The sequence below is a fragment of the Artemia sp. Qi Xiang Cuo genome, chromosome 5 (assembly GCF_049724085.1).
Source record: "Artemia sp. Qi Xiang Cuo chromosome 5, ASM4972408v1, whole genome shotgun sequence".
In the NCBI taxonomy this organism is placed as follows: Eukaryota; Metazoa; Arthropoda; class Branchiopoda; order Anostraca; family Artemiidae; genus Artemia; species Artemia sp. Qi Xiang Cuo.
Window position 1 is genome coordinate 77929079 of NC_142798.1, and position 72089 is coordinate 78001167.

The window sequence follows — 72089 nt, forward strand, 5'->3', positions numbered from 1 at the left end:
ATTTTTGATTTTGTTTTCTGGAAACATGCTTTGCAACAAAAAAAGCTTATTATATTTCATAGCAAAAACCTATTTGTCTTTTATGAAATTCAAGAATGGGAAGATACCTTTAGAGATATCTCAAATAAGGATTCGTTCTAATTCTCCGTGTTTTGCCTTGGAAAAAGCAATTTTCTGATTTATTTCGATAAGCTTAATAGCAATGCCGGTAAGCAATGTTTCATCTTGCCAACCCCTCCCTAAGATAAAACTGAATGTTGTTATTCTGTCTGTAACCGTTCGAAAGTCATGGGGTTGATTTATCTGGACAAGAAGTGACAAGCCTGCTATAAAGCACATAATATTTCTCATTCATAGATTGCCGGAGGCAATGGGAAGCGCTCGGGAGAACAATCGAGTTTTCATTTGATTCTCATCTGATAAGAAAATATGACAAGCTCAATATTCCAAAGCCAATATTGTTTTGTATTTTTGAGTAAATACTACCTTCTAAATTGCATTATATATAACGTCCTTAAGGCCTACTTAAGCCAAGAAGCTTTGTTAGTATAAAGGCAAACTAAAAGAATGCATAATTTTATGAATGGATAATTTTATAATTCAGTTATTTCTGAGCTCAGCGTTACCACCTTGGTGAGAGGGTAAGAATAGATAATTTTGTAATTTAGTTGTTTCTGAGCTCAGCGTTGCCACCTTGATGAGAGGGTGGAGATACAATAGTGCCCAGGTTTTATGAATTTGATGAACTTATCCCAAGAAACTTTGTTAGTATAAACGCAAGCTGAAGATGCAGTTGGTAGATAACTTTGTAATGCAATGATTTCTATGCTTTGTGGTTGCCACATTGTCGGGGGTAGAAACCAGGGGCTGTCCAGGGTTTCATGTACTAACACCGAGAAGCCTTCTTAGTGTAAAGGGAACTTAAAAGTTTTATACATAGATATTTTATAATCCACATTGGCGAGCACAGAGATCAACGGATGCCCAGAGATGGATAGATTTTTCATAATCTTGTCTTGGATTATAAAATAAAAACGAATTTATAAGGATTTATAAGTGATGTTTAGAATATAGATTTCAATCATAGGCAGCGCGCCAGCGCTGCCTAAGTAAAGAACGATGTGGGCACAATGTTTTTTTTTTTCTCCATACCCGGGCACTTCGTATCGAAGCAGTTGTCATAGAAACTTCGAAAAGGGCCCATTCGATTGGAAATTGGAGTGGCTAGTGCCCTTTTTAATAGTCGAAAATGATTGGAGGGCAACTAGCCCCCCCCCCACGACCATCATTCCCCCAGACACATTCAATCAAAATTTTGAGATAGCTATCTTGTTCAGCGTAGTCGATTTCCAGATAGAAAATACGTTTTTCAGGAGGACACTCCCTCACAACCCTCAGGGCAAGGGTTTTAAGGTATGCCCTGGGGGCATGTAAAGTTTTTATAGAAGGCGTTGTCGTAGAAACTTCAAAACAGGCTCATTTGATTGGAAATTCAAAGGGCTAGTGCCCTTTTTAATAGTCAAAAGTGATTGGAGGGCAACTAGCCCCCCCCGACGCCCATCATTCCCCCAAACACATCCAATCAAAACTTTAAGATATCCATTTTGTTCAGCGTAGTTGACTTCCAGATAGAAATATGTTTTTGAGGAGGACACTCCCCCAAAACCCTCAGGGCAAGGGTTTTAAGTTATGCCCTGGGGGAATATAAGGCTTTTAAAGAAGGTGATGTCGTAGAAACTTCAAAACAGGCTCATTCGATTGGAAATTCAAACGGCTAGTGCCCTTTTTAATAGTAGAAAGTGATTGGAGGGCAACTAATCCCCCCCTCCCCACGCCCATAATTCCCCCAAACACATCCGATCAAAATTTTGAGATAGCCGTTTTGTTCAGCGTAGTTGATTTTTACATAGAAAATATGTTTTTGAGGAGGACACTCCCCCACTGCCCTCAGGGCAAGGGTTTTAAGTTATGCCCTGGGGGCATATAAGGTTTTTAAAGAAGGTGTTGTCGTAGAAACTTCAAAAATATCTCATCCGATTGGAAATTCAAATTGCTAGTTGGCTTTTTAATAGTCAAAAGTGATTGGAGGGCAACTAGCCCCCCCATGCCCATCATTCCCCCAAACAGATCCAATAAAAAATTTGAGATAGCCATTTTGTTCAGCGGAGTTGATTTCCCGACAGAAAATATATTTTTGAGGAGGACACTCCCCCACCCCCGTCAGGGCAAGGATTATAAGTTATGCCCTGGGGGCATACAAGGTTTTTATTGAAATCTTTGTCGTAGAAACTCGAAAAAGGGCTCATTCGATTTGAAATTCAAAGGGCTGGTACCCTTTTTAATAGTCGAAAGTGATTTGAGGTCAATTAATCCCCCTCTCACGCCCACCTTTTCCCCAAAGACATCCAATCAAAATTTTTAGATAGCTATTTTGTTCAACGTAGTTGAAAGTTTTGGAAATTAGGTCTTTAAGGATGACAACTCCTCCCCCCAGAGCACTCAGGGTAAGGGTTGTAAGTTATGCCCTGGGGGCATATCAAGTTTTTATTGAAAGCGTTGTCGTAGAAACTTCAAAAGGGCTCATTCAATTGGAAATTGAAAAGGCTAGTGCCTTTTTTAATAATTCAAAGTGATTGGATAGCGACTAACACCCCTCACGCCCACCATTTTCTCAGAAACATCCAGTCAAAATTTTGAGATATCCAGTTTGTTCAACGTAGTTGAACGTTCTGGAAATTAGATCGGATTAGAGGAAAGCCCCCTCAGCGCCTTCACTGCAAGGGTTTTAAGTAATGCCCTGGGGGCAAATAAGGTTTACATAGAAAATTGTTTTAGAAATCACGGGCAGCCCAATTGTACAGCCTAAGTAAAGAACGGGGACACTCGAGAACGAGCAAGAAACGGGGACTAAGTAAAGAGGAGGACACTCCCCCACAGCCCTCAGCGCAAGGGTTTTAAGTTATACCCAGAGGGAATATAAGAACGATGTTGGCACAATGTATTATTTATGAATTTTTTCCTTTAGACCAGGGCATTTGGTATCGAAGGAGTTGTCGTGGAAACTTGGAAAAGGGCTCATTCGATTGGAAATTAGAGTGGCTTGTGCCGTTTTTAATAGTCGAAAGTGCCTGGAACGCGACTAACACCCATTCCACGCCCACCATTTCCCGAAACACATCAAATAAAAATTTTGAGATAGCAATTTTGCTCAGCGTAGTTGATTCCAAATAGTAATTATGTTTTTGAGGACAGTCCCCCACAGCCCTTAGGGCAAGGGTTGTAAGTTATGCACTGGGGGCATATAAGATTTTTTAAAGAAGGCGTTGTCGTAGAAACTTCAAAAAAGGTTCATTCGATTCGAAATGCAAAGGGCTAGTGCCCTTTTTAATAGTCGAAAGTGATTACTCACCCGCCCACCTTTTCCCCAAACACATCCAATCAAAACTTTGAGATAGCCATTTTATTCACCGTAGTGTTAACTTCTGTAAATGAAGTATTTGTGGGTGGCAACCCCTCCCCCCCACCCAAAGCTATTAGGGCAAGGGTTTTAAATTGTTCCCAGGGGGCATACAAGGTTTTATATAACGCGTTCTTATAGAAACTTCAAAAAAGGTTCATTCAATTGGAAATTGAAATAGCTAGTGCCCTTTTTAAAAGTCGAAACTGATTTGAAAGTAACTAACACCCCTTCCACGCCCATCATTTCCCCAAACACATCCAATAAAGATTTTGAGATAGCCATTTTGTTCCACGCAGTTCAAAGTTCAGGAAATTATACATTTGAGCAGGACACTCCGCCACAGTCTTCAGGGCAAGGGTTATAAGTTATGCCAGGGGGCATATAGGGTTTCAATTGAAATCTCTGTCGCAGAAACTTGAAAAAGGGCTAATTTGATTGGAAATTCAAAGGGCTAGTGCCCTTTTTAATAGTAGAAAGTGATTTGAGGGCAACTAACCCCCCTCTCACGCCCATATTTTCTCGAAACACATCCAACCGCAACTACAAGGCTGTGAAGTAATAATTTTTGTCCGTTTTAAGTTTTAATTTCGCTCTTTACTTCCCTCGGAAAAACTTTGTTTTTAAAAAATTAATCTTTGTTCGTTTTTGATTAAAATTTAATATAGAAAAAATGCTGCCATGATCTTTTTTTATTTATACGGGGTAGTGTATGTAGATATTAAGGTTAAACATCATTTATCAGTTTCAGTTGAAAATTTATTTTTAATATAATTTCTAATTATCACCGATCTAATGGAGATAAGACGGCTCTAAAAAATACTACAAACAACCTTGACAGCTAAGAAAAATTTTAGTCTATAACATAAAGTTCATTATCTATACTTCACAAAACAATACACGGTTTTCAGCATCCTTTGTTTTTCGATGAGCAAAAAGCTGTTTTTACTTGGTCGACTTCACCTGAAAAAGCCATAATGAAGACAGGGCTTTAAAACTCACCTTCTGACTAGCAGAAACAAGAAGGCTACTGTAACAAAAGAAAGCTGTTTTAAGGGCCCATTTAAAAGCTTATATTTATACTTAATCGCTTTTCATAAATTTGACTCGATAGTATATTCCAACAAAGTAGACTGTCAGTTGCTTTCTCAATTTTTATCAATACAACAATAGGTTTTTCGCATAAAACAACAAAAAAAAGGTGTCTTGAAAGTTTAGACAAGGGCAAGGATTGAGGGGGCAACTATGTTCCTTCTCTTCAATCACTAGTTTGGGTGGTAGCACACAGGCTTTATCGCCGAGCAAAGTTTGAATATTTCGTTCAAAACTATTGATCCATCAAGCTTGATTTTTGGTAGATATTTAGTTGAAAAGTTTTTAGTTTTAGTTAATTTGCTTTCGCAATAATCTTTTACTTTTGATTTATGAAACTAACTAAGAGGATCTGGATGGGGAGTAAATGTGAGGGGAACTTATAAGCCTCCAGTTAAGGGCTATGGACCATAATTATTGCAATGGTACAGTTTTATGCTTCCAAACTCTTCCACTTAAGAAGTCGTACCAAAAGTGCTGTTTTTAGTGCTCTATGGCACTTGGGGACGGTAAAATTGATAAACAGCACGTAGATATTAGTAATAAGCTTAAAATCTGTCTTCCCGGGATATGTTTTAAAAACTAGTGCCATTAAACATCACTTCTTAAAGTTCTGCTAACCCAATAGCCCCAAACTGTAAAAAAAATCGTTTAAGATTCAACAAAATTGTTAGTAATGTTTATCAACAACAAAATTTTAATTTCAACAGCTAAAATTGAATATTGGAGACCATTTTGGAATTACATGGTCATTTTGAAACTTCCAATTTGTTGAGAAACAAAGACGTTGAGTAACCATATCTACATTGAATTTTCAATTTTTAGACAAGGAAAAATGTTGAAATTTAACATGCTTATTGAATTTCCATTTTATTTGCTTGATTTCTCGTTATTTTATTGGATTTCCATCACTAGTGTTGTTCAATTTCCTTGGTCTACAGTCTAATATCTAGTTTTCTGGATTCAGTTTCCCTTTCTTCTTTCTGAAGCATCAATAAATACAAAAAAACAGTCTCATTTATTTTACAAGAACAGAAAATTACAATAAAAAATTTCTCCCAGATAATATGACACTTAACGCCTGCATTTTTTCATGGTGGAAATCACTAAATCAATGGCGTAGTAGCAGGCCGACAGAAGACACTTGAGTAAGAAATATCTTCCAATCAGCAAAACAGTGACACTTGGAGCTGAAGTGAAGATGAAATCAAATCGATGCACAAATAAAAGAAAGACTTCCCCCTTTTTTCTACCTCTAAAGCTGAACGGTTGCAATATTAATACTTCAACTCCTATCTATTCTGAAGATCTTTGACTTACTCGTCATACCTAACAAAGTCTTGTGTTCGTCTCTTCATCAAATCTTTGTGTTGTAAAATAGAAACGTTATAAAATAGATATTCTGCTGAGTTGAAGTACAACAAAATTGTTTTCAGCTTCGCAACTTTGCTCAATCCCAATTTATAAGGTTTCATAGATATGCATATACATTTCCTAAATTTTGAAAAAAAAAACAAAAAACATTGATATGACTTAAAATTCTGCTCAAATAACAGGAATTGCATTTTTGAACTAAACCTTGAGAAAAAGAAACTGATAACTGAAAATTAAGGTAAACTGTTGTTTTGTCAAAATTTCAATAAGTATAGACCTGTCATGTAGGCAAATTTAAGGACCCTCAAGAGGGAGAAGGAGTGGAGGTAGGCACTTCAAAATACCTTCCCGGGACATACTTCGATACTTATGTACTATTGGAACACATGCGCTATATTATACAGGGAAGATGTGGGTTTCTTTTGAAACGGGTTTCTTTCAATAGAGGTACCAAGGTTTGGTTAGGTATTTAATGTATGCTATGCTTTACCCCCACCCCTCCCCCCTAATGTGCAAATATGTAACTAAAATTTGTTTACAAGCTATTATATTTTTATCCTATTTTGTTGTACTTCATTAGCATCAACCAAACTTCATTTTTCGCGTGTGTTCCAGATAGTACATAAGTACCCATACTTTAGCCTGTGGACCGATCTCTGAAAGTTTCGTTTTCCTAACCTATGGACCTAAGCCAAGCAAGATTGATGATAAAAGAAACTAGTCAAACAGGTTATTCCAACGGAGAATTGGATTGCAAACAGTGGTTTCTAACTGCGTTTACAATATTTTAACTTTAGTTTTTTGGGGTTTGGGGGAAAAAAGGTACCAAGGTTAGGTTACGTATTTAGTATATGCTATGCTTTACCCCCACTCCCCTAATGTGCAAATATTTAACCAAATTTGGTTCCTAAACTATTACATTTTTATCCTATTTTGTTTTGTTTCAATATCATTGACCAAACTTCGCGTTTTGCATGGCTTAGAGCTAATAGAATTATACTGTAGAATTTTATCGAATTTTTTTTTATTTATAAAGTGTGCCATCTTAAACAGTTTGGGAAACATAAGACACAAGTTATCAATATTAATAAACTAAACTGAATAATTGCCATCACAATCAAACTGTCTTCTCTCTCTGATCTGGATGCCCCCTAGGTAAAAACGTTGCTTCGTCGTTTGAAGGTCTTAACATTAAATTACTTCTGTATTATATGTTTGTAGGTAGTGGAAGGAGAGGATTTTTTTTTGTTTGTCAAATTGATCTTAAATCATAACATTTGAAAACAAAATAAGAGACAAATGAGGTCTTGAGAGGAGGTTTAGTTGCCCTCCAATCTTTACGGTCTCTTATAAACGACACTAGAACACAAAAACAACAAATAGAAACGCCTCCGTGATCAGTCTTCTGGCAAAAACATAAATTCATCATTTGTGCAGATAGGAGATCATAACCCCCACAATAATAATTTCTGATGCGCTGAATCTGAAGGTCTGATTTACATTGAGATTTATTGACTTTTTTGGGGGGTTTCTCCCTTTTTCGAAAATCGGACTCCCTGTTTTCAAAATCCCTTTTTCTTCTGAGGATTGGAGTCTTTGGTGGGTAGATATTAAACATAATGAAATTTATATTTTTGTAATCTGCATAAAAACCCAATTCTTATCAGTTGTATCAAAATTCCATTTTTGAGTTTCGGTTACAATTGAGCTGAGTCGCTCCTTAATTACAGTTTAACACTATGAACTGTTTGATAAAAGTTATTGGGCTAACGTCCTATTTTTAATTAATCCTGTAGCAAACCGGAGTTTCTGAAGCACGATTCATGCTATTAAAATGTAGTATTTCTGAGTCCAGTTGAAATATGCACTATTTTAGAAAATTTTCTTTTTGGGGGATGCTTTGGGTTCCTTTACGTGTACGTAAAGGACTCAAATACCATTATAGGCGTTTTCTTGTCTTCGATATATTTGCTTACTTGGTTATTCAACGTCAGCAGGAAATTTATGGCATATCCTGAGAAGAAATCTTTTTTGAAACGCTTTTTGGGTCTCATTACAAAAATTGCGTTCATCGCAAAAACATAAGTTGTTCCCACAAAAGGATTTTCGTTCTTAATTAGAAAAAATTGAATTCAGAAGGCAATATATTTTCACCGTTAGTACTGTTAAGGTTAGGGTAGCATCTTAAGAAATTTTCTACCTACAGAAACTCACAAAAAATGTATTTAAAAAAAGCCAATGTAAAAGTTAAAAGATAATTTTTGTAAATAAATTTCTGCGTGTTCGTTCTGCAGACAAGAAAGCTCAACTTATTTCAAAGTAAAAATATATTTTCTTATTTTTATAATTATACTCAAAACTCAACTAGCATTCCCCTTTTTCTGCTATAATTCAAATATTTGAATTGAACTTATACTGAACATATTACTTTTACTAGTCCTGTAGTCAAATTTAAGATTACAATAAAGAAACTTCATAAAAATGTGCAAATTCAAACCATGCTGACTGATATAGCCTATTATTGTTGAAAATTACATTTTTTTCTACTGAAAAGGACATAAATCGTAATAATTTCAACAATTTGTTAGAATTCAATAAGCAAGTCACAATTGCAACTGAAAAATTGTATTTTTTTGTGATTTGTTTTAATTAAATAAGCAAGTCACAATTCCAACATAAAAATTTGATTTTGTTTTTGACTTTTTTTAATTCGAGCAAAACGTTGTTTTGGAAGTCAATTTTTTTTTTTTTACAGTACAGCATATTCACTTCAAACACGACACCAAAAGTGCCGTTTTTAGTGCCATTTGAACTTGATGATGGTGGAATTTATAAGAAAGACGTAGATATGTGCAATATCTTTTATATGAGCAATAAAAAATCGACCAACGATGGTGGCACTAGCCTGCTAGTGCCACCTTATGAGAAATAGCACAAAAAGTGCCATTTTAGTGCCATATGGCACTTGCAGATGGCAGAATTTATAAAAAGCACGTATATATGAGAAAAAGCTTTTGAATGAGTCATTAAGAATCTCTTTATGATGTTCTGGTAGCCCGTTAGACCTGTAGAAAAAAAAAAAAAAAAAAAAAAAAAAGGGAGAAAGATCAATGCTACCGATGCAAAAAAGTGATCAGGGAGGGGGACTGTAACTTCCCTGTACAAGGTTTTGACTATCTTGATTCCAATCGTACACTTTTCATTTTCATGTGACGTCATTTTCGAGGGATGTGAGACTCTATTTTCTAAATCAACATAAATTTCTTTTCGCAATAAACTTTTACTTTTAAGACGAACCGAAATAATAGTTAACGTTCCTGAGTCATTCTCAGATGGAAATTTTTTTCACTAAGCAGTTTTTTTCAAAACGCGTTTTTTAATTTTTGGTTACTATGGGCTGTGGTTCTGTCTTTACTAGGTTGCAGCTGCCGCTGCAACCATGATACCTTGCCGGGACATGCTTTAAAAAAAAACGAGCCTAGAAAATGACTGAAAAAAACAACAGCGGATACCGATACTCCCGATACGATACATGCGATACCAATGCACACGATACAGATACGCGCGATATCGATACGCCCGATACCACATACAGCCCTTATCCAGGGACTATGGAGGGCCATATCATCATCAAAACCATATATATATTGGACTTTTTAACTATTTTTAACAAAATGGCTATCTCAAAATTTTATAGACTAGTTGGGGGGGGGGGGCTATGTACCCACTAATCTTTTTTGTCAATTAAAATAGGCATTTAAAAATTTAATTCCCTTTCTAATGATCGACCACGCATTTCTCTGTGAGGGTCTGGCCACTCCTTAGTCCTGCTAGAAAAAAAAGAAAGAAAAAAAAAGGTATCCCTTTTCTTTTGCATGCTACCCATGCAAAACAGTCATTTTTCTTTGTGTTCAAGGTGGGGAGCTGTAATCATCCTTCAAAAAGTTTTCGATCAGGATGTTTCCAACTATGCGCTTTAATTTCGATTTGATACTATTTTTGATGGATTTCAGTCTTTTTCTCAAAATAACCATTAATTTCTTTTTATAATTAACTTTAACTTTTAAAATTAATCAAAACGATAGTTACCATCCTTGATTCAGTGTTAAATTGCAATTGTTTATCACTAGATAGTTTGAAATCACGTTTTTCAACTTTTGATTACTATGGGCTGCCACTGCAACCATGATCCCTTTATTTTCTAGAAACTACGTGCATCTTTAGAAACGAATGTACCACAGCTTGGCGTTACTACTTCTGAAACTGGGAAAGTTAAATTAATTTCTGATATTTTTAAAACGATTGTCTATTACAGAATTTTCAATCAGTAGCCTTTTGGACCTCCTTGGGGCAACATTGTGTTTTGCGCCACAAAGTGGCAGAGAGCTTGACTTTGCTGGGGCACAATTTACCTTTTTACTTCAAGAAGACGCCAGAACCTTCAATATCTACTTGAATGGGCGTGGTATTCTAGGGGTATTCATTTTTTACGAAAAAACATAACAACAAACAAATAAATTTAAACCTCGGAAAAAATACAATATTTTGCATGTCTCTAGGTAGGGACTTAAAATCATTTTGGCTTTTTGATAAGCTGAATTTAATAGCATAGTTTCATTATGGTTCCAGCGACAGCTCCAACCCTGTAAAGTGTGAACCATGGCCCATAGTAACCGAAATCTTAAATAAGCGTTTTGAAAAAGAGTGTGTAGTGAGAAAAAAATGCAGAAAAACTATTTTAAATAAACTAAATCCTGGTGTTTCCCTGTATTTGTAGAATTCTGAAAAACTACCGGTTTATGGAAAGTACGAAACTGACGCAACAAAACCGGGTTGGGAACTGAGAAATCCGTGTAAATCCCTTAGAAAATAAAATAATAATTTATTAAGCTCTCAATAGTCTTTTACCGGCCATAAAATCAATAGTTTTTTGGAAATATCCAAATTAATATGGAGAAATATCAAGACCCCGTTTTTTTTAAAATAGTTTTTCAAAAATATGTTGCATAAGCTGCGAAGCAGTAAGTTTTGTTTGTTTTAAGTTTCAACTTCGGTCTTTAAATCAGATTTAATTAAAAAACAAGCAGAAATTATTCCATATATAGGGTTGCCCCTCCTTAACACCTCACTCTTCACGCTAAAGTTTTTCGGCACTAAAAAAAAGTTACTTATTTTTCTAATTATACGACCCTTGTGTTTCAGGAGTGGTTTTTATAGAATTCGGGCAAAATGTAAAGTTTAGCGTAAAGAACCTGGTGTGGAGGAGGGGACAACCCCACTCAAATACGTAATATTTTCTGTTCGTTCTAAGTTTTAATGTTGCTCTTTACTTTCATTTGAAAAAAATTGTTTTTTTATTTAATTACTGATCGTTTTCAACTAACGCCATGATATCTGGCTCCACCTCCACGGAAAAATCCCCCTACCTGCAGAAATATACTCTGGACAATTCAATCCTGGCAAAGATTTACCCCGGATAATTACCCTTAACATCTCCACGCGTAAAATTGAATCCGTAACGAGAAAGCACGACATACAAAAGAAATTTCGTATAGGAATTCTGGAAAATTCCCCCAGTATAAAACTTCCCCTAAGAAATTAACCCCCTGGAAACTTCCCTCTCCATGGATAATTCTCCCAGTGCAAAATCCTCCCAGCAGAAAATTTGTCCTTCCCTCCCCACCCGAAAAATGTATGCATACTTCCCAATAACAAATACTATGCATAAACAATGGGCAAATTTTATAACTTAAAGACGTTTCTAAAGGGGCTCTGGGGGGTCATGAGTAGTAATCAACATTATACTTTGCCGCCTTTATGTTCCATCCGGTTTTTCTGGTAGGTAATTCTATTCTACAGGGGCATTACACCCTTTCAAAGAGATTTACGCAATTTCTAGTTCAAGGTATATACATGTTTTTTTTTAACATCTTTTGAATTCAGCGCTTTTATGTTCCATCCAGTTTTTTTGGTAGGTAATTCTATTCTACAGGGGCATTACACCCTTTCAAAGAGATTTACGCAATTTCTAGTTCAAGGTATATACATGTTTTTTTTTACCATCTTTTGAATTCTACGACGCCCCCGTACCAAACAGGTTTTTTTCTGATAGATATTCTATTCTACAGGGGTATTACACCCTTTCAAAGAGATTTACGCAATTTCTAGTTCAAGGTATATACATGTTTTTTTTACCATCTTTTGAATTCGGCGCATTTATGTTCCTTCCGGTTTTTCTGGTAGGTAATTCTATTCTACAGGGGCATTACACCCTTTCAAAGAGATTTACGCAATTTCTAGTTCAAGGTATATACATGTTTTTTTTTTTACCATCTATTGAATTTGAGGACGCCCCCGTACCAAACAGGTTTTTCTGGTAGTCCTATTCTACAGGGGCATTACACCTTTGCCAAGAGATTTACGCAATTTAAGGACAAGTTTTTCTGACATAGATTTCTAGTTCATGATATACAAGTTTTTTTTAGGTTAAATCCGTGGTCATTCATCTGTAAGTTGATTAGTAGTTTTTTTTTTAAACTTGGCTAATAGGTTTTTAAACCTATTACTACGAACGCTACATGCATTCTATTTTTGGAACTAGGAGCGAGATTGTGTGATGCTATCAGACTGGTTTCGTTTCATGGGCTCATTAATAGAAGGACTAATGTTTTTGAAAAGGGTAATTACTTCTGTAGTTTACGAGATTTGCGAATTTTTAGCGAAAAGATATTTGCGTAAAGGTATTGCGATGGTTAAGAATGCCTCACGGGTAATTAAAGAATGAGGAATGGTATGCTATAATTAGAATGATTTTAAGTTGAAAAATTGTGACGTAAAAATAACTCAGTTATTTGCTTGCGTGTATAGGAATTCCCATGTTATTTGCTTGCTTGTATTTTGTGTTAAAATAAGTAGTTTTTGTATCTTTTGAAAGAGCTTTAAGGGGTTAGAGAGACTCAGTTGCCAATTTCCGTGTGGTTTTCCTTTACCTGGTGGTCATTAAAAGGGAAATTTTTGTGTTAAATAAATAGTTTTTGTATCTATTAAACTAGCTTTAAGGGGATTGAGAGACTCAGTTGCCTGATTCCGTGTGGTTTTTCTTTACTTGGTGGTCATTTGTTGTATATTTTAAAAGAGCTTTACAGGGTTTGAGAGACTCAGTTGCCTAATTACGTGTGATTTTTATTTACTTGATGGTCATTAAAAACTAAATTTTTGTGTTAAATTAGTAGTTTTTTTATCTTTTTAAATAGCTTTAAGGGGATTGAGAGACTCAGTTGCCTGATTCCATGTGGTTTTTCTTTACTTGGTGGTCATTAAAAACGAAACTTGGTGGTCATTCGTTGTATCTTTTAAAAGAGCTTTACAGGGTTTGAGAGACTCAGTTGCCTAATTCCGTGTGATTTTTCTTTACTTGATGGTCATTAAAAACGAAATTTTTGTGTTAAATCAGTAGTTTTTGTATCTTTTAAAAGAGCTTTACGGAGATTGAGAGACTCAGTTGCCGGATTCCATTTGGTTTTTCTTTACTTGGTGGTCATTAAAAACGAAACTTGATGGTCATTTGTTGTATCTTTTAAAAGAGCTTTACAGGGTTTGAGAGGCTCAGTTGCCTAATTCCGTGTGATTTTTCTTTACTTGATGGTCATTAAAAACGAAATTTTTGTGGTAAATAAGTAGTTTTTGTATCTTTTAAAAGAGCTTTAAGGGGTTTGAGAGACTCAGTTGCCTGATTCCGTGTGGTTTTTCTTTACTTGGTGGTCATTAAAAACGAAATTTTTGTGTTAAATAAGTAGTTTTTGTATCTTTTAAAAGAGCTTTACGGGGATTGAGAGACTCAGTTGCCGGATTCCATGTGGTTTTTCTTTACTTGGTGGTCATTAAAAACGTAATTTTTGTGTTAAATAATTAGTTGTTGTATCTTTTAATAGTTCTTTAAGGGGTTTGAGTGACTCAGTTTCCTGATTCCGTGTTGTTGTTATTTTCTTGATTGTCATTAAAAACGTATTTTTTGTGTTAAATAAGTAGTTTTTGTATCTTTTAAAAGAGCTTTACAGGGTTTGAGAGACTCAGTTGCCTAATTCCGTGTGGTTTTACTTTACTTGGTGGTCATTCAAAACGAAATTTTTGTGTTAAATAAGTAGTTTTTGTATCTTTTAAAAGAGCTTTAAGGGGTTTGAGAGACTCAGTTGCCTGATTCCACGTGGTTTTTCTTTACTTGGTGGTCATTTGTTGAATCTTTTAAAAGAGCTTTAGGGGGTTTTAGAGAATCAGTTGCCTAATTCCGTGTGATTTTTTCTTTACTTTATTGTCATTAAAAACGAAATTTTTTTTGTAAATAAGTATTTTTTTTATCTTTTAAAAGAGATTTAAGGGTGTTGAGAGAATCAGTTGCCGGAGTACGTGTGGTTTTTCTTAACTTGATGGTCATTAAAAACTAAATTTTTGTTTTAAATAAGTAGTTTTTGTATCTTTTAAAAGAGCTTTAGGGGGTTTGAGAGACTCAGGTGCCGGATTCCATGTGGTTTTTCTCTACTTGATGGTCATTAAAAATGAATTTTTTGTGTTAAATAAGTAATTTTTGTATATTTTAAAAGAGCTTTACAGGGATTGAGAGACACAGTTGCCGGATTCCGAGTAGTTTTTCTTTACGTGGGGGTCATTAAAAATGAACATTTTGTGTTAAATAATTAGTTTTTGTATATTTTAAAAGAGCTTTACAGGGTTTGAGAGACTCAGTTGCCTTATTCTGTGTGGTTTTTCTTTACTTGGTGGTCATTAAAAACGAAATTTTTGTGTTAAATAAGTAGTTTTTGTATCTTTTAAAAGAGCTTTACAGGGATTGAGAGACTCAGTTGCTGGATTCCATGTGGTTTTGTTTACTTGGTGGTCATTTGTTGTATCTTTTAAAAGAGCTTTACGGAGTTTGAGAGACTCAGTTGCCTAATTCCGTGTGGTTTTCCTTTACTTGGTGGTAATTAAAAACGAAATTTTTGTGTTAAATCAGTAGTTTTTGTATCTTTTAAAAGAGCTTTAAGGGGTTTGAGATACTCAGTTGCCTGATTCCTTGTGGTTTTTCTTTACTTGGTGGTCATTTGTTGTATCTTTTAAAAGAGCTTTACAGGGTATGAGAGACACAGTTGCCAAAGTCCGAGTGATTTTTATTAACATGGTAGTCATTAAAAAAGAAATTTTTGTGTTAAATAATTAGTTTTTGTATCTTTTAAAAGAGCTTTACGGGGATTGAGAGACTCAGTTGCCTGATTCCTTGTGGTTTTTCTTTACTAGGTGTGCATTTTTTGTATCTTTTAAATTAGATTTAAAGAGTTTGAGAGACTCTGTTGCCTAATTCCTTGTGGTTTTCCTTTACTTGGTGGTGATTAAAAACGAAATCTTTGTGTTAAATAAGTAGTTTTTGTATCTTTTAAAAGAGCTTTAAGGGGTTTGAGAAACTCAGTTGCCTGATTCCGTGTGGTTTTTCTTTACTTGGTGGTCATTTGTTGTATCTTTTAAAAGAGCTTTACTGGGTTTGAGAGACTCAGTTGCCTAATTCCGTGTGTTTTTTCTTTACTTGGTGGTCATTAAAATTGTTATTTTTGTGTTAATTCAGTTGTTTTTGTATCTTTTAAAAGAGCTTTACGGGGCTAGAGAGACTCAGTTGCCTGATTCTGAGTATTTTTCGTTCTCATGATGGTCATTAAAATAGAAATTTTTCTGTGAAATAAGTAGTTTTTGTATCTTTTAAAAGATCTTTAGGTGGATTGAGAGACTCAGGTGCCGGATTCCATGTGGTTTTTCTTTACTTGGTGTTAATAAAAAACTAAATTTTTTTGTTAAATAAGTAGTTTTTTTATATTTTAAAAGAGCTTTAAGGGGATTGAGAGACTCAGTTTTACCTTGTCACAGTTACATTTTTTTTGATTTTTCAAAGTTCATTTTGAATTTCTTTCATTGAAATGCAAGAGTTGGAATATTTCAGTAGTGTTTGGTTGTGATTTACCTTGTCACAGTTACATTTTCTTGATTTTTCAAAGTTCATATTGAATTTCTTTCACTTAAATGCAAGTCTTGTAATATATCAGTAGTGATGGTTTGTTGTTTACATACTCACAGTTACATTTTCTTGATATTTCAAAGTTCATTTTGAATTTCTTTCGCTGAAATGCAAGAGTTGGAATATTTCAGTAGTGTTTGGTTGTGGTCTACCTTGTCACAGTTACATTTTCTTTATTTTTCAAAGTACATTTGAATTTCTTTCGCTGAAATGCAAGAGTTGGAATATTTCAGTAGTGTTTTTTTATGGTTTACCTTGTCAAAGTAACATACTCTTGATTTTTAAAATTCCATTGTGAATTTCAGTAGTTGTCATGAAAGAGGTTGACTCTTTATGGAGTGGGGTGGTGGGTGTGTCATGTACTGAGGGACCTGAACGTGTTTCATATTAGGTATGTGAGAATGTTTTTCGCTGAATTGATCGATTGGGACTATTTCAGTAGTGTTTGGTTTTGGTTTACCTTGTCACAGTTACATTTTCTTGATTTTTCAAAGTTCATTTTGAATTTCTTTCGTTGAAATGCAAGAGTTGGAATATTTCAGTAGTGTTTGGTTGTGGTTTACCTTGTCACAGTTACATTTTCTTGATTTTTCAAAGTTCATTTTGAATTTCTTTCGCTGAAATGCAAGAGTTGGAATATTTCAGTAGTGTTTGGTTGTGGTTTACCTTGTCACAGTTACATTTTCTTGATTTTTCAAAGTTCATTTTGAATTTCTTTCGCTGAAATGCAAGAGTTGGAATATTTCATTAGTGTTTGGTTGTGGTTTACCTTGTCACAGTTACATTTTCTTGATTTTTCAAAGTTCATTTTGAATTTCTTTCGCTGAAATGCAAGAGTCGGAATATTTCAGTAGTGTTTGGTTGTGGTTTGCCTTGTCACAGTTACCTTTTCTTTATTTTTCAAAAGTTAATTTTGAATTTCTTTCGATGAAATGCAAGAGTTGGAATATTTCAGTAGTGTTTGGTTGTGGTTTACCTTGTCACAGTTACATTTTCTTGATTTTTCAAAGTTCATTTTGAGGTTGTGGTTTACCTTGTCACAGTTAGATTTTCTGGATTTTTCAAAGTTCATTTTGAATTTCTTTCGCTGAAATGCAAGAGTTGGAATATTTCAGTGTCACAGTTACATTTTCTTGATTTTTCAAAGTTCATTTTGAATTTCTTTTGTTGAAATGCAAGAGTTGGAATATTTCAGTATTGTTTGGTTATGATTTACCTCGTCACAGTTACATTTTCTTGATTTTTCAAAGTTCATTTTGAATTTCTTTCGTTGAAATGGAAGATTTGCAATAATTCAGTAGTGTTTGGTTATGGTTTACCTTGTCAAAGTTAAATTTTCTTGATTTTTAAAAGTTCATTTTGAATTTCTTTCATAGAAATGCAAGAGTTGGAATATTTCAGTAGTGTTTGTTTGTGGTTTACCTTTTCAAAGTTACATATTCTTGATATATCAAAGTACTAATTGAATATCATACTTTGAGATTCAAGATTTGTAATATTTAAGAAGTGGTTGGTAATGGTTTACCTTGTCACAGTTACGTTTTCTTGATTTTTCAAAGTTCATTTTGAATTTCTTTCGTTGAAATGCAAGAGTTGGTAGATTTCACTAGAGTTTGGGTGTGTCTTACCTTGTCACTGTTACATTGTCTTGATATTTCAAAGTTCATTTTGTATTTCTTTCGTTGAAATGCAAGTGTTGGAATAGTTCAGAAGTGTTTGGTTGTGGTTTACCTTGTCACAGTTACATTTTCTTGATTTTTCAAAGTTCATTTTGAATTTCTTTCGTTGAAATGCAAGAGTTGGAATATTTCAGTAGTGTTTGGTTGTGGTTTACCTTGTCACAGTTACATTTTCTTGATTTTTCAAAGTTCATTTTGAATTTCTTTCGTTGAAATGCAAGAGTTCGCATAATTCAGGAGTGGGGGATTGTTGTTGACCTGGTCAAAGTTACATTTTCTTAATTTTACCCTTGTAATGGATAATATCATTAGTTGTCTTTAAAAAGTTGGACTAGTTCAGTAGTGTGTTATTGTGGTTTACCTTGTCACAGTTACATTTTCTTGATTTTTCAAAGTTCATTTTGAATTTCTTTCGTTGAAATGCAAGAGTTGGAATATTTCAGTAGTGTTTGGTTGTGGTTTAACTTGGCACAGTTACATTTTCTTGATTTTTCAAAGTTCATTTTGAATTTCTTTCCTTGAAATGCAAGCTTTGGAATATTTCATTAGTGTTTGCTTGTGGTTTACCTTGTCACAGTTACATTTTCTTGATTTTTCAAAGTTCATTTTGAATCATTCCAGAAACGTGATTAAACACGTTTTTAAACTACATGCTATTTTCATGCCTTTCCTTGGCACCTTTCCAAACGAGCGGAGATCCCCCGCTGGTTCCTACACATTGCAAAAAAGTGAGCAGTACGAAAACTCCACGTTTTCAACCAGACTGGTTTTTTAGACAACACACCCACAGAGATGACACACACACATAGAGACGAGACACGCACAGACACGACACACAAAAAGAGTCATCGTGAGAGAGATATCCAAAAAGTTGGGTTCATCTAGGTTCACTTAGAGCGGCGCGCCACTCTAAGTGAACCTAGATTGGAAACTCGTTTGGAAAGGTGCCAAGGAAAGGCATGCAAATAGCATGTAGTTTAAAAACGTGTTTAATCACGTTTCTTGAATGATTCAAAATGAACTTTGAAAAATCAAGAAAATGTAACTGTGACAAGGTAAACCACAAGCAAACACTACTGAAATATTCCAACTCTTGCATTTCAACGAAAGAAATTCAAAATGAACTTTGAAAAATCAAGAAAATGTAACTGTGACAAGGTAAACCACAACCAAACACTACTGAAATATTCCAACTCTTGCATTTCAACGAAAGAAATTCAAAATGAACTTTGAAAAATCAAGAAAATGTAACTGTGACAAGGTAAACCACAACCAAACACTACTGAAATATTCCAACTCTTGCATTTCAACGAAAGAAATTCAAAATGAACTTTGAAAAATCAAGAAAATGTAACTGTGACAAGGTAAACCACAACCAACCACTACTGAAATATTCCAACTCTTGCATTTCAACGAAATAAATTCAAAATGAACTTTGAAAAATCAAGAAAATGTAACTGTGACAAGGTAAACCACGACAAAACACTACTGAAATATTCCAATTTTTGCATTTCAACGATAGAAATTCAAATTGAACTTTGAAAAATCAAGAAAATGTAACTGTGACAACGTAAACCACAACCAAACACTACAGAAATATTCAAACTCTTGCATTTCAACGAATGAAATTCAAAATGAACTTTGAAAAATCAAGAAAATGTAACTGTGACAAGGTAAACCACAACCAAACATTACTGAAACATTCCAACTCTTGCATTTCAACGAAAGAAATTCAAAATGAACTTTGAAAAATCAAGAAAATGTAACTGTGACAAGGTAAACCACAACCAAACACTACTGAAATATTCCAACTCTTGCATTTCAATGAAAGAAATTCAAAATGAACCTTGAAAAATCAAGAAAATGTAACTGTGACAAGGTAAACCACAACCAAACACTACTGAAATATTCCAACTCTTGCATTTCAACGAAAGAAATTCAAAATGAACTTTGAAAAATCAAAAAAATGTAACTGTTACAATTTAAACAATAAAAAAACAATACTGAAATATTACAACACTTGAATTTAAACGAAATAAATTAAAAATTAACTTTTAAAAATCAATAAAATGTATATGTTACAATTTAAAACACAAACACAAAAATCTGAAATATTAAAAATATTTCATTTCAAATAAATAAATTAAAATTTAACTTTTAAAAATCAATAAAATTTAAATGTGACACTGAAATATTCCAACTCTTGCATTTCAGCGAAAGAAATTCAAAATGAACTTTGAAAAATCAAGAAAATGTAACTGTGACAAGGTGAACCACAACCTCAAAATGAACTTTGAAAAATCAACCAAACACTACTGAAATATTCCAACTCTTGCATTTCAGCGAAAGAAATTCAAAATGAACTTTGAAAAATCAAGAAAATGTAACTGTGACAGGGTAAACCACAACCAAACACTACTGAAATATTCCAACTCTTGCATTTCAGCGAAAGAAATTCAAAATGAACTTTGAAAAATCAAGAAAATGTAACTGTGACAAGGTAAACCACAACCAAACACTACTGAAATATTCCAACTCTTGCATTTCAGCGAAAGAAATTCAAAATGAACTTTGAAAAATCAAGAAAATGTAACTGTGACAAGGTAAACCACAACCAAACACTACTGAAATATTCCAACTCTTGCATTTCAACGAAAGAAATTCAAAATGAACTTTGAAAAATCAAGAAAATGTAACTGTGACAAGGTAAACCACAACCAAACACTACTGAAATATTCCAACTCTTGCATTTCAGCGAAAGAAATTCAAAATGAACTTTGAAAAATCAAGAAAATGTAACTGTGACAAGGTAAACCACAACCAAACACTACTGAAATATTCCAACTCTTGCATTTCAACGAAAGAAATTCAAAATGAACTTTGAAAAATCAAGAAAATGTAACTGTGACAAGGTAAACCACAAGCAAACACTACTGAACTATTCAAACTCTTTCATTTCAGGAAAAGAAATTCAAAATGAACTTCAAAAAATCAGGAAAATGTAACTGTGACAAGGTAAACCACAACCAAACACTACTGAAATATTCCAACTCTTGCATTTCAACGAAAGAAATTCAAAATGAACTTTGAAAAATCAAGAAAATGTAACTGTGACAAGGTAAACCACAACCAAACACTACTGAAATATTCCAACTCTTGCATTTCAGCGAAAGAAATTCAAAATGAACTTTGAAAAATCAAGAAAATGTAACTGTGACAAGGTAAACCACAACCAAACACTACTGAAATATTCCAACTCTTGCATTTCAGCGAAAGAAATTCAAAATGAACTTTGAAAAATCAAGAAAATGTAACTCTGACAAGGTAAACCACAACAAAACACTACTGAAATATTCCAACTCTTGCATTTCAGCGAAAGAAATTCAAAATGAACTTTGAAAAATCAAGAAAATGTAACTGTGACAAGGTAAACCACAACCAAACACTACTGAAATATTCCAACTCTTGCATTTCAACGAAAGAAATTCAAAATGAACTTTGAAAAATCAAGAAAATGTAACTGTGACAAGGTAAACCACAACCAAACACTACTGAAATATTCCAACTCTTGCATTTCAACGAAAGAAATTCAAAATGAACTTTGAAAAATCAAGAAAATGTAACTCTGACAAGGTAAAACTGAGTCTCTCAATCCCCGTAAAGTTCTTTTAAAAGATACAAAAACTACTTATTTAACACAAAAATTACGTTATTAATGACCACCAAGTAAAGAAAAACCACATGGAATCCGGCAACTGAGTCTCTCAATCCCCGTAAAGCTCTTTTAAAAGATACAAAAACTACCTATTTAACACAAAAATTTAATTTATAATTACCACCAAGTAAATAAAAAACACACGGAATAAGGCAACTGAGTCTCTCAAACCCCTTAAAGCTCTTTTAAAAGATACAAAAACTACTTATTTAACCCAAAAATTTCGTTTTTAATGACTATCAAGTAAAGAAAAACCACACAGAATTAGGCAACTGAGTCTCTCAAACCCTGTAAAGCTCTTTTAAAAGATACAACAAATGACCGCCAAGTAAAGAAAAACCACACGGAATCAGGCAACTGAGTCTCTCAAACCTCTTAAAGCTCTTTTAAAAGATACAAAAACTATTGATTTAACACAAAAATTTCGTTTTTAATTACCACCAAGTAAAAGAAAACCACAAGGACTTAGGAAAATGAGTCTCAAAATCTCTGAAATTATCATTAAAAAGATAAAAAAAATTACAACAAAGAAAAGAAAAAAACACACGGAATCAGGCAACTGAGTCTCTCAATCCCCGTAAAGCTCTTTTAAAAGATACAAAAACTACTTATTTAACAAAAAAATTTCGTTTTGAATGACCATCAAGTAAAGAAAAATCACACGGAATTAGGCAACTGAGTCTCTCAAACCCTGTAAAGCTCTTTTAAAAGATACAAAAACTCACCACCAAGTTTCGTTTTTAATGACCACCAAGTAAAGAAAAAACACAAGGAATCAGGCAACTGAGTCTCTCAAACCCCATAAAGCTCTTTTAAAATATACAAAAAATACTGATTTAAAAAAAAAATTTCGTTTTTAATGACCACCAAGTAAATGAAAACCACACGGAATTAGGCAACTGAGTCTCTCAAACACTGTAAAGCTCTTTTAAAAGATACAACAAATGACCACCAAGTAAAGAAAAACCACATGGAATCCAGCAACTGAGTATCTCAATCCCCGTAAAGCTCTTTTAAAAGATACAAAAACTACTTATTTAACACAAAAATTTTGTTTTTAATGACCACCAAGTAAAGGAAAACCACACGGAATTAGGCTACTGAGTCTCTCAAACCGTGTAAAGCTCTTTTAAAAGATACAATAACTAATAATTTAACACAAAAATTTCGTTTTTAATGACCACCAAGTAAAGAAAAACCAGACGGAATCCGGCAACTGAGTCTCTCAATCCCTGTAAAGCTCTTTTAAAAGATACAAAACTACTTATTTAACACAAAAATATCTTTTTTAATGAACACAAAGTAAAGAAAAAACCAAATGTAATCCTGCAACTCAGTCTCTCAAACCCCGTACAGCTCTTTTAAAAGATACGAAAATTACTGATTTAACACAAAAATTTCGTTTTTAATGACCACCAAGTAAAATAAAACTACACGGAATCAGGCAACTGATTCTCTCAATCACTGTAAATCTCTATTAAAATATAAAATCACTACTTATTTAACACAAAAATTTAGTTTTTAATGACCATCAAGTAAAGAAAAATCACATGGAATTAGTCAACTGAGTCTCTCAAACCCTGTAAAGCTGTTTAAAAAGATACAACAAATGATCACCAAGTAAAGAAAAACCACACGGAATCAGGCAACTGAGTCTCTCAAACCCCTTAAAGCTCTTTTAAAAGATACAAAAACTACTGATTTAACACAAAAATTTCGTTTTTAATGACTACCAAGTAAGGAAAAACCACACGGAATTAGGCAACTGAGTCTCTCAATCCCCGTAAAGCTCTTTTAAAAGATACAAAAACTACTGATTTAACACAAAAATATCGTTTTTAAAGACCACCAAGTAAAGAAAAACAACACGTAATACGGCAACTGAGACTCTCAATCCCCGTAAAGCTCTTTTAAAAGATACAAAAACTACTTATTTAACACAAAAATTTCGTTTTTAATGACCACCAAGTAAAGAAAAACCACACGGAATCAGGCAACTGAGTCTCTCAAACCCCTTAAAGCTCTTTTAAAAGATACAAAAAATACTAATTTAACACAAAAATTTCATTTTTAATGACCAACAAGTAAATAAAAACCACGTGGAATCAGGCAACTTAGTCTCTAAAACCCCGTAAAGCTCTTTTAAAATATACAAAAACTACTTATTTAACAAAAAAATTTTTTTTTTAATGACTACCAATTATAGAAAAACCACACGGAATCCGTCAACTGAGTATATAATTCCACGAATATCTATTTTAATATATTCAAAAACAACTTATTTAAAACTTTAATTTAGTTTTTAATGACTACCTACGAAAGGAAAATCACACGGAAATAGACATCTGATTTTATCAAACCTCTTAAAGCTCTTTTAAAAGATACAAAAACTACTTATTTAACACAAAAATTTCGTTTTTAATGACCATCAAGTAAAGAAAAATCACACGGAATTAGGCAACTGAGTCTCTCAAACCCTGTAAAGCTCTTTTAAAAGATACAACAAATGACCACCAAGTTTTGTTTTTAATGACAACCAAGTAAATAAAATCCACATTGAATCCGGCAACTGATACTCTCAATACACGTATAGCTCTTTTTATTGATACAAAAACTACTTATTTAACACACAAAATTAGTTTTTTAATGACTACCAAGTAAAGAAAAACCACTCGGAATAAGGCAACTGGGTCTCTCAAACTTTGTAAGGCTCTTTTAAAAGATACAACAAATTACCACCAAGTTTATTTATTATTGACCTCCAAGTCAAGAAAAACCACACGGAATCAGGCAACTGAGTCTCTCAAACCCCGTAAAGCTCTTTTAAAATATACGAAAACTACTTATTTAACACAAAAATTTCGTTTTTAATTACCATCAAGTAAAGAAAAATCACACGGAATTAGGCAACTGAGTCTCTCAAACCCTGTAAAGCTCTTTTAAAAGATACAACAAATGACCACCAAGTAAAGGAAAACCACATGGAATTAGGCAACTGAGTCTCTCAAACCCCTTAAAGCTCTTTTAAAAGATACAAAAACTACTTATTTAACACAAAAATTTCGTTTTTAATGACCACCAAGTATAGGAAAATCACACGGAATTAGGCAACTGAGTCTCTCAAACCCCTTAAAGCTCTTTTAAAAGATACAAAAACTACTTATTTTAACACAAAATACAAGCACGCAAATAACATGGGAATTCCTATACACGCAAGCAAATAACTGAGTTATTTTTACGTCACAATTTTTCAACTTAAAATCATTCTAATTATAGCATACCATTCCTCATTCTTTAATTACCCGTGAGGCATTCTTAACCATCGCAATACCTTTACGCAAATATCTTTTCGCAAAAAATTCGCAAATCTCGTAAACTAAAGAAGTAATTACCCTTTTCAAAAACATTAGTCCTTCTATTAATGAACCCCTGAAACGAAACCAGTCTGATAGCATCACACAATCTCGCTCCTAGTTCCAAAAATGGAATGCATGTAGCGTTTGTAGTAATAGGTTTAAAAACCTATTAGCCAAGTTTAAAAAAAAAACCTACTAATCAACTTACAGATGAATGACGACGGATTTAACCTAAAAAAAAACTTGTATATCATGAACTAGAAATCTATGTCAGAAAAACTTGTCCTTAAATTGTGTAAATCTCTTGGCAAAGGTGTAATGCCCCTGTAGAATAGGACTACCAGAAAAACCTGTTTGGTACGGGGGCGTCCTCAAATTCAATAGATGGTAAAAAAAAACATGTATATACCTTGAACTAGAAATTGCGTAAATCTCTTTGAAAGGGTGTAATGCCCCTGTAGAATAGAATTACCTACCAGAAAAACCGGAAGGAACATAAAGGCGCCGAATTCAAAACTTGGTAAAAAAAAAACATGTATATACCTTGAACTAGAAATTGCGTAAATCTCTTTGAAAGGGTGTAATGCCCCTGTAGAATAGAATATCTATCAGAAAAAAACCTGTTTGGTACGGGGGCGTCGTAGAATTCAAAAGATGGTAAAAAAAACATGTATATACCTTGAACTAGAAATTGCGTAAATCTCTTTGAAAGGGTGTAATGCCCCTGTAGAATAGAATTACCTACCAGAAAAACCAGAAGGAACATAAAGGCGCCGAATTCAAAAGATGGTAAAAAAAAAAACATGTATATACCTTGAACTAGAAATTGCGTAAATCTCTTTGAAAGGGTGTAATGCCCCTGTAGAATAGAATTACCTACCAGAAAAACCGGATGGAACATAAAGGCGGCAAAGTATAATGTTGATTACTACTGTCATGTTATCTCCAAAGACACAGTTACTGGGCCTTTAAACTCTGTTGAACATAATAGCTATCTCAAAATTTTGATCGGGCATTTTTGGGAAAAAATTGGCGGGGAAGGGGCCTAGTTGCCCTCCAATTTTCGGTCACTTAAAAAGGGCACTAGACCTTTTAATTTTCGTTAGAATGAGCCCTCTCCCGACGTTATAGGCCCACTGGATCGATATGATCACCCCTGGGAGAAAAAAAATATTTAACACGCATCCGTGATCTTTCTTCTAGAAAAACTACAAAATTCCACATTTTTGCAGATAGGAGCTTGAAACCTCTACAGTAGGGTTCTTTAATACACTGAATCTGATGGTGTGATTTTTATTAAAATTGTTTGACTTCTAGGGAGTCTTTCTCCTTTTTTCGAAAATCGGACGAATTTTCTCAAGCTCGTACCTGTTGATGGGCAAGACTAAACTTAATGAAACTTATACATTTAGAATTAGTGTAAAAGACAATTTTTTTGACATATCTATTCGTATTAAAATTTTGTTTTGGAAAACATATTTTTGTTAAATAAATTTTAGTTCATTTTTAGATTTTAAAATCTTTGCCCAGCTTAGGCATAGAAACTATAGAAGTCAACCTGAATTTTCGTTAAAATAAGACATTAATTATAGGCTTTACTTCGCATCTATCTTAAACTTAATATTGTAATTTTTCTCCTGCAATGACACAAAAAAAGTACACTTTCATTATTTTTGCTTCTTGGTTTTTAATGTTTAGGAGAATTGATCATTAGAAGTAAAAATTGTGCCATTGAAAAATCTTATACAAGATAATTACAGTTCCCCACTTTGAACAACAAGCAAATCACTTTTTTTGCCCTGGAAGCACTAAAGTGTCGCTATTGGGGGGCCGCTTTTGGGGTGCTAGGAAGTCAATAGCTATTTAAAAAATTATCACAATATGAATTCAAACACTGGGTTACCTCCGCCACATCCTGGGGTCCTATCCACTAGACCGTTAGGTCTGTTGCTGCATGGTTTGTTCTACAAGTTATCCTGCTCCCAATCACTCGTTTATTACGTGCTACAAAATTAGGACAATTTGAGGACCTTCAATTAGATTGAAGGACAATAGGACCATCACCACTCGATGCGCCATTTTATGCACTTTTGAAATATTAATTAAAAAAAACTTTTTCCACAAAATAAGTATTTCAAAGAAAAGTAAAGAGCTCCATTAAACAAAAAATGAGCAAAAATTTAATCAAATAATCTACCAAGCGTGAACGTACCACAAATCAGCATCGATGAAGAAACGAAACCGAATGCGAGTAGAATTTACAATAATTAACCGAGTCAAACTCAAAACGACAAGAAATTAAGATGAGCAGGGCTCAAAGCCCTTTTGCTTTCCCAAGGCTAGAACATAATTTACACTTTACTGAAATAAACATAAATTTTTTTAATTTTATAACTTCAATAAATCAAATAATATTAACAATTTGATTACTAAATATCACTATATGTATATTAAACTGACAATACACATTCATTTGTATCAAAAACATATATATAAAAACATAAAAACATATCAAAGTTTCTACGACAACTCCTTCGATACGAAGTGCCCTGGTGTGGAAAAAAAATGATAATAATACATCGTGCCAACATCGTTCTTTACTTAGGCAGCGCGATTGCGCTGTCTGTGATAAATCTACAAAAAGTATGTTGATATAATCTTGAGCTTTGAATTGTAACCTGCTATGTCTGTTAGTCAACAGCCGATTTATGAAAATTGTTAAGGATAGCATGCAAGGCAAGATCCTTAGCATGCAAGAGGCAAGATTTTAAATCTCAGCTATAGGGTTTTCGACCATGAAGATTACTATGTTACTCTGTTCATGCTTTCCAGGCTTTCCACTCAAGAAATGGGACCCAAAATACTACTCTGGGGGGCTATATGGCATTTTATGATGGTGTTATCAAGTCAACTTTATGTTGCATTCTAAAAATTAGCGCTTTACTGAAAACACAAAACTGACTCCCTTAAAACACGAGATGCTCTCTTAGGAGTAGAAAATTTTATGACAAGCCTCCACAAGACAAGGACTAGTTTATAAGACTCTTATAAGGCTTAGTGTTTATTATATTCTCGAAAAAACAATTATAATTCTCAAAAAGCTCAAGTAAGCTCAATTTTCAATTTTGTTTTCAGTTAAGCAGTAATTGTTATAATTATAAAGATATTTGAAAATATCACGAGTCAATTTATTTGTGCTAGTTTTTCAGATATATGTTGCGTAATCAGGGAACCAATGATTTTTGTTTGCATTAAGCTTTGATTTCGCTTTTTTACTTCTGTAAGAAAAATTTAGTTTTTCTAAATTAATAAAGATCACTAACCCCTCCGGGGATGTTTTCCACTTCTTTCAAGTCAGTCAAATTTTCTAAGGCTCGTAAATTTGGCAGGTACCTTTAAAGTTAATGAATCTTACATATTTGGACTCTCCATAAAAGGTCGATTCTTTTGATGCATGCACAATTTAAAAATTCCTTTTTTAGAGTTTCTGTTACTGTAGCAAGAGCCGCTCCTTAGGGGCCTGCTTATTTTCTTACCATGAACTGTTTGCCACACAAAAGATGTTTAACACGGAATAGATACCGGGGTGTTTCACTTTTCCAATCTCCCTTAGGGAATAATTTGATTGGCTAGAAAAAAAATGTGATGATTGACGTCGTAAAAATAAACCAATACACTTAAAGCTAATTTTTTTAACACGGAAGTATGGGACAGTTATCTCTCTTTTTCTTTGGCAAAGTCTTTTAGCTTTATAATTCATTGTTTGGGTTCGAAAAGATTTTTACAATTTTCGTTTTTACACCGTAACTCAAGTTAATGCTTCCGACTACAGACAAAAATACGGACATATTTCTCCAAGCTAACTTTTTGAAACTAGGGAAATCTGGTATAAACAAGCCATGACTGTTAATTCAATACTCTGGAATAGTATTGTATTTTAGCTAAGACAAGTAGCTCTCTCTGTTATATTTGAAGGAAAAGGAAATGCTGAAAAGAACATAAAGCAACATATATCCTTCAAAGGAAGAGCAACAGGAAAGCAAATGCAAGCCCTTACTTCTTTAGGTTCAATTATCTTATATAGCTGTCTAATGAATCTTTCCAAAGAAGCAACCGGCCTGCAATTACATAGCCAACGTTTCTACTTATTAATCCCATTAAGCTACAGACCAACGTCCACTGAGTGGAGGAAACTTTTGTAACAGTTATTTTGTCTGGAAATGACTGCACATTGGTGGATGCAGCAAGTAATTTTATCCGGTAAGACAATGGCAGCCTAGGCTTTTAAAAGTCAGACCGTGAGATATATGCAGATTGATTCTTTAACCAAACTAGGAAACGATTGTGGGGACGTTGGAAATAGTGTATGTATAAAATGCACAGGGGATGTAGCTTTAGAAAAAAAACCCATTGAAAAAAAATTAATGAGATGAAAAGTGTAAAACAAATTAGCAAGTCCAGCTAGCCCAACAGGTGGAATATGGAAGTTCTAATTTCTTGGTGCAAAGTAATACCCACATTTAATACCCTATTTTCCCAAAAACTCATGTTGGCTTGTTTAGTTTTTTCGCCTAAGTTAGACAGAACTTTTTTTGTAAGGTTTATTGTGTATATTTACAAAAAGTGAAAACAATTAGAAATTAATATAAAAAAACATTTTTTTTATGTAAGTAAAGAACTAAGTTGAAACTTAAAACGAACAAAAGTAAATCTTTTAGCAATTTAGCAGCCCAGCAGGTATAGTACGCAGGCTCCTATTTTCGGTGCTAAGCTATACCTTTATCTCATGCTCTATTTTCCCAAATACTCATGTTAACTTGTTTAGTTTTTTCACCCAAGTTAGACAAAGCTTTTTTTGTAAGGTTCGTTGTGGGTATGTTTAAAAAAAACAAAACATAAATTAATTTAAGAGTTTTTTTCCTGATGTAAGTAAAGAACGAAGTTGAAACTCGAAACGAACAAAAGTAAATCTCTTAGCAGTTTATATAACGTATAATTACAAATCTGGTTTGAATAAACTGACTCGTGATATTAAAATTTATTTGCAGAATTCTGAAAAAATAGCGATTGACTGAAAACTGAACTAGCTTGAACAAACTGGTTTGAATAAACTGACTCGTGATATTAAAATCTATTTGTAGAATTCTGAAAAAATAGCGCTTTACTGAAAACTGAACTAGCTTGAGGTTCTTAGATAATCAAGGTTTTGTAAGAAAGTGTATCAATTTCTGAAGTAGTTAAGAAAAACTACTGAATATCTCATAAATTAGTCTTTTATTTTTTGCAGAATACATAGCTACTTTTCTTCTCCTAATTCTGTTTTGTTGAGTTAGTTTCGTGCTCGCAGTAAAGCGGTAGTTTTTCAGAATTCCACAAATATACACAACTATCGCGAGTCAGTTTATTTGAGTAAGTTTTGAAATCATAATAATTTTGTTCGTTTTAAGTTTTAACTTCGCTCTTAGTTTTAACATTTACAGGTCGAAGCTGTCACACGTAAAGGTCATACCTGATATTTTTATACTTATGATATATATGACAAAATTCGTTTCCTAATCTGTTCGGCAAAGGGAGGATTTAAAGGGAAGTTTTGATCACAGAGACCTAAGTTTGATTTAACCACACGACCGTGTTGATCCTCCCTTTGAAAACAGCCTAGCAAACTATATTTGGCAATTATCTCAGAAGTAGAAATTTCTGATACAACCTTTTGGCGTGACGACAAAACAATTTAATACGAAAATATTCAGACTTGTTTTAGTTAGTTAGTTTATTGGTTTAATCAGAACATAAATTGTTTTAAAACATTTTAGTTAGTTTAGTTAGTCAGAACATAAAACATAAATTATTTTAGTTAGTTTATTGGCTTAATCAGAACCTTTAACCTATATTCAAGACCATATCTAGGGGATACCAGGTTTGACCTCTCACCCCCGGAATTTTTGTCCGAATCATAAAAAAGGGGCAAAATACGTCTAAATATATTTTTGACACGTTTTGCAAATTTTTTTTTTCGTAAACCCTCTCCCTTGAACAAAAATCCTGGATACGCCCTTGCCTATTTTATATATGAATTTTTCTGTATTTTCAGTTTGTTCATAAATGCTAAGGATGGGTGTTGTGAAAGATTATTAACCGGTCATTTAGAGGAGGGTCGGAGATAATGGCTCTCCTGGGGCTATAAAAAAGGCATCATTTCACAACGAAATGGTAGATGTTCAGACCATAATCTTTTCCTCGCCACTTTTCTACTCCCACTAATGGTAGTTTGTATACAGTATACCTGTATTTTACAAAGCGTTTAACTGAAAATCGTCAGTTGGTTATAAAAAAGACGTATCTCTATAAGTTTAAATTTTCACAAGAGGAGAAAAAAAACCTCACAACAGTTTTTATTTTCCCTCTGATAACCGTAATAACAAAAACAGACTGATCTATTTGATTTTACATATCAATCTGTTTTTGTTTTACGGTTATTGGAGGAGAAATAAAAAAGTCGTGAGTTTTTTTTCGCTCTTCTGAAAATTTACAATTGTGGAGATACGTCCTTTTGATACCCAACTGATGAAATGCCTTTCATGGCCGTGGGGAGTTTATTGTTTGATTAGGGCAGGAACTCATTAATCACTGCATAAAAATTGAAGGCTTTCTAAAAATGACACAGAGGCTAGGCATAAAATAAGATAAAATATTGTTCAAAATATCCAAAATTCTCCATTTCCATTCCATGGAAGCAGTAACAATGCGACATGTGCAGAAAACGTGCGATTTAGCCGAAAGAGTCTCATTTATTAGTGGAAAACTGTCAAAATTAAAGGTCTAATGAACCTTTGTTTTCCATTGAACATTTTTGAAGTTTGGATAATTTGCGCCCTCCCATCTTTTACCTCATTAGGGTGTGCGCTCTAAGTAATTTTGTTGGATTTATGACTTTCTGCCCCAAATGGCTTTTGTTTACATTAGGATGAGAATTAACTTCTGAAGTTTCAAAGCTGCCTTTCGTCAGGTAAGAGTTGTATTTGCATTTTCCTAACTTAGCATATAAAACAGGAATTATGTCAAAACTTTTAATTGTTAAACTATGTTATAAATTATAGTCCATTTTATGAATTTGTCCATTTTTTCAACTTTTATTTCATGTCTTTGTTTTTAAACAAATAAATATGTATTCTCAACTTTCAGAGGCACGCGTGCCATAATCTTGGCAGTGTAAACCTAACTCATGAATTTACTGAATAGCAGTTATAGCATATAATTTTGGTTCCTTGTAAGTTCCTTACTTTCAGTTGAAAAAAAAACTTGTTTTTTTAAAGTTTGATTTGACAAAACTGATGTTGAATTCTTTAGTTTCTTTGCCTAAGCTTGACAAAGATCTTATTTTAAGGTTTGTTGAGATTTTTAAAACCTGAAAATGAAAATAAACTAATCTAAGAAATAAGATCAAAGATTTTCTGATGACAGTTAAGAGCGATGTTGAAACCTTTCCAAAAAAGGTTATTGCTTTGCAGTTTATGCAACATATCTGGAAAACTATTTCAAATAAACCGCGTCGTAATATTTCATTATATTTATAGATTATTTGAAAAAAACTACGTTTTCTAAAGAGTTAAAGAGGCTGAGTTACAAGGTCGAACCTTAAAACGTACAGGGATTAGGAGGCACAGTTGGGGGGCTACCACCCCCAAACCCCCCGCTTTCGCAGCCTTTAAATATAAAAAAATTTCTTTAAACTGAAAGTAAGGAGCGACATTAAAACTTAAAACGAACAGAAATTATTCCGTATATGAAAGAGGCTGTGCCCTCCTCAACGCCTCGCTCTTTACGCTAAAGTTTGACTTTCTCACAACTCTTTTTTTAAACAATAAAAACTTTAGCGTAAAGAGCGAGGCGTTGAGGAGGGCACAGCCTCTTTCATATACGGAATAATTTCTGTTCGTTTTAAGTTTTAATGTCGCTCCTTACTTTCAGTTTAAAGAAATTTTTTTATATTTAAAGGCTGCGAAAGCGGAGGTTTGGGGGTGGTAGCCCCCCAACTGTGCCTCCTAATCCCTGTACGTTTTAAGGTTCGACCTTGTAACTCAGCCTCTTTAACTCTTTAGAAAACGTAGTTTTTTTCAAATAATTTCTGCACGTTTTTGTACAGTTTATTACTTATTATTGCTTGACTAACTGTTAGCTGATCGTGTCAGGAGTTAAAGTTGGGGGGCTGCCGCCCCCAAACCCCCCGCTCTTGAACATTCTTGTGTTAAGGCTTTTAATTCCTGAATACTCAAATTACATCGTACAGGGTGCCTCCTAATCCCTGTACGTTTTAAGGTTCGAACTTGTGACTCAGCCTCTTTAACAGCCCCCCAACTGTGCCTCCTAATCCCTGTACGTTTTAAGGGTCGACCTTGTAACTCAGCCTCTTTAACTCTTTAGAAAACGTAATTTTTTTCAAATAATTTAAAAAAGTCAAAGTATATAAAAAAGTTGCTCTGATGGTGAATCGACCCCGGGGGGGCCGCCTGCAAGTCGGGAGTATCAGCCGCTGGACTATACAAACAAAGTAGTAATTGTTGTTTAGCAAATTGAAGCTCTTTTCGACGCAAGCACATTCTCAAAAATCTTGATATGTGTTTTTTGGAAAACAGGGAAGGAGTGATCAGATTGAGCTGAAATTTCGAGGATAAGCTCCCAGGCCACAGGAAAGCTTATCCTTTAAATTTCAGCCAGATCAGACAACGTTAAAGGGGGGGTGTGGTGGGAAAAATTAACATGGGCTAATATAGGAAAACAGGGTTTTTCGTAAATGTAAATTCGGGTGATAATTTTTTCGGTATGAAAATATCAAAAGGCCCTAAAAGATCGAATTCTTCTTCGAATGAGTCCTCATTCACCCGGATCCGTTGCCAACTGTGGCCTGTAGGCGTGGCTAAGAAAAAAAAGAACTGAATTTTAAGTGGCTAGCCTATATTTGGTTTTTGAAAACAGGGAAGGAGTGATCGGATTGAGCTGAAATTTCGAGGATAAGCTCCCGGGCCCTAGGAAAGCTTAACCTCTAAATTTCAGCCCAATCGGAAATCGTTAAAGGGGGGCTGTGTTGGGTGGGTCCAAACTTCCGGCCCAGTTTACCCCATGAAGATAAAGTCGGAGGAGGATGAAATTTTGCAAGTGTCTTAGTTTGAGCTTGGGCTACAAAATGCGATTACCGCCGTCTCTCTGCGACCTCTAGGACCTGAAATCGCTTAACATTGCGGTGGGTCGCCTCTTTATAGAGGCACAAGTGTGCCTCCGTGACTTTTTAATAACTACTGAAAACACACTACTGAAAGCTCTACTGAAAACACAAAACTAGCGCAGCACAGAAGCATTACGAGCAGAAAAATCCTTAAGTCACCTGCAACAAATAACAGACTAATTTATATTATTAATAATATATTATAATATATTAATAATAATATTATTAATTTCAATAGTCTTTCACCGGCCATAAAACCAATGAATTTTACTGCAAAATTTTAATTCTCCAAAAACCACAAGCAAGCTCGATTTTTAGTAAAGCACTAGTTTTTTAAAATGTTAAAAATATTGTGAGAAATTAGAAACCGACAAATCTATTTGGAACTAGCTCGTAAGCATCTTATTACATCAAACCCATCTTTTGAGTCCTTCAAGCCAAGGCGTAACAATATATACTACCTTGTATTTAAATGGGCTGAAACGCTAGTTTCATGACAAACACTTGTGATTTGTCTAGTACCACGAATTTACAAAACTTTTTAAACTAAAATAAAATGGTAAACATCAAGGTCGTATCCAGGCGGGGGGGGGGGGGTTTACCCGGTTTGAACCCCCCCCCCGAAATTTTTGACCGAGTCGAAAATAAGTCGAAAATTAGTAAAACCTACGTAAAAATCAGTAAAATTAGTCGAAAACTTAGTAAAAAATTAGTAACCCCCCCCCCCCGAAAAAAATCCTGGATCCGCCCTTGGTAAACATGCATTAAAAAATGCAAAATTTTCTCAGATCTTGAGAAAGTGATGAACCCACCAGGTAAAGACGGGTTTGGAGTTAATAGCAATTAACATATGAAAACAATTTAGAATAGATCTTTCGAACAACTAAGCAAAAAACTACCAAAATGTATATTCTACCATAAAAGAATACGCCAACTGTTCATCACGAGTCAAAAGGAAATCAAAAATCCTCCAAGACATCTCTCTTTATATATCATTAGTGGAACTTTCATTCTGGAAGGCTATATAGCCTAGAAGGGATTTTCATTATCCCTTAATATATGAGGGAATGATTTCGAATTGAACCTACGTTTCGGGAAGCCTATTTCGGAGTTACGTGAGGTGCGTCGACCACAATGTAGGTAATTGGACACCAACTGGTAAATTAGATATAGTTTATATGTGGTTCTTCCTTGTTTACTGAGATATTAATCCAAGGAGATGGGAAGGTTGAGAGATAAAACAAGAAAATATAGAAAGAGGCACTGTGAATGTACATATTAAAAAAAAAAAATCAACAATTCATTTTTGATAATGAAAAATTCTTGATTATTAAATTCTTGATAATTAAAAAATTCTTGATAATTAAAAAAAAAACTCTTTTGCATGCTTGATGAATGATCCGCATCGTTTAGAAGCCGATCTCCTGATTCTATGGCTTCGGCAAGGGTGCTATGTGTGGTCGGAGGCAAATCATCTGGCGCTTCCCGCGTTTCTCCCTCCCCCAGATTTCACTACGTACCTATTTGAAATTGGGTCGGCTCTGGCTGAGCTTAGAAAGTCACACCGCTGACCCCACCCTAAACCAAATAATCAGTGACAATTAAGATTCACCAAACCATAATGAAAAAAAAACTTCAAATAGCTCGATGTACTAAAATTACAGGAAACCAAAGAAAAGTAGTAAATTATGATGTGAGGGGGGCTATGGTGTCTGGAAACTCGAATTTATATATCTACCTGAATCCAGTAAAATAGATGTCATACTTATTAAGATTTCTTTTAAATAAAACTGACAGGAACAATTTGTAGCTGACTGGTGCTTTAGCCATAGTAGCCATTTAGTAGCCAAGGTCTTTTTTCCATTTAATAGCCGAAAGTAGGAAAGAGTATAGATTTCACATTTCAGATGAGGTTATAAATCTGAACAGAATATATGAACTAAACAGAAAATAAAAGGATTTATCGAGAAAATCCTACAAGATTATCACCCTTTTTGGAGGAGGGAACTCGGAGAATCCTGAATATACACTAAACATTCAGCTTCGAAAAAAGGTATTTTGAAAATTACAAATTCTAGAATAAAATTTTGAAATTAACTGAAGATACAAAAAATTATGTCGAAATTTGTAATTTCTTTTTTTGGGGGGGGAGGGGGAGAATAAAGTAAAGGCTCCTTAGTTTACACAAGGATTGTAGATGTCTTTGCCATATATAAATTAATATAAAGACGGGTCTCAATGGAATTCTACTGACCTACCAATAGATCCCTGCTATTTAAGATTTTTGAGGATTTGCTTTCTTTTCCAGTCTTAACTAGGGATGGCATTATAATAAGTCCACACAGACCAAATCATGTTAAACTGTGCTGGCTTAAGGCGGCTTTGCGGTGAGTTGTTAGTAGTAGTAGCTATCCTTTCTAGGGCTTTAATTTGAGAAAAGTTGAGATGGCTAGGGCACGTCTTGGAAATAAATGATGACAGATTGCCATAGATCGTCCTTTTTGGTCATCCATCTAGGGCCAAATAAGAAGAAGGTCGTCCCCCAATGGGGTGAGAAGATGTACTAAAAAAGAATTTAAAGGAAATTGGAACTTCTTAGGAGAGTTGTAAAGAGAGATTGGGACGGAGGACAAGTGTACCCAGCTGTGTTCGCCTCAGGTGGCTTAGTGCTGCAGGGAGTTGTTGTTAGTAGTAGTAGTAGTATATTGAAAAGCCCGATAGATTCAAATACTAAAAGAATTTGTATGACCAGCGGATCTTAGCTAGTCACTGTTGGAGATCCATTTTGTTCTACTCCACCCACTTCAACTAATTAATCAGTTTCAACGTTTAAGCCCCCTTTATAACGCTGTGCATATCTTTAAGTTTAGTTTATCACTGGTGATTTTTATTTATTTAATGAAGGGTAATAGTGAGATTTTGGAGGTTGTTTTTCAAGGAGAAATTTACCAACACAAAGTTATACCCTTATGTCTTTAATTTTTTTTTGTAATATTAGCATGCCTCTGTGGAAAAAAGTCCCTGGTTGACCACTACGACTATTACTACTACTGCTAACAACTCCAACACTAACTTGCCTGAGGTAGCACAGTTGAAAACCCTTCCTTAGATTTATGAAGGCCTCAGGAAGGAGCTTTGTCATATTTCATGTACAATCAATTCTGCAGGTTTGCACTGGAGTGGTGCCAATTTTTAGATTACATGACGTGTATTGAACTGCTTTGGAAGAATAAGTTTGAAAGAATACAGAAATAGTCTCCGAACTAAAATTATATCATATTAAGCCATGGTAATGAGAGGGGTCATGTATGGCTCTGAAGCGTGGGTGCTTCTAAAAATTACGGAGGAAATGTTAGGTGTTTTCCAGAGGAGCTGTCTTAGGATGATTTTGTCGATTCTCGTTTGACTGCCCCTTTATCACAAACAATAATATGTACAAAAACATGGTCCAGTCCCACTTTGAAGGGCTATTACAGAAGCAAGGTAAAGATGGCTAGGCCAAGTCTTACGGATGAAAGGTGAAATATTGCACTTTAGCCATCCATATAGGGCCGAAAAAAACCTTAGGTTGTCCTCGAATGGGCTGAGACAAGGTTATAAGAAAATATTTAAAGGAAATTGGGACTTTACGGGAGGGAGTTAAGAGTGTAGTTTTGAACAGATTGGGGTGGAGGACAAGCGTACCCTGCTCTCATTGACCTCAAGGGGCCTGATGATGCAATGACCTGTTTAATAGTACTCGATAGGAATATCGAGTTGTTTTTAATAAAATTTATTTAGGCATGTTTTGCATAAATGACTGCTTACTTTGGTATGGAAAGAGAAATAGGCGAAAACAATTTTTGCTACCAGAGTTTAGGGCGGTATAGAAACTGAAATTAGTTTTTCGTATAATTTTTTATTCTTGCCTAAAAGCAGCTGTCAACAATGTCTGCTTAAATTCATTAAAATCTCCGTCAGATGTTGCTCCGTCAGATTAGAATATTCCCAAATTAAAATAAAAAGGTGTGAAGGCTGCTACACTTTCCCCAAGAGTTCTCTTTTAAAGTAGCTGCTATCTTAGATATTCCGTCGGCTTGAAAAAATGGCCACGTATTTTGTTTATTTATCGGCATCTGCGGGGAGGGGTCTCCTTTGTTTCAAGGGTAATATCAGGCTTTCCTTTCGGCAGTTATCTCCTGCTTCACTGAAGAACAAAAGCTATGAACCTGGATGTCTGTGATACACTTTCTAATAAATTACAGGCTTAATGTTCCGTGACGAAGCAAGCGGTACTGAGGGGAAGGCTTAATATTTCGGCCCGATGATTCTATCCCGAGGAAAAGCATTTTAGAAACACATTATAAGAAAAAGGTAAAACTATGTATAAATTTTGTGCTTATCCAGGGAAAAGTCCTAAATATGAAAAGCAAAGCTATTTTACGTAGTGCACAACTTCCATTTAAAATGAGGATCTTAAAATAAAAGAGGTAATGTCTACAGTCTCAAAAGGGGAGTTTTCGCTCCGAAATTTTCCAACTTTTGAGAAAGATCCTTCAGATCTATATGCAGGAGAGATTGAAATTAACCTAGATGTACCTTTATATATACAAATATAGCAGGACTAGGCTTGCAATGTTGACCCTAAGAGGGCAATTTTTTAGAAATATTTTTAGTTTGAAATTAAAGATAATATTCTTAGGTTTATGTCAAAAAGGTTGGAAGGGGTGGGAGTATTCCTTGTGAGCTATAGTTTCAAATAAATCATCCCTTGAAACATTAAGGTGTTACGCACGACACGAAAAATCATTTGTAGCCTTTCATGTATGGGAATTTCGTATAAGTACGAAGAAGAACAATATTTATCGGCCCTATTTTACAAATTTTTGCTCAAGAAATAATCGTTTATAATAACTATTTTCTATGTTTCTTAGGATAAATTAAATTCTAAGCTTTAATTCACTAAATAATCTAGGAACAATTATCTAATAAAATATTAGAATCTTTTTCAAGATTTTCTAAAATTAAATGTAGTAGAAAACAAAAATGAAAAATAAAAGAAATAAAATTAAATACATTTGGCAAATTCCGAAAAAAAAGAAGGAAAACTGCTTCCTATTTTGGTACTGAGATAACCATGTACTTGAATGAAGATGTACCCTTACATGATATTTCAGCATCAAGCACGGTCACAAACTAACACAAGGAAAACAGAAGAAGTGAGTATAAGAAGACAGTTTGGATTGAAAATTAAATTCTCTTCAACTATTAAGCTAAAAGCAATGAAAGCATATGCATTTTTTTTGCAATTACTTAAACTGATTTACTGAAACACGATTTATGACAGTGAAAACTATGACAAAATTTGGATTTTGGAATGTAAGGACACTAAAACAGCTGACAAAACCTGAACAAGTACTCAGAGAGATGAAGAAGTACAAGCTAGATCTCCTTTCTCTGAGCGAAGTCAGGTGGATTGGATCTGGACAGAAACTACTAGGAGAGGGTTACTCGCTAACTTACAGCGGAAATGAATCCCGGCACCAGGCTGGAGTTGGGATAATGCTGTTTGACCGGGCCACTAAAGAACTAGTTGAATGGAAGCCAGACAGTGAGAGGTACTTACTTGCAAGAAGTGTAACCAACCATATGAAAATTTCAATCATTGCATGTTAAGCTCCTACGAATGATGCAGACAATACTGATAAGGAGTCATTCTACCAAGCTCTTTAGTCATTTACATCAGAAGTCTCATCACATGACCTTCTTTGTGGGGTTGGGGACTTCAATGCAAACTTCGTAGATAATTTCGGAGACCACACTGCCTTTCCATGACAATAAATAAAAGTTCAAATAGGGATAAAATCCTTTTAATAGACAGTGATGATGATAACAGTGATAGAAATTCACAAAAATACTGGATATTTCGGTCACATATGCAGTGACCGTCATCAGTAGTAAAACTAAACTAAAACAATTTAAAACAGTAGTTGATATATAAAATCAATTAAAACTACATATTGTTTAATTCTCTAATTCTTTACAAAGCAAGGGCCGAAGCTAGCCTCTTTGACCTTCTTGGATTTGGTTCACTAGCGTTCAATGATATAACACTTGGACAGAGGTCAACTACATTGGATGTCAACTACATAGAGGTCAATTCACCCAATGTAGTTGACCTCTGTCCAAGTGTTATATCATTGAACGCTAATGAACCGAATCCAAGAAGGTCAAAGAGGCTAGCTCTTCACTGTAGCTCTCACTAGCTAATCACTGTTATCATCATCACTGTCTATTAAAAGGATTTTATCCATATTTGAACTTTTATTTATCGTAATGCAAACTTCGGAGCAGAAAGATACTACTGTCTGCAAGTCCTAAGGAGACATGGTCTTGTTGAAATGAACAACAACGGAGCCCTCCTGCTAGATTATGCTCTGAGTAACGATCTTATAGTCGGCACAACTTATTTTGAACATAAAACCATCCACAAACAGTCATTGATCTCGCCAGAAGGAAGGACGAAGAACCAAATAGATCATCTCCTAATCTCAAGGCGATGGTGGACAAGTCTTCTGGACGTACGTGGCTTCACAGGGGCAGATGCCCAGTCGGACTACATCCTGATGGTAACAAAATTGAAAGTCAAGCTGAAAGCGCACAAAAATGTAAAATTGAATTCTGCAAAGCTTTATGATGTGAATAAGTTACACGTCCGAGAAACCCGAAGAAACTTCTGTATAGTTTCGAAGAACTCATTCGCTTTGCTTGAAATAGAAAACTGCAGAAACAGTCCGGAAACAGCATGGCTAAAAATGAAGACAACATACAATCAAGCTCCTGAGGATGTGCTCGGGTATAAGAAGAAACCGAAGGCAAGATGGATATCAGAAGAAACTTGGAGACTAATCAATGAGCGCAATGACTTAAGACAGCAAATTCTCTCTGCTGGTGGCGACAGACCTTCAGTCTTCGTAAATGTCCTGCATAGAATGAAGGACAAAGAAATCAAGAAGTTGGCAAAAGCTGACAAGCGGAGAATCTAGCCTAGTCTAGCCTTTTCTGTAGAAGAGAAGGCTAGACTAGCAGAGGAAGCAGCTAGAAAAAGAAACTCCAAAGCAGTTTACAGGCTCACAAATGAAATGCTAGGAGAGCTGCTCAGCCGATTCAACCAAGTAAAAGATGAGAGCGGAAATGTTCTCACCGAAACTGAGAAAATTGACGAGAGGTGGGTATCCCACTTCGAAAAGGTTTTAAGCAGACCAAGACCCACTGACCGAGAAAGTATTCCTTCTATGCCATTTCTTTACCTGAAAGTTGACGAAAATCCCCCAACTTCGGTGGAAATACATGTCGCAGTGAAGAAACTCAAGAATGGAAGATCACCTGGTGAAGACTGCATAACTTCAGAAATGATCAAGGTATCAGTGAGGACATGCCTCTCAGTGCAGATAACACTGATTGCAACAGTCTGGCAGTCTGAAAAGGTCCCTGGAAACTCGACCAAAGGGATAATTGTTAAGATATTTAAGAAAGGTGATGCACTTATCTGCTGCAACTGGCTAGGTGTAGACCTAATATCAGTACCAATTAAGGTCTTACAGGTAGACCTTGTTTTGACCTCATATTCACGCTCAGGACTCTGATAGAAGAAGCAAATCAGTGGTCCAACAAGATATACATGCTCTTCTTTGATTTTGAAAAGGCCTTCGATTCTGTGGACCGTGACACACTCTGGGAAATTCTACAGTATTATGGTGTCCCCAAGAAAATAATAAGCTTGGTCATGGCCTTTTACGAAAATATGGAATGTTGTATAAAGACAGAGAATGGAGCAACTAGATACTTCGAAATTAACAAAATCCTATCGGGCCTCGACTTTGAGGATTATGTGGCACTTCTGGAAAGGACAAAGCAGCGACAGCAGAAGCTCCTTAACAAAGTGAGCGTTAAAGCGGGGGAATTCGACCTGAAGATCAAAATAGAGAAAACTAAATCAATGGCAATATCAGGCCGCCAGTCAACCTCCTGCACAAAAATCACAGAGTCGGAGAAGTCTAGGAATATCAGTACCTCGAAAGCTGGGTTAAATTGACAGGAGAGGTGCAAAATGAAGTCAAGAGAAATATTGGCATGGAAAACGCTTCTTTCAACAAACCTAAGCCAGTATGGAAATCAAAGAATTACTCGCTTGCACTAAAGCTACGACTTCTTAGTAGCAAAGTTTTGTTCGTGTTATTGTATGCCAGTGAATGCTGGAAACTAGGTGTTGGGACAGAGAAAATACTTACAGCTTTTCAAAATATGCGCATGAGATGCATGCTAAATATCGATTGGGTCAAAAAGCAACATCGAGGTCTGCAAAGGAACTGGCCAGCCGCTTATTACTGAAGTGATTAAGAAGAAGAGATGGAGCTATTTTGGCCAGGTCCTCCGGATGGAGGACTCCAGAATCCCGTACCAGGTTCAACAATGGCAGCCGCGTGGGCGTCGACAGAGGGGAAGACCGAGAAACACACTCAGACGAAGGTACGATCGTTATCTACCGTCGTACTCACACATCACTACAACCCCAGTGGGACGATGTACTCACCACGGCGCCAATACGTGACGTTTATCGAGGCTTCGTCGATGACCTATGCGCCACAGATGGCTCAGGAGGACCCAAGTTCTAAGTACTAAGTAAACTGATTTTGTTGTTTGGAAAACAGAAGAAATGATTATAAAAAGACAGATTTGATTGAAAACTAATTTCTTTTCAACTATTCACTGCTTTAATAAAATATGATCAAATAATATGAATTTTTTTACAATTACTTAAGCTGATTTTGTTGTTTGGAAAATAGGAGAAATGATTATAAAAAGACAGTTTTGATTGAAAACTAATTTCTTTTCAACTATTCACTGCTTCAATGAAAATAATGATCAAATAATATTCGTTTCTTTACAACTGATTTTGTTGTTTGGAAAACAAGACAAATAATTATAAAAAAAACATTTTTGATTGAAAGATAAATACCATTCAACTATTAAATATAATAAAACTACTGATTCAAATCACAAAAATTACCTACTCAGGATAAAGTTACAATTTTACAAATAAATACTAGTCTCTCCAGTCACAGATCAGTATCAAAGCAGAAAGGACAAAATAAATCATCAGATGGGACACCCATTAGGAAAATAATTAGGAGATGGTAAGGAATAGACAAAGTAGGCTATTTCATGTAATTTATTTTTTTTTTCTTAGTATGTGTTGACTTGAATTGCGTCCAGTTTGGTTGCTAATAAGTAGATGCTTTTCATTTTTGTCTGGCGTTAAAATTTATGTTTTATTGTCACTGAGAGGAGAACTAAAAAAGAAAGTAAAAAAATTTATCACCTGATGCTACAAAATCTTCAACTCTTAAATTCGTCTAGCCTTTGACCTAGCACTGCTTCTTTTCCAAAAATAAATGATAGGTTTAAAAGTAAATATAAGAAATAGAAAGCATTTTTATTTTTGTATTAATTTACACCTTTTACTATGCTAATATAGAAAAGAGATATCCCTATGGCCTTCCTTGGGGTAACTACTTTATATCTGTCAGTCCAGCTGTACTCTTATGACCTTATGACCTCTGTCATGCAAACTTTATAGATCAGTTAACAAACTGTCATTAGATAGCCTATAGCCCGAACAATTGATATTGGGAATTGAATCTTGCTCTAAACGGCCTAATATGTTATTTGGTAGGATCACAGACAATTATCTTGATGCAAATATGCTATCTAGAAAGAAAACATACGTGTTTAGAGAGAATATTGTCTTTATTGATCACCTTGCTTTCTTCCTGGCTTTGTTTGCCTTGAATATACACTTCTCATTTCCACTTTGTATATACTCCTATTTACATAGGTTAATAGAAGAGCTTTTGATTGTTTAAGAATAAGGGAAAGTCCTCCAAATCTTGATTAATAGTCTGTGTTCCTGTTAAAAATTTTCTTCTAACTTGGAAGCAGAAACGTTCTTGGAAGCAACTAACTTGGAAGCAGAGAAGCAGAAACGGGAGAATGTTAAAAAAATGCTGATACCTTAAATTAGTCAGCAATTAATTATGAAAATGAAAAGTGTAGAAGCAATTAATCTTAAATAACAACAGAGCTTTGTGGCTCATCTCAGCACAGGTCTTCAAAATTCTAAACAGTTTGGAAGAAGAAACTGAACACAAATTATCAGAACTTGACAATTGCTATACAGGGATATAGTCTCAAAAGGCTGTCGCTGACAAGGAAAAATCTGCAAAAAAATTAATTGCGGGTCAACGGGTGTTTTCGGTTGTGTAAAACTATAGGGTGTGTATAAAATCTTCTTTTGAAATAATTCATTCTGATTACGGACAGTGTTGCCCCCCGGTGAAAAAATCACTAGATTTTAATAATGTTTTGGTTGATTTGGTAGTTTTCATCAAAATTCTAGTTATTCATGTGCTGATTTAGTGACTTTTTATTTAGGCAATATATGAAAAATCATTAAGAGATACTGATAAATCACTAGGGGTGGCAATCCTGTTGCAGGTGAGCCTTAGGCTTTGGATGTGAGCTGGATGGAAATCATCCATCCATGTTTTCATGCTGGATTTATTCAGCAAAGTGTATTTTTGCTTCCATCCTTCTCTTATCCATCTCTTGTTGAAATTGGAAAAGAGCCTAGTTCAACTCTGCCTGAGATCAGAGTAGAACGAGATGGAGAAATCCATCTTTTTGTTGAGCGAATGGTTGTTTTCACGAGGATGGGAGGTGAACAAGAGTTCAACTCCCATCCTTGTGAAAATGGACCCTTAATAGAAAGAAGCCAAAATGAAAGAGCTTACACCCGGTGAAGCATGTTGGAGTTGGACAACCTGGCGAACCATGATATGGTAGAGTGGAAATGGGTGAGACATTGTGGAATGTGAAGTGAGGTAGCCTAACCTAAAGTAAAGTGGTGCTACATGGTAGAAATTTTTACACCGTGGTGGAAGCCTGAATTGGGTATGGATCGCAGTTTATCGTGGTGGAGGTTGAAATGAATATAGTATGGCGAACGCAAAAACTTCAGAAAGACCAGGAAGACATGATTCCTGGCTATCAAACCAAATAGTTTATGGGTTGAAAGATGATAGACTGCTGAAAATCGTACCTTTTGGTAGTAATTTTAGGAGGATAGTACAGTAGAGACGGGAGGAGGATTATATTAGTATTAGGAGGAGGATAGTATAGGCGGCTCTCCTTCTGGGGACAAACAAGAAGCAGGACGCCTTCAAAATGGGATGGAAAGAGATTTTAAGAGAGGGTTTAAAGGAGACTGAAACTTTATCAAAGAAAGCTACAATTAAGATTGAAAAGATTGGAGTGGAGGGGGGGGGTGAATGTACAGCTGTTTCAACCTCAGATGGATTGATGTTCCACCCAGTGCTTGCTAGTTGTAGTAGTGGTTCTTTCAGTCCTTTTTAGGCGAATAGATTATCTTTCGGTATACTAATTACGTTCGAAGTTTTTACTTTTTAAAATTATATAATACAAATCCAAAATGTACCTTAAAACCCTGCTCAAATTGATGAAATTCTGTTTCCAAAGCCAGGCATTTCAAAGTAGCAGACACAAACAAACCTGAAATCCCGATTTCAAAAGTCTGATTAACAGAAAAAATCCCTTTTATGTCTTTTAATAATTCAACATCGTAACTTTTTATTCCAGGATGTTGCTTTAAATCTGGATAGAGTAGTATATATTTGACAAAAAATTTAAGTTTCCAACATAAATGTTTTGAAAACTACGATAAAATAATAACATTTTATCATTTGTTTTTATCATTTAAATATTATGATAAATATTTTGATAACGATAATTTGACAAATATACACACATACATTTATTTATGGAGCATAAATAGAGAAACAACTTTGAAAAAAAGCGCCAAAAAAGGCCCATTAAACAGAATATATTACAAACTATAGGGTAAAATTATTGAAATCTCTAAAAAATTTCGGAGGGAAGGAAAACGTCATAGTTTCAAGTATCAAGAAGGGTCCTTGGGAAAATCCCATTGTTAGGGAGATATCCAAGTAAAATGTGTTTTATATATATATATATATATATATATATATATATATATATATATATATATATATATATATATATATATATATATATATATATATATATATATATATATATATATATATATATATATATATATATATATATATATATATATATATATATATATATATATATATATATATATATATATATATATATATATATATACTGGGCCATGCACAGAGGAGGGGGGGGGTTTGCGAATGGTTTTTTTGCATCCTTTGCATCCCTAAGTTAAAACTTAGGTCTTAATTTCAAGTTGGCCTAGTTCTAGGTCAACTAAGACTTAGGTCTAAGTTTTGACTCGTCTTCTATGATGAATTGAACTGGATAGAAATCGGAACAGATTTAAATCCATTAAATAGAACTAGGCTGAACAAAATTAAGAAACAATTTTTCGCTATACTAGGTGATTCACAAGGAAAAGTTTTAGCTTGATCTCCGAGACGAGACACACAACAGTGTATGCTTCCCAAGCCCCGTATGAAATGCGTATTCTATGTATATCATCTTTTAGTGAGGCGTGCAGAGTATATACAATCAAACAGTTCGGGGTAACGAACATTTCGTTTTATAGAGGAAATAAAGTAAAACTAGTGGTGTTCCCTGCTCAACGAACCGCTCTTTACGTTAATTTTTTTATAGTTTTATAAAGCAGAGTTGTGAGAAAGAGTCAAACTTTAGCGTAAAGAGCGGGGCGTTGAGCAGCGAACAGACTCTTTCATATAAAAAATAATTTCTGTTCTTTTTAAGTTTTAATGTCTCTTCTTACTCCCAGTTAAAAAAACTTGTTTTTTTTTTATTTTCTCTATAAAAAGAAATATTCAATTCCCCTCAAAAACCAACGGACTCTGATTGTATGGTAAAAGAATGTTCGCTTCTTACCCATTTGTATAGCATCCCGTAATTGTTTCAAGGCTGCTGATTGACTACGAGCTACAGACACTTACCAATTATACAAATTAAGATGGTAAGAGTATAGAATGAATCTATTTCAATGTTGTCAAGTCCTTTGTTTTGGGGCACAAAGCTGTGCACTTTTACCTTTGAACGGATGATTAATTAAAGCTTCTTATGACGATTTTCATAATTAGACTGGATATACCATGGAAAAAGAAACAGTAGAATGATGCAATTGATCAATCTAAAGATAATGCTAGAACAATAATTCCACAATTACGAAAAGTCTTATAATCTTGGCTCCATGTAGTCGAATCCTTGTTGCCATAGAAACAGAAAAAGAGTCCATTCTAATAGAACAATTTCTGCAGTTTAGGAGAAAATTAAGCAACATTTAGAGACAGGTATCTAAAGTCGTTCCATATAATTCATTTTAGAGATGCCTTTTTGCGCTCTGATTTAGGATTAATCTCTTAAAGACTTGCAACGATTCTTTGCTTTGGATATTACTACTGCATCTAACAACTCATTACAGCACAATGCTACTTGAGGCCAACACAATAGCTCACGCTTTTCCTAGGCCAAATCACGGGTAGCGCAATAGCGCTGCCTAAATAAAGAACGATGTGGACAAAATGTATTTTTTAATTCTTTTTTTTCTGGTTTCTTGGTCTTAGACCAGGGCACTTCGTATCGACGGAGTTGTCGTAGAAACTTCGTACAGGGCTCACTCGATTGTAAATTGGAGGGGTTAGTACCCTTTTTAATAGTCGAAAGTGATTGGAAGGCATCTAACACCCCTTCCACGCCCACCATTTCCCCAAACACATCCAATCAAAATTTTGACTTAGCCATTTTGTTCAGCGTAGTTGATTTCCTGATAGAAATTAGACACTCCCCCACAGCACTCAGGGCAACGGCTGTAAGTCATGCCCTGGGGGCATATAAGGTTTTTATAGAAAGTGTTGTCGTAGGAACTTCAGAAAAGACTTGTTCGATTGGAAATTCAAAGGGCTAGTGTCCTTTTTAATATTCAAAGGTGATTGGAGGGCAAATAACGCCCCTCTCACCCCCACCTTTTCCCCAAACACATACAATGAAAATTTTGAGAAAGCCATTTTGTACAACGTAGTTGAAAGTTTTGGAAATTAGGTCTTTGAGGATGACCCCCCCCCCCCAACAATCCTCAGGCAAGAGCTGTAAGTTATGCCCTGGGGGCATATAAGGTTTTTTATATAAAGCGCTGTCATAGAAACTTCAAAAAGGGCTCATTTGATTGGAAATTGAAATAGCTAGTGCCCTTTTTAATAGTCGAAAGTTATTGGAAGGCAACTAACAACCCTTTCCCGCCCACCATTTATCCAAACGCATCCAATCAAAATTTTGAGATAGCCATTTTTTTCAAAATAGTTGAAAGGTCCGGAAATTATAATCTAAGAGGATGACACTCCCCCCAAAGCCCTCAGGGGAAGGGTGTTAAAAGTTTTACAAATTAGGTCTTTGAGGATTAAACCCCCTCAGAGCCCTCGGGGCAAGGGTTTTAAGTCATGACTGGGGGCATATAAGGTTTTTATACACAGTGATGTTGTTGAAACTTCAAAAAGGGCTCATTCGATTGGAAATTAGAAGGGCCCTTTTTCATAGTCGAAAGTGATTGGAGGATAACTAACACCCCCCTCACACCTAACGTTTCCCCAAACACATTCAATCTGAATTTCGAGATAGCCATTTTGTTCAACGTAGTTAAAAAGTCTGGAAACTATGTCTTTGAGGAACACACTTCCCCCACAGACCTAGGGGCAAGGGTTTTGATTTATGCCCTGGGGCATATAAGTTTTTTTTTTTATAGAAAGCATTGTCGTAGAAACTTCAAAAAGGAATCATTCGATTTGAAATTGAAACGGCTAGTGCCCTTTTTAATAGTCGAAAGTGATTGGATGGCCTGAACGCCGCACTCACGCCCACAATTTCCCAAAGAACATCCAATCAAAATTTTAAGATAGCCACTTTGTTCAACGTAGTTAAAAGGTCCAGAAATTATGTCTTTGAGGATGCCAGCCCCCTCACAGCCCTCAGGTCAAGGGTTGTAAATTATGCCCTGGGGCATATAAGGTTTTTATAGAAAGTGTTGTCGTAGAAACTTCAAGAAGGGCTCATTCGATTGGAAACTGAAAGGGCTTGTGCAGTTTTTAATAGTCGGAACTGATTGGAGGGCAACTAACCCTCCTCTCACGCCCACCATTTCCCCAAACACATCCAATCAAAATTTTGAGATAGCAATTTTCTTCAACGTAGTTGAAAGTTCTTGAAATTAGGTCTTTGAGGATGACCCCCCCCCCAGCCCACAGGGCAAGGGTTGTAAGTTATGCCCTGGGGCATGTAAGGTTTTTATTGAAAGCGTTATCTTAGAAACTTCAAAAGGGCTCATTCGATTCGAAATTGAAAGGGCTAGTGCCTTTTTAATAGCTGAAAGTGATTGGAGAGCAACTAACGCCCCTCTTACGCTAACCATTTCCCCAAACACATCCAGTCAGAATTTTTGAGATAGCCATTTTATTTAACGTAGTTGAAAGTTCTGGAAATTAGGTCTTTGAGGATGACAACCCCCTCATAGCCCTCAGGGCAAGGATTGTAATTTATGCCCTGGGAGCATTTGAGGTGTTTACAGAAAGCTCTGTCGTAGAAACTCAAAAAGGGTTCATTCGATTGGAAATTGAAAGGTATACTGCCTTTTGTAATAGTCGAAAGTGATTGGAAGGCTTGACATTCTTATAGTAAGGATTGATGCGGGTACAATGTTTTTTTTTTTTTTTTTTTTTTTTTTTTTTTTTTTTTTTTTTAGACCAGGGCACTTCGTATCGAACGAGTTGTCTTAGGAACTTCGAAAAGAGTTCATTCGATTGAAAATAGAAAGGGCTAATGCCCTTTTTGATAGTTGAAAGTTAAATGAGGGCAACTAGTCCCCCTCCCACGTCCGCCCTCACATTTGCCCATTATGTTTAAGAACTAAATGTTGCCTTAAGATTAGATCAAAATGCGCTGTCCTAATGCTAATGCCAAATTAGGCATCTCAGCAGTATCCCAAGAACGACTTATATTCAAAATTCCGGGGCCACTTCTGGTCTTAAAATTTAACCAAATCAAAATAGCGCAAGTGTATCCAAGCTATCAAAAAAAGTAAACATATTTTTTTGGGAATTATATCAATGTCGACATTATTCCGATTCAGGACATTCATAGCAACATATATATGAGTAGAAGGGCCTTATTGAGTCCGATCCCTCACCCCTGCTGCCACCTATAACTTTTTTGCACTCCAAATAAGGGCATAGCCTCCCCAGGGAGAATGATTGCGTAATCGGTCAATGACCTGTTTTTCCAAGGTCGATTTATTTGATGTTTCTATGTGTAATAACTCCGGAACGAAGGTTGCACATGCGCATTGAATTCTAACGGGAACAATGTTATTGATCTAGGACTCGAGGGGGAAGTGAATTTCCGAGAACTTGATTGCGTAATCAAAGTGTGTCAACAACAACAACATCGACCTTGACATTCGCTGAGAGCGTGCACTTACAACAACAACAACATCGACCTTGGAACACCTGTGCTGTCAACCTCAATTCACCTATCGTGAATCAATAATTCCCCTTAGAAACAACAAATTAATTCCCCTTTCTTGACAGATCAATCAACCAATGACATTATCTGTCAGACTTTAAAAATTTTCGCATAGAAACGATTCTCCAGGAATAGATCCAAGTCATTAATGTCTTTGCCTCGGAAACAACTCTTTTGGTCGAACTCCAAAGGATATTAATAGCCAAAGGCCATGGAAACAATTCTCCAAGAAACATCTTAGCGATGAATTGTTTTAGCGCGGGAATCAGGTTTCTTATTAATTTGAAATGCATTAGCGCAGAGATGCCAAAAACAAAAGGAACACGCTGAATTACGTTTAGGGATTATTTGGGCGAAACTGTTTTAGACAGGTTATGGAACTATTTCGGCGAAACAGTTAGAGACATTTTAAAAGATGATTTTTGAAGAGATTTTAGAAGAGAATTTAATGGTGAAACTCTGTGCTCGTTATAATACACAAGTTTCATTTGAACAGTGTTGTGAGGTCCTCTAGCCCAACCCCAAAGGGTTGCAATCCTCCTACCCAAACCCCGAAGGAAACCCCCGGTCCTCAAAGGTCCCCCAAGTTCCTAAAGGGCCACTGGCGCCCCCCAAGGCCCACCCAGACCTCCAACGGCCATCCCCGGGCCCCCCAAAGGCCCATCGAGCTCCCAAAGGACCAACGGGGTCCCAAAGGCCCTCCACCGGTCCCCAACTTCCCCCCCAGCCCCCCCAATGCCCTACCTGTGCCCCCAACGCCCGCCCAGTGCCCCCAACGCCCGCCCCCGGCCCCCCAACGGCCCCCGGACCAGAGAAGCGCTGCCGGGATGCGCCGTGGGCCAGGAAAGCGCCGCAGGACGTGCCGCAGGGATGCGTCGCGGGTCAGGAAAGCGCCGCAGGGGATGCGCCGCAGGGAGGCACCGCAGGAAAGCGCCGCAGGATGCGCCGCAGGGATGCGCCACAAAAAAAGTGAACTAAAAAGTAAAAATTTCGAAATGGTAGCACCACCCCACCTGGTACGGACTCCCACCGGTCCGGCATGGTTTCTCACCTGCCCCGGGGACCCCCAACTGACCCAACACTCCGCACGGGCCCCCGGATTCCCCCCCCGGCTGCTCACAGACCCCCCAACGGCCCCTCGACATTTTTTTAATACTGTTTTATGGCTTTATTATATCTTTTTAGAACAAGTTCCAGAACCTATTTTCCAGATCCACTTTTCAGAACAACTTCAGAGCAAGTTACTTTCTTAATGTCCCTCCTAAACCCATTTTCTAACTTGAAGTATTTATCTTTTTCACCCACAACTATACTTTACAGATTTGGATACCTCAACACCAAGAAATATTTTTCAAAAGTCATTTCAGAGCAAGTTACTTTCTTAATGTCCCTCCTAAACCTATTTTGCAACTTGAAGTACTTATCTTTTTCGATCACAACAATACTTTACAGCTTTTTGGATACCTCAACACAAAGAAATACATTTCAAAGACCATTTCAGAGCAAGTTACTTTCTTAATGACCATCCTAAACCCATTTTCCAACTTGAAGTACTTATCTTTTTCACCCACAACTATATTCTACAGGTTTTTGGATACCTCAACACCAAGAAATACTTTTCAAAGACAATTTCAAAGCAAGTTACTTTCTTAATGTCCCTCCTAAACCCATTTTCCAACTTGAAGCACTTATCTTTTTCACCCAAAACTATACTTTACAGCTTTTTCGGTAACTCAACACCAAGAAATACTTTTCAAAGACAATTTCAGAGCAAGTCACTATCTTAATGTCTCTCCTAAACCAATTTTCCAACTTGAAGTACTTATCTTTTTCACCTTCAACTATACTTTTCAGCTTTTTCGGTACCTCAAAACCAAGAAATACCTTTCAAAGACCATTTCAGAGCAAGTTACTTTCCTAATGTCCCTTCTAAACCCATTTTCCAACTTGAAGTACTTATCTTTTTCACCACAACCATATCATACAGCTTTATGGATACCTCAACACCAAGAAATACTTTTCAAAAACCATTCAGAGCAAGTTACTTTCTTAATGTCCCTCCTAAACCCATTTTCCGACTTGAAGTACTTATTTTTGTCATCCGCAACTGTAGTTTACAACATTTTGGTTATCTCAAAACCAAGAAATACTTGTCAAGGATAATTTCAGAGAAAGTTGCTTTATTAATGTCCCTCCTAAACCCATTATGCAATTTTAAGTACTTATATTTTTAATCACAAATATACAATAAAGCTTTTTTGTTACAGCAACACTAAGAACTAATTATCAAGGACCAATTAAGAGCAAGTTGCTTTCTTAATGTCCCTCCTAAACCCATTTTCCAACTTGAAGTACTTATCTTTTTCACCCACAACTATACTTTACAGCTTTTTGGATACCTCAACACCAAGAAATACTTTTCAAAGACCATTTAAGAGCAAGTTACTGTCTTAATATCATTTCTAAGCTAATTTTCCAAACGGGATTACTTATCTTTTTAACAAAAATCTCAACTTGACAGCTTTTTGGATACCACATCGCCAAGAAATACTTTTCAAATACCATTTCAGAGATACTTATTTTAATAATTTCAATACTAAACCCATTTTCCAACTTGAAGTACTTATCTTTTTCACCCACAACTATACTTTACAGCTTTTTGGATACCTCAACACCAAGAAATACTTTTCAAAGACAATATCAGAGCAAGTTACTTTCTTAATGACACTCCTAAACCCATTTTCCAACTTTAAGTACTTATCTTTTTCATAACAACTATACACTACAGATTTTTGGATACCTCAAAAACAAGAAATACTTTTCAAAGACCTTTTCAGAGAAAGTTACTTTATTAATGTCCCTCCTAAACCCATTTTCCAACTTGAATTACTTATCTTTTTCACTCTCAACTATACTTTACAGCTTTTTGGATACCTCAATACCAAGAAATACTTTTCATAGACCATCTCAGAGCAAGTTACATTCTTAATATCCCTCCTAAACCCATTTTCCAACTTGAATTACTTATCTTTTTCACTCACAACTATACTTTACAGCTTTTTGGTTACCTCAACACCAAGAAATACTTTTCAAGGACCATTTCAGAGCAAGTTACTTTCTTAATCTCACTCCTAAACCCATTTTCCAACTTGAAGTACTTATCTTTTTCACCCACAACTATACTTTACAGCAAGTTCTCTTCTGAACTTTACCAAAGAACACACTTCAATGCTAATTTCTCCAGAGAAAACAAAAATCTTCCACTTCAGTTCTTAATTTCACAAAGACATAAAGAAATTTAAATTTCAATTCTAAATTTTTCGGTGGAAGATGGAAAAATTAATACCATACTTGTAAATATTGTGATTGAATATGAACAGTTCTTGCCAGAATTAAAATTTTGTCAATAACGTGAAGAAGAGTAAAAGTTCTTTACTGAACCTTACACAAGAACAAACTTCAATTCCAATCTCTCCAGAGAAAATAAAAATAATCCACTTATGTTCATAATTTCACAAAGACAAAGAAAGTTGAAGTTCATTTAAAAATTTTTCGGTGGAAGATGGAAAAAGTAATACCATACTTGTGAATGTTTTCCCGGAAGATAAAAAGTTCTAGTTCAATTTACAATTTCATCAACGAAGTGAAGAAAAGTTCAAGTTCTCTACTGAATTTTACTAAAGAATACAATACAATTCTAATGTCTCCTAATAAAATACAAATCTTCCACTTAAGGTCTTTATTTCACAAAGACATAAAGAAATTTAAAGTTCAATTCTAAATTTTTCGGGGGAAGGTACAGAAAGTAATACAATAAAGGTAAATATTTTCATGTACGATAAAAAGTTCTAGTTCAATTTAAAATTTTCTCAAAGAAGTGAAGAAAAGTTCAAGTTCTCTTCTGAACTTTACCAAAGAACACAATTCAATGCTAATTTCTCCAGAGAAAATAAAAATCTTCCACTTCAGTTCTTTATTTCACATAGACATAAAGAAATTTAAAGTTCAATTATAATTTTTGATGGAGGATGGAAAAAGTAATACCATACTTGTGAATATTTTCCCGGAAGATAAAAAGTTCTAGTTCAATTTAAAATTTACTCAACGAAGTGAAGAAATGGTCAAGTTCCCTTCTGAATTTTACTAAAGAACACAATTCAATTCTAATTTCTCCAGAGAAAACAAAAATCTTCAAATTAAGTTCTTTATTTCACAAAGAAATAAATAAATTTAAAGATCAATTCTAAATTTTTCGATAGAAGATATAAAAAGTAATACTATACTTTTGAATATTTTACCGGAAGATAAAAAGTTCTAGTTCATTTTAAAATTTACACAACGAAGTGAAGAAAAGTTCAAGTTCTCATCTGAATTTTACTAAAGGACACAATTCAATTCTAATTTCACCAGCGAAAATAAAAATCTTCCACTTCACCTATATGTTTCACAAGGACAAAAAGAAATTTAAAGTTCAATTCTATATTTTTCGATGGAAGATAGAAAAAGTAATACCATACTTGTGATTAGTTTCACTGAAGATAAAAAGTTCTAGTTCAATTAAAATTTTCTCGATATAGTGAAGAAAAGTTCAAATTGTCTTCTGAACTTTACCAAAGATCACACTTCAATTCTAATTTCTCCAGAGAAAATAAAAATATTCCACTCCAGTTTTAAGTTCCCCAAAGAAATAAAGAAATTTAAAGTTCTATTCTAAATTTTTAGACGAAAGATAGAAAAAGTAATACTATGATTGTGATTATTTTCCATGAAGATCTAAAGTTTCACTTTATTTATAATTTTTCTTAAATTTGGTTCTGATTTTTCTCAAAGAAATAAAAAATTTAAAGTTCTGTTCCAAATTTTTCATAGAAGATAGAAAAAGTTATACATTGATTGTGAATATTCAACATGAAGATATGGAACTCCACTTTAATTCAGAGTTTTCTCGAAGAAGTGCAAAATGTTCAAGTTCTCTTCTGAATTTTCTTAAAGAAGAGAAAAAGTTAACTCAATTCTGAATTTTACCCATGAAAATGAAAAAACCTTCCACTTCAGTTCAAAATTTCTCAAAGACATAAAAATTTAAATTTCAGTTCTAAACTTTTCTGTAGAAGATAGGGAAAGTTATACTATGATTGTGATTATTTTCCAGTGAAGATAAAAAGTTTCACTTTAATTCTAATTTTCTTAAATTCAGTTCCGATATTTTGCAAAGAGATGAAAAATTTAAATTTCCGTTCCAAATTTTTCATAGAAGATAGAAAAAGTTATACATTGATTTTGAATATTCGACATGAAGATAAGGTGCATCACTTTAATTCTGAGTTTGCTCGAAGAAGTGCAAAATGTTCAAGTTCTCTTCTGAATTTTCTTAAAGAAGTGAAAAAAGTTCGCTCAATTCTGAATTTTACCAATGAAAATGAAAAAGCTTCCACATCAGTTCTTAATTTCTCAAAGACATAGAAAATTCAAAGTTCTCTTCTAATTTTTCCAAGAAAATAAAAAGGTTCCACTTAACTTCTGGTGTTTTCTCAAACAGATGAAAAATTTAAAGTTCTATTCTAATTTTAAATTAAATTTTATCTCCTTTGTCTTATGGTTTTACCCCTCAAACTTTTAAATTAGAAAATGAGTGACTCGTTCTATTATTAAAGGCAATCGTTCAAACTCGTTCATCTAACCTCCAAAACAATAGGTTAGGCATAAATAAATATTAATAAATAAATAGAAACATTTCTACATGTTTAAGTTAGATTAGGTTAGATTAACTTATCATGAGCGCTCATGATAAGATAACCTAAACTTTTCTGGCAAGTATGGTTAGAATAGGCCAGATTAAGTTAGGTTAGATTAGGTTAGGTTAACCTACGTACACTTCACTTAGGTTAGGTGAGAGTCAGGCAAAAAGTTAGGTGTATGATTAGGTTAGGTTAGATTAAGTTAGGTTAGATTAAGTTAGGTTAGGCTAGGTTAGCCTTTTGTAAAAATTCAGAAGAGATCAAAAACTTTTCTTCACTTTGTTGAGAAAATTTGGAACATTATTTTAAATTTTTTCATCCCCTTGAGAAAAATCTGAACCGAAGTGGAAAATTTTTATATTATTTGGAAAAAAAGAATTGATTAAAAACTAATTTATTTTTCATTGAGAAAGTGGGTGAAAAAGAAAAGTACTTCAAGTTGCAAAATGGGTGTAGGAGGGACATTAAGAAAGTAACTTGCTCTGAAATGGTCATTGAAAAGTATTTCTTAGTGTTGAGGTAACCAAAATGTCGTAAACTACAGTTGAGGATGAAAAAAATAAGTACTTCAAGTCGGAAAATGGGTTTAGGAGGGACATTAAGAAAGTAACTTGCTCTGAATGGTTTTTGAAAAGTGTTTCTTGGTGTTGAGGTATCCAAAAAGCTGTATGATCTGGTTGTGGTGAAAAAGATAAGTACTTCAAGTTGGAAAATGGGTTTAGGAGAGAAATTAAGAAAGTAACTTGCTCTGAAATGGTCTTTGAAAAGTATTTCTTGGTGTTGAGGTATCCAAAAAGCTGTAAAGTATAGTTGAGGGTGAAAAAGATAAGTACTTCAAGTTGCAAAATGGGTTTAGGAGTGACATTAAGAAAGTAACATGCTCTGAAATGGTCTTTGAAAATTATTTCTTGGTGTTGAGGTATCCAAAAAGCTGCAAAGTATAGTTTTGGGTGAAAAAGATAAGTACTTCAAGTTGGAAAATGGGTTTAGGAGGGACATTAAGAAAGTAACATGCTCTGAAATGGTCTTTGAAAAGTATTTCTTGGTGTTGAGGTAACCAAAAAGCTGTAAAGTATAGTTGTGGGTGAAAAAGATAAGCAATTCAAGTTGAAAAATAGGTTTAGGATGGATATTAAGAAAGTAACTTGATCTGAAATGTTCTTTTAAAAGTATTTATTGGTGTTGAGGTAACCAAAAAGCTGTAAAGTATAGTTGTGGGTGAAAAAGATAAGTACTTCATGTTGGAAAATGAGTTTAGAAGGGACATTAAGAAAGTAACTTGCTCTGAAATGGTCTTTGAAAAGTATTTCTTGGTTTTGAGGTATCCAAAAATCTGTAAAGTATAGTTGTGAGTGAAAAAGATAAGTAATTCAAGTTGCAAACTTGGTTTAGGAGGGACATTAAGAAAGTAACTTTCTCTGAAATGGTCTTTGAAAAGTATTTCTTGGTTTTGAGGTAACCAAAAAGCTGTAAGGTATAGTTGTGATGAAAAAGATAAGTACTTCAAGTTGGAAAATGGGTTTATGAGGGACATTAAGAAAGTAACTTGCTCTGAAATGGTCCATGAAAAGTATTTCTTAGTGTTGAGGTATCCAAAAAGCTGTAAAGTATAGTTGTGGGTGAAAAAGATAAGTAATTCAAGTTGAAAAATGGGTTTAGGAGGGACATTAAGAAAGTAACTTTCTCTGAAATGGTCTTTGAAATGTATTTCTTGTTTTTGAGGTAACTAAAAAGCTTTAGGGTATAGTTGTGATGAAAAAGATAAGTACTTCAAGTTGGAAAATGGGTTTAGGAGTGACATTAAGAAAGTAACTTGCTCTGAAATGGTCTTTGAAAAGTATTTCTTGGTGTTGAGGAATCCAAAAAGCTGTAAAGTATAGTTGTGGGTAAAAAGATAAGTAATTCAAGTTGGAAACTTGGTTTAGGAGGGATATTAAGAAAGTGACTTGCTCTGAAATGGTCTTTGAAAAGTATTTCTTGGTTTTGAGGTAACCAAAAAGCTGTAAAGTATAGTTGTGGGCGAAAAACATAAGTACTTCAAGTTGGAAAATGGGTTTAGGAGTGAAATTAAGAAAGTAACTTGCTCTTAAATGGTCTTTGAAAAGTATTTATTGGTGTTGAGGCATCCAAAAAGCTGTAAAGTATAGTTGTGGGTGAAAAAGATAAGTACTTCAAGTTGGAAACTTGGTTTAGGAGGGAAATTAGGAAAGCAATGTGCTCTTAAATGGTCCTTGAAAAGTATTTCTTAGTGTTGAGGTATCCAAAAAGCTTTAATGTATAGTTGTGATGAAAAATATAACTACTTCAAATTGGATAATGGGTTTAGGAGGGACATTAAGAAAGCAACTTTCTCTGAAATGGTTTTTGAAAAGTATTTCTTAGTGTTGAGGTAACCAAAATGTTGTAAACTACAGTTGCGGATGAAAAAAATAAGTACTTCATGTCGGAAAATGGGTTTAGAAGGAGCATTAAGAAAGTAACTTGCTCTGAAATGGTCTTTGAAAAGTATTTCTTGGTGTTGGGGTATCCAAAAAGCTGTATGATCTGGTTGTGGATGAAAAAGATAAGTACTTCAAGTTACAAAATGGGTTTAGAATGGGCATTAAGAAAGTAACTTGCTCTGAAATGGTCTTTGAAAAGTATTTCTGGGTGTTGAGGTATCCAAAAAGCTGAAAAGTATAGTTGAGGGTGAAAAACATATGTACTTCAAGTTGAAAAATAGGTTTTGGAGAGACAATAAGAAAGTAAATTGCTCTTAAAGGGTCTTTGAAAATTATTTCTTGGTTATGAGGTACCCACAAAGCTGTAAAGTATAGTTTTGGATGAAAAAGATAAGTGCTTCAAGTTGGAAAATGGATTTAGGATTGACATTAAGAAAGTAACTTGGTCTGAAATGGTCTTTGAAAAGTATCTCTTTATGTTGAGGAATCCAAAAAGCTGTAAAGTATTGTTGTGGGTGAAAAAGATAATTACTTCAAATTGGAAAATGGGTTTAGGAGGGTCAATAAGAATGTAACTTGCTCTGAAATGGTCTTTGAAAATTATTTCTTGGTGTTGAGGTAACCAAAAACCTGTAAAGTATTGTTGTGATCGAAAAAGATAAGTACTTCAAGTTGCAAAATAGGTTTAGGAGGGACATTAAAAAAGTAACTTGCTCTGAAATGACTTTTGAAAAATATTTCTTGGTGTTGAGGTATCCAAATCTGTAAAGTATAGTTGTGGGTGAAAAAGATAAGTACTTCAAGTTAGAAAATGGGTTTAGGAGGGACAATAAGAAAGCAACTTGCTCTGAAGTTGTTCTGAAAAGTGGATCTGGAAAATAGGTTCTGGAACTTGTTCTGAAAAGATATAATAAAGCCATAAAAAAGTATTAAAAAAATGGAGAGGGGACTCTTTGGGGCCCGGGGGAAGACCTTTGGGGATCCGGGGGCCCTTGAGGGCCGGGGGGTCCTTTGGGTGCCCGGGGGGCCGTAGAGGACCAGTGGAGGACCGGTGGGAGTCTGAGGAGGGCGTTTGGGGGATAACATTTCGAAATTTTTACATTTTAGTTTACTTTTTTTGCGGCGCATCCCTGCGGCGGATCCTGCGGCGCTTTCCTGCGGTGCCTCCCTGCGGCGCACCCCCTACGGCGTTTTCCTGACCCGCGGCGCATCCCTGCGGCACGTCCTGCGGCGCTTTCCTGGCCCACGGCGCATCCCGGCAGCGCTTCTCTGGTCCGGGGGACCTTGGGGGGCCGGCGGTGGGCCTTTGGGGCACAGTGAGGGCCTTTGGGGCACAGGTAGGGCCTTTGGGGGTCCGGGGGGCAGTTGGGGACCGGTGGAGGGCCTTTGGGACCCCGTTGGTCCTTTGAGAGCTCGATGGGCCTTTGGGGGGCCCGGGGATGGCCTTTGGGGGTCTGGGTGGGCCTTTGGGGGCGCCGGTGGCCCTTTGGGAGCTTGTGGGACCTTTGAGGACCGGGGGCTTCCTTCGGGGTTGGGGTAGGAGGATTGGAACCCTTTGGGGTTGGGTTAGAGGACCTCACAACACTGTTCAAATGAAACTTGTGTATTATAACGAGCACAGAGTTTCACCATTAAATTCTCTTCTAAAATCTCTTCAAAAATCATCTTTTAAAATGTCTCTAACTGTTTCGCCGAAATAGTTCCATAACCTGTCTAAAACAGTTTCGCCCAAATAATCCCTAAACGTAATTCAGCGTGTTCCTTTTGTTTTTGGCATCTCTGCGCTAATGCATTTCAAATTAATAAGAAACCTGATTTCCGCGCTAAAACAATTCATCGCTAAGATGTTTCTTGGAGAATTGTTTCCATGGCCTTTGGCTATTAATGTCCTTTGGAGTTCGACCAAAAGAGTTGTTTCCGAGGCAAAGACATTAATGACTTGGATCTATTCCTGGAGAATCGTTTCTATGCGAAAATTTTTAAAGTCTGACAGATGATGTCATTGGTTGATTGATCTGTCAAGAAAGGGGAATTAATTTGTTGTTTCTAAGGGGAATTATTGATTCACGATAGGTGAATTGAGGTCGACAGCACAGGTGCTCCAAGGTCGATGTTGTTGTTGTTGTAAGTGCACGCTCTCAGCGAATGTCAAGGTCGATGTTGTTGTTGTTGACACACTTTGATTACGCAATCAAGTTCTCGGAAATTCCCTTCCCCCTCGAGTCCTAGATCAAAAACATTGGCCCCGTTAGATTTCAATGCGCATGTGCAACCTTCGTCCCGGAGTTATTATACATAGAAAAATCAAATAAATCGACCTTGGAAAAAGAGGTCATTGACCGATTACGCACTCTTTCTCCCTAGGAAGGCGATGCCCATATTTGGAGTGTATAAAAGTTATAGGTGGCAGCAGGGGTGAGGGATCGGACTCAATAAGGCCCTTCTACTTATATGATATAAAAAAAATTGTTATTATTAGCCAGAGAAATTAACTAGATAATTAGCCTGATAAGGATTGAAGACCCCCCTCCCGAGTGTCTGCCTAGTATGTTCAAAGAAATGCAACATTTAGTTGCAATTTTTGTCTACTGCTGTACATCTTGTATGAAAATTACGTAGGCTACTGTGCATCTTCTACAAAAATTATTACGTATATTGGGAGGTTGCTCCTCCGCGAAGCCTCGCTGTTTACGCTAAAGTAATTTAATGCTTAAAAAAAACTTCTTATTGTTCTAATTAAACGAACAGTGTTTCGGGAGTCGTTCTTAAAGAATTGGGACAGAATTCAAACTTTAGCGTAAAGAGCGAGGTGTTGAGGAGGAGCAAAGCTCCTCATATCCATAAAATTTCTGTTCGTTTTAAGTTTTAATTTTGCTCCTTACTTTCAATTGAAAAAACTTGTTTTATTTGTTTAATTTTTGATCATTTTTAAGTTATTCCAGGAAATCTGACTACACCCCACGGATAAATCCCTCTTCCCCACGGATTTATTCTCCAGAAAATTCAGTCCTGGTGAAAATTTACCGCGAAAAATTACCCCTAACATCTCCACGCGTAAAATTGAGTCGGCAATGAGAAAGGAAGACATAAGAAGAATTTCGCATAGGAATTATGCCAAATTTTCCTAGAGTAAAATTCCCCCTGAAAAATTCATCCCCTGGAAAATTCTCTTCCCACGGAAAATTATTCCCGTCGAAAATCCTACAAGCAGAAAATTCACACCCCCCCCGAAAAATGTATGGATACTTCCCAGTAACAAATACTGTACGTAAACAATGGGCAAAATTTGTAACTTAAAGACCTTTCCCCACGGACTGTGGGGGATTATAATATCTCCGAATGCATAGTTATTCGGCCTTTCAACTATGCTGAACAAAATGCATATCTCAAAATTTTGATCGGACCATATTGAGAAAAAAAGGGCGTGGGAGTGGGCCTAGTTGTCCTCCAATTTTTTCGGTCAATTCAGTAGGGCACTAGGACTTTTAATTTCCGTTGGAATGAGCCCTCTCACGATATTCTAGAACCACTGGCGATCACCCCTGGGAAAAACAAATTAAAAAAAACACGCATCCGTGATCTTTCTTCTGGCAAAAAATACAAAATTCCACGTTTTTGCAGATAGGAGCTTGAAACCTCTACAGTAGGGTTCTCTGATACTGTGAATCTGATGATGTGACATTGATTAAGATTCTCTGACTTTTAGGTTTTTTTTTCCTTTTTTTGAAAATCAGGCAACTTTTCTTAGGCTCGAAACCTTTGATGGGTACGATTAAACTTAATGAAACTTACATAGCTGAAATCAGCATAAAAATCTGATGCTTTTGATATATTTATTGGTATCACAACTCCGTTTTTTATAGTTTTGGTTACTATTGAGCCGGGTCTCTCCTTAGTTACAGTTCGTGGTAACGAAAAATCAGGCAAATTTTCTCAGGCTTTAAACCTTTGATGGGTAAGACTAAACTTGATGAAACTTACATATATGAAATCAGCATAAACATTTGATTCTTTTGATATATTTGCTGGTATCAAAAGTCCCTTTTTTAGAGTTTTGGTTACTATTGAGCCGGGTAGCTCCTTACTTATAGTTCGTTACCACTTACTGTTTGATATTTATGGAGCAAAAAAATGGGTTATTTATAGGCCTAGTTCTTCCGATTCTGTGAATTTTGTCATTGGACCTGAAGCTACCAAGACAAGACAGCTAGATAATTTACTGTAGATATATTATTTTACGAAGTAATTCAGCTGAAGAATTGTCAAGGAGGCACACTTGTGCCTCTTTAAAGAGGTGACCCACCACAATGTTAAGCGATTTCTGGTCCTAGTGGTCGCAGCGAGACGGCGGTGATTGCAGTTTCTAGCCTAAGCTCAAACTAAGAAACATGCGAAATTTCACCCCCCCCTCCGACTTTATCTTCGTGGGAGAAAGTGGGCCGGAAGTTTCGACCCTCCCACCACAGACCCCCTTTAACGTTGTCCGATTGGGCTGAAATTTAGAGGATAAGCTGTCCTAGGGATTGGGAGCTTATCATCAAAATTTCAGCTCAATCCGATTACTCCTTCCCTGTTTTCCAAAAACCAAAATAGCCACTTAAAGTTCATCGAGTTATTTTTTTTATCAGCCAAGCCTACAGGCAACATTTGGCAACGGATCCGGGTGAATGATGACTCATTCGAAGCTGAATTTGGCCTGTTAGGGCCTTTTGATATTTTCAGACCGAAAAAATTATCCCCCAAATTTACACTTATGAAAAACCTCGTTTCCCTATAAGAGCCCATATTAATTTTTGTAATTCCTAAAAGCATAGTATTTCATTATCGAATTAGATCAAATTAGTCCTCTTAACCTGACAAGACCGACTGCAAGCTTCCAAAAATTCGAGCTTTTTCCCAGAAGTTTTTTGTCGAAAAACGAAAATCTTACTTTGTATTTGCTTGCGTCGAAAATAGATTGCAGAGACTAAAAATAATTTAACAGGAGTCTCTCATAGTACAGTGGTCACTATTCCTGTCTGTCATGCGGAAGACCCGGGTTCGATTTCCCGTCAGATTAATTTTTTATGTATTGAATTTAAAGTAGTATCTTTTAATTTAAAGTTTAAAAAAGAAACTCAGTTTCTTTTTTAAATCGAATCTATTAAATCCTTCGGCTCAACAGGCTTCTCCAGAAGAATATCACAGTCGGCCTTCAGCTTACAGGTAAGTCTCCACTGCTTTGATAACATGCCGTATACCCGCATGCTCGAAGAAAAGTTGAAAAAAGAAAATCTTTCTGTACACTTGATTTTAGTATTCAGGAATTAAAAGCCTTAACACAAGAATCTTCAAAACCCGGGGTTTGGGGGGCGGCAGCCCACCAACTTTAACTCCTGACACGATCAGCTAACAGTTAGTCAAGCAATAATAAGTAATAAACTGTACAAAAACGTGCAGAAATTATTTGAAAAAAACTACGTTTTCTAAAGAGTTAAAGAGGCTGAGTCACAAGTTCAAACCTTAAAACGTACAGGGATTAGGAGGTGCAGTTGGGGGGCTGCCGCCCCCTCCAAACCCCCCGCTTTTGCCGCCTCTATTCTAAAGATTTTCTAAGTCCAGTAGCCTGCAATCAGTTGATCGTACCATTACGAGCATTTAGTAAAAACAGATTCGATCCAGTAAATTTTTCCTTTCCGATTTAGTAAATTCTTCCAGGTCAGGGTGGCAACCCTGATATGCACTTCTGATGACACTGCAATAGTATAACCTTTTTTAAAAATTTTTATGCTTTAATAAAGTAAAATTCATAAAAACAATACAGTAACATCACATCAGGATTTTTCATGTAATGATCGCATCACAGCCGAGAACACTAGAACCGAGAGGACATAGTAACTCGAAATGTGAATAATGCAAATGTTTGCATACTTCACAATACTTCACATACTTCACAATTATAAACACAATATCACGATAATTACATCGAAAAATTAAATACTCGAAGATACTAAATGAAATAAAATTAAAAAAAAATTTCAAAATGAACTAAAAAGCAGAATTTTTCTTTCTCAGGAATCTGTGAATATACGTAGCAACAAGGGACGTGAAACGGATTGGGCTTAACCAAACTTGATTTTTTTTAAACTTTACCTCAACTCACAAACTTTTTTCATATATCCATTTATAAATTAGAATAATTTAATATCTATTTTATGTCAAGCTTAATCTGTTTTTCAACCCTCGTTTTCGCTTATATTCATAGATTCTCGAAAAAAAACCTTGTTTTTTAGTCCATTTTGAAAACGACTATTATTTATTTATTATTTATTATGTCAATGGCTATACATTTTCTTATGAAAATGAACCATTTTTGATGGATAATGCAAAACTGTTCCAGATTAGCAACATCGCAACATATAATGAAAATACTATAAACATATAATGAAAATAGAAACATATAATGAAAATAGCAAAAGAAATAAAAATACTTTCAATGAATTTACAGAGGATGTTACAAATACTATTATCCAACTTTTAGTAAGGTTTTCAAAATAGGTAAAAACCAATATACAATGTATAGTTGATGAGGTGTGCCTTAATAGTACATTTATGAAGCGCAATAATTGAGTTATTTACAAGCCATTCTTCTTTCCAGTTCCGTAGATTTCATCATTGAATCAAGGCTAGACAGCTACAAAATCTACTATAACTACACTTTTTACGAGGTAATTCAGCAAGAGAATTATTTTGATACTAGTCATCTTATCCTGGGAAGAAAAATTGGCTTCTTTTATAATGACACTCCTGGAAAGATGAGCATTGATTGTGATCTATTCGGGAAACAAGCGACCCCCTTGGGAGAGATTCCAAGGGATGCAAACAGTCCCCAAGTTGGGGGTAATCCGCCCAAAACGCCTGTCACTGTCCACCGTTTGTATGCTTATAAACCGAACTGATAACAATTCCCATTGCTGTTACGACAAATAACTTTTTCCAGTCTTAGCTAGTAATCAACTTCCCTGTATAGCTCTCTCCCGAGTATTGCCCGGAAAAGAAATTTGTTAACAAGACTTAACTTCTGGGACGTAAATCTTGCATACTATTAGGGATAGATAAACCAAATCACAAAAGTTTTTCGAAATGGGACTACGAATAGGTTCTCTTAATTTAAAAGCTAAGAAGTCAGGGAACCAGACTAAAAAATTAAAAAACTTAATTTAAAAACTAGAAAAATCAGACGCTATCAGGAATATCAAGTTATAAAGCGTGTAATAACATTTCCTGGTCAAATCGAACCAACTGATTACGATCATGTCGGGATATTTTGCGAGAAACGGGTTCTTCATTCTCATCACCATAGTCTCTAATTTTAGTAAGCACTCAAATTTTAAGTTTATAAATGTAATAAAAACTATTTATAGGATTTCAGGAAATCATATGGCACTGCTAATAGAAAATTTTTTTTAGCGTTCCCAGTTTAATTAGGGAGAAAAAGAAAGATATTACTGATTTTTACTACCCTGTTAAAAAGTGTGCTTTATTCTATTGATTAATTTTTTTTACTTATTTTCCTAAGCCGATGATATTACTCTTTATATCTGGAGAGACAAATAGCATCATTGTTTTGAAGCCTGGTTGATTTTAAAGCCATACCCAACTGTGACACAGCATCAAGAAATTCTTTTTCGCACATTAAATGAATATTACTCAAAATCCGATTGGTTTTCTTGTATGAAATTTTAAGCCAATAAAAGGACGAAAAATTACTGACTCACAATATTTTTACAAGCAAATTCTCTGTTTTTCTGTGACTCAATGTCTATTTAATTCAGTTTATTACCAAACTTTATATAAAAATTAAAACAGCGAAAATAAGTTTTAAGTAAATTTTACTTACTAGGCTAAATTGAAGAACAGTTGAATTGGAACAAATATAAACATTCATAAATATATATATAAATATATATATATATAATTATATATAAAAATATATATATAAAAATATATATATAAATATATAAATATTTATCATACATAACCAGTCAGTAAAATAGGGTTTGCAGACATATTTTGAGGATCTTCCTCATATTCGTAAATAATTCGCAATATATTTTTGAAATTTTTGCCGAATATCTGCCACTGCCGGAAAATGGCAGTACTTTTTAAGAAAGTACTGCCATTTATTATAAATCCTATTTGCATATATTTTTATTGAACAGCCTGTCGTTAATATTTAAAGTATTATTCTCAATTTTTATGAAGCTTGTAGAAATTTCTAAATAAAACCTTGGAATTTTCAAGTCATGAAACACTCCAAATTTGTCAATTTAACAAACTGTCTTTCATATGAAACACCAGGGGCATCCATCGTAAAAGAAGATTGAAGGGTATTTTGAACTAAAACTCTCAGATGTCATGTATATATTCTCTGAGGCCAACCTGACTCTTGTACATGATAATGGTAATAAGCTTACCTAAGCTATGGATGTCAGGTATTGTGTTATCTTGGAACAATAATTTCGACAGGACCTGTGCCTGTCATCATCAGGTTCAAATTCAAAACCTAGTTTTGAATTTGAACCTGATGATGACAGGCATAGGTCCTGTCGAAATTATTGTTCCAAGATAACACAATACCTGACATCCATAGCTTAGGTAAGCTTATTACCATTATCATGTACAAAGATGTCATGTATAGACAGGGTTGCCACCCAGCGGTTTAAATCACTAGATTTTAGTGATTTTCTTCAATAAGCTAGTGATTTATGTGCTGATTAGTGATTTTTTAGACAATATAAAATCACTAGAAATAGTGATAAATCACTAGGGGTGGCAACGCTGCGTGTAGAGCCCATTATGTACCCCTATTCATCCTGAATGGTGATCCGTACTGGCTGCAGTGTATCTTCTAGCAAAGTAGCGACTGTTCTTGGATCCTGTATGCCTCTGGAGGATTAGAAACTTCTAAATTCAAAGGCTTACGCAAGAAATGTTGGGCTCTATCATTGTTAATATTGATTTATTATTTCATTTTGGGCCATCGTGTTTCGAAACATTGAGCCGAAATATTCATTTAGAAAAAAAATTCAGTGTCTTAAAATCATTCCTCATTGGTTCAATTTTTATTATTTTCATTATGGAAAAGCAGTCTGGCCTTCATCGTTATTTATATCTACTGATTAAGGAAAGCCATTTTCTTAAGGTCTTTTAGTTGAAACTTAGTGAGTGGAAGTGTGATTTTAGAAAATATATCAAAACACCAACAACTTCAACCAGTGTTCATCTGCAGAAAGACTGAAGGTGCATCTTAATTTGCCAGTTTCCAGGTTACAATGTACAGACTGCCTAAAGAGCTAAATTACGAATTCTAAGGATATTTTTATTAGAAAATTCTGTCTCCTAATTCCATATAAGTTTTCCAGGGCTCAAGCGGAAATTTCATCTTCTTCATTTTAAGTTTAAATCAATTAATTGTAATGAAGCCAGTTGTAATTTGGTATGTCATCTGCCTGCCACATTGCATTTGAAGCAAACAGTTCTCTGGTTTACCCAATAAATAGAGATTGTGATTTGTATTTAGCTCCCTTTCAAACAGTTTATCGTAATAAACTGTTTGTAAAGAGGGACCACGGCCAATAGTAACCAAATTGAAAACAGGAGTTTGAAACAATGTACACATCATAAGATACTTATTTTACGCTGTGTTCAAATACGTTAAATTTATTTTGTTCAAAAATGTCCATCAACTATATTACTGCAAGTATATTTGAATAATTTCAGAAAAGATGGGGTAAACATCCTCCAAAACTAAATGGATCATTATCAAAATTGCAAAACTTTTACATAAATTGCAAAATTACAAAAAGCTCAGCCTTTGGATGACCAGGGACAGGGAAGCCCACAGGGAACGCGGACATGAACCATTAGTTTCACGGTCATGTTAATTAAGGTTAACTCCCTGCCAGAAAACGTGTCAGTCTGTTCCGGATGAAGAGAGGGCTTTTGGAGACAGTGATGTGAATTGGGCTAGTAGGGCACAACTCCTGCTTCAAAATGCTTCGCACAAAAAATGTTTAGATATTTGCAAAAAAATAAAAATTCTATTTCAAAAAATTAAAATAGAATTTTTTAATTGGGATTTTTCAAATTAAACTAAAATGAAAAATATATTAAATAAAAATTATAAATAAATTTAATCTTTTTCATTTAATTAAAAATTGAAAATATATATATTTTTTAATTTATTCTTATTTTTTTGTTGTTTTTTTTTTTATTTTGATTTTTCCAAACTGAGCACATACACAGAGGGGATAGGCCTATGAGTAAATAACACACCCTCCCAGAATTTAAATCCCAAAATATTAACTAAACTAAGATAAAAATAGGGTAAAAATTTCGCTAATTATGATCCATGAAAAAATGTTGATAGCCTTATAAATTAGTCGTTTTCTTCTCTGCGTTCTAGTTTTTTTTTTTCAGCAAAGCACTAGTTTTCAGAATTCTATAAATACAGGAATATATCAAAAATATGTTTATTTGAGCTAGTTTTGTCAAAATATATCCCGAAACAGAAATTTTTGTTCTTTTCAAGTTGCAACTTCGCTCTTCACTTCCATCGGAAAAACTTAATTTTTTTAAGTTCATATCGGCAAATACGTGCTGGATTAAACAGGCAGAATTATACTGGTGCTGGTGTTTGTGTATATTAATTTAAAATATTAGCAGGTATTTGCATGCTAGGGGTAAATAATAAGGTAGGCAATCTAAGGTTAATTTTGCTTATATGCCAGAAATCAAATAAAAGAAAAACAAAAAAACATCCAATTTGACTCCCCATTCCTTGCTCTTTCTAAGCAAAATAATCACTACCATTCCCCAGTGGAGGAAAGCAGTTTTTTTTCCAACGAATCCATCCCTAAAAATTTTAAAATCACTTCCACAACAAATATTTTGGCATTTCAGTCCCCTCTTAAAAACTTTTTAAGGGGTCATCCTTTTCCGGTTGTTTTTTTTTATTTACAAAACACTTTAATCTTCAAAAGCAACGCAATAATGTTGCCTAAGTAAAGAGCGTTGTGGGCCAAATTTATTAGTATTATTTATGTTTCTTTTCACCAAGATACTTTGTATAGAAGCAGTTGTCTTAGAAACTACAAATAAATCTCATTCGATTGAAAATTGAAAGTTCTAGTGCCCTTTTTAAGAGTCAAAAGCGATTGGAGGCAAACCAGCCCCCCTCTAACGCCCACTATTTCACAAACAAATCCAATTCAAATTTTGGGAGAGCCATTTTGTTCAACATAGCTGAAAGATCCAGTAACTGTGTCTCTGGGGATATCAACTCCCCACAACCCTCGGGGCAAGGGCTGTAAGCTATTCAATTCCCCCATTGTTTACACGTAGTAATTATAATTGAGAAAGAGGCCTTGTTTGACCATTAGTCTTAAAAAAGACCAAGGGCATTCAAGTGAAGCTATCAGAGAATGTTAAGGCGAATTTTGAACTAAATCAGAACACGTTATGTGCATAAAGGTTGTCATAAGGGTGTAATTCAGGAATTGCTCATGGTATTAAGTTGAAATTTCGGTGAATGATGAGAGGGATGGTCAATTGATCAAAAAGGCCGTATTTGCTAGCTACTACTTCTACTACTACTACTACTACTAATACTACTACTACTACTACTACTATTACTACTACTACTACTACTACTACTACTAATATTACTACTACCACTATTAGTCATACTACTACTGCTACTAATACTACTACTACTACTACTACTACTACTATTGCCGCTACTACTATTGCTACTATAACAACTACTTCTTTAGAGACTACTACTAAGGCTGGGGATATTGAGGTGAAAATTTGAGGAATTGTTGAGGGGAAAGTTGAACTAAATCAAACATACTATGCTCATACAGATTGTCAAAAGGGCGTATTAGCAATGTCTTTGGAACGGCTTACCATATCAAGCTAAAACTTCCACGGCATGATGAGGGGGATGTTCAAAATACAAAATACTACTACTGCTACTAGCAGTGCAGCTACTACTGTTAGTAGCCCATTACTAATGCTAGTAGTAATACTCCTACTACTATTGCTGTCACTGCCACTGCAACTAAGGCCAACGGTATGAAGGTGAAAATTTCAGGGAATATTGAGGGAGGAAGTGGAACTAAATCAAAACACACTGTTTACATGTATGTTGTCAAAAGCGCGTAGTAGCAATATCTTAGGAACGGCTTGGAGTATGAAGATGAAATTTACAGGGGTGTTGAAGCGACGAAAAGGCAAATATTTGCTACTACTACTACCTCTACTACTGCTATTGCTACTATTATTACTACTGCTGCCACTAATATTACTACCAAAGTTAGCAGTGTCCCAGGAACTGGTTATGGAAATAAGTAGAATCCTTCAGCGTGTGTAAGGGATTAAAAAAAAAATAAAAGGTGTCATATGCACACTGCTGCTAATGCCACTATTACTACAACTATTGCTACTACTGAAGCTAAGGATATTAAGGTGAAACTTTCAGGGAATTTTCAGGGGAAGTTGAACTAGATCAAAACACACTATGAGCGTGCAGATTGTCAAAAGGGTGTGCCAGCAATATCTCAGGAACGCCTTAGATTATTAAGTTAAAACTTTCAGGCTATGTAGAGGGGAATTTTGAACTAACCAAAAGGTTCTATGTACATATTACTGATACTACTAAGATTACTACAACTAGGGAGGCTACTGGTATAGATAAGATAAGACTTATTGCAAAAAGCCTGCCGGCCATAACAACACAGAATACAGTCTACAAACAAAGCTCAGGAACAAAATACAATTTTAGATAATATAAATCAAAAAAGAAAAAAAAGAACAACAAAAAGACTAAAAAGAAACAAACTAAGGTTCAACATTTTAACCAACAAACACCAATCATAGTGGTGTAATACCCTATGATTGGTGTATTAAAGAACGATGTGGGCACAATGTGTTTTTGGTTTTTTCTTCATACCCGGGCACCTCGTATCGAAGGAATTGTCATAGAAACTTCGAAAAGGGCTCATTCGATTGGAAATTGGTGTGGCTAGTGCCCTTTTTAATAGTCGAAAGTGATTGGAGGGCACCTAGCCCCCCCCCCCCCACGCCCGTCAGTCCCCCAAACACATCCAATAAAAATTTTAATATAGCCATTTTTTTCAACGTAGCTGATTTCCCGATAGAAAATATCTTTTTGAGGAGGACAACCCCCCACAAACCTCGGGGCAAGGGTTATAAGTTATGCCCTGAGGGCATATAAGATCAATGTTGACACAATGTACAGTTTATTATTTTTTTTTCTTTAAAGCAGGGCACTT

General features: G+C 35.0%; 3 protein-coding genes across 3 annotated transcripts; all 3 read left to right on the top strand.

Annotated features, from left to right (window-relative positions):
* The first annotated feature begins 39281 nt into the window (after positions 1-39281).
* LOC148952556 (protein CFDP2-like) lies at positions 39282-39602 on the top strand. The gene has a single exon (XM_089089223.1). It carries the CDS (start codon positions 39282-39284, stop codon positions 39600-39602), a length of 321 nt encoding a protein of 106 aa, XP_088945349.1.
* A 725-nt stretch (positions 39603-40327) lies between these two features.
* LOC148952557 (uncharacterized) lies at positions 40328-40972 on the top strand. The gene has a single exon (XM_089089224.1). It carries the CDS (start codon positions 40328-40330, stop codon positions 40970-40972), a length of 645 nt encoding a protein of 214 aa, XP_088945350.1.
* Positions 40973-41068: 96 nt separating this feature from the next.
* On the top strand, positions 41069-41572 carry LOC148952558 (uncharacterized). Its single transcript, XM_089089225.1, has one exon. It carries the CDS (start codon positions 41069-41071, stop codon positions 41570-41572), a length of 504 nt encoding a protein of 167 aa, XP_088945351.1.
* Positions 41573-72089: the final 30517 nt, after the last annotated feature.

Bases quoted from the DNA above. Each gene is read 5' to 3' on its own strand.
- LOC148952557 (XM_089089224.1), top strand. From the start codon at position 40,328: ATGAACAACAACGGAGCCCTCCTGCTAGATTATGCTCTGAGTAACGAT.
- LOC148952558 (XM_089089225.1), top strand. From the start codon at position 41,069: ATGCTAGGAGAGCTGCTCAGCCGATTCAACCAAGTAAAAGATGAGAGC.
- LOC148952556 (XM_089089223.1), top strand. From the start codon at position 39,282: ATGACAAAATTTGGATTTTGGAATGTAAGGACACTAAAACAGCTGACA.